Consider the following 71,244-nt stretch of genomic DNA (forward strand, 5'->3'; position numbering starts at 1 on the left):
CTGATGGACATTTGCAACTCCCTGCACCATAAATTTTGCCAGGAAACTGCTTTTTTGTAGCCTCAAGAAGTTTAACTGTCATCATGCCACTGTATACCAGTTATAATATCTATCACCTCCACCCCTTTACAGGGTTCCATTTTCAAAAGCAACCTTTGAAGACAGTGAAACAAGATCTAGACACAAGTGACGACTACTGTTCTTTCTTTATTATTTTTTTAAGAACCTTCAATAAAATCTTGACCAGTTAAAATCCAGTTTATTGTGCATTCATTTGAAAGGAGAAAAAACGTGCATTAAATTTAAAAAAGTGTAGAGACAGATGACTTACAACAGTTATTCTTTTATAGAAAACAAAATCACATCTTTAAAAAGAGGAATAAATAGTTTAAGAATGCCTGTTTTGAGTTTTCAGTTCGCAAAAGGTGGCTCTTTAAAAGAAGACTAAGCCAAAGCAGCCATATTTTGGAAAAAAAAATAGTAATGCTTCTCAGAAGTCTGAGTGGTTATGCTTTTAAGAGTTTAATGCCATTCACATATTAATTCTTTGAGTGTGTGTGTAGCAAAATTGCTGTAATTAATTTATACATAACCACATGCAGCATAATAATTATAGTAAACTGAGTTTACTCTTAAAATAGCTAATTACACGCAGCATTTGTACAAAGCCTGTTTTGTCCAGATCTCTCCGAGTTGTACGAAGAAATGCATTTGTTCCCTTTGAGCACTGCTATTTTCCATATGCAGCCATTATGCAAACAGAAAGAATCTGTCCAAGAATCAGTTCAAAATAATATCCTACCAAGAGTAGGGCACAGCTCCAAACTTCATTAAAAGTCAGCCTTGAGTATTGACTTTTGTCATTACTTCCAGGTGGTGAGAACAGGCTTTCCTGAATCTCTTGCTCGATTTCCTTTTATTCCAATGGACTGCCCCGACCGGCTTCTCAAATCACGGTCTGGCCCATCACTTTGTGCCATCTCTTCATCATACCTAAAATGAAATAACTTTTTCAGTGCATCTTAATGCTTCTGTTCACAAGACAGCAAAAGGCATAACAATAACTTTTCCTTTCTTTGTTACTGCTTAATTATTAACTTACATTAGGGGTGGGCAAAATACAGCCTGCGGGCCGCATGCAGCCTGCAAGGCCATTCTATCTGGCCCATAGGGCCCATAAAAATTTAGAAAATTAATATTTATCTGCCCTTGGTTCCTGTAAAAAGTGACAGGAAGCAAGGGCAGTAGGACCCAGTGGGCTCCCACAACAGCAGGGCACATCCGGCCCTGCCCCCCCAGCCGGAAGCCCCAGTAGGGGCTTCTGGCCCGGGACCACATGGCTGCCCCGACTGGAACCTCAGGTAAAGAGGAAAGCAAGGGTAGGGCAGGGGAGAACCCCAGGCAGGTAAGGAGCCAGGGAAAAAGTGGCCCAGGGAAAAGCTGAGCGTGGGAAAGAGGGGGAGCGGCCCCTCCCCTGCCCCGTGGCTGGCACCCCATGTTGCAGCCACTCGCAGCCCATGTGGGGCTACCTGTTTCATAGATTTCATAGACATTAGGGCTGGAAGGGACCTCGGGAGATCATCGAGTCCAGCCCCCTGCCCAAAGGGCAGGAAGTCAGCTGGGGTCATAGGATCCCAGCAAGATAAGCATCCAATTTACTCTTGAAGGTGTTCAATGTAGGTGCTTGAACCACCTCTGCTGGCAGACTGTTCCAGACCTTGGGGGCTCGGACAGTAAAGAAATTCTTCCTTATGTCCAGCCTGAAATGGTCTTGCAGGAGTTTGTGACCGTTCGACCTCGTCATCCCTTGGGGCGCTCTGGTGAACAAACGTTCCCCCAGATCCTGGTGGACACCCCTGATAAACTTATAGGTGGCCATCAGATCACCCCTGAGCCTACGCTTTTCCAGGCTAAAGAGTCCCATGGCTCTCAGCCTGTCATCGTAAGATCTGTTTTCCTGACCTCTGATCATGCACATGGCTCTCCTCTGGACTCTCTCAAGCTTCTCCACATCCTTTTTGAATCACGGAGCCCAAAACTGGACGCAGTACTCCAGCTGCGGCCTCACCAAGGTCGAGTACAAGGGGAGAATGACGTCCCGGGATTTGCTCGAGAAGCATCTATGGATGCAAGCCAGCGTTTTGGTCGCTTTACTAGCCGCAGCATCGCATTGCAGGCTCATGTTCATCTTGTGGTCAATGATGACCCCCAAGTCTCTTTCTTCTGTAGTGCTAACCAATGTAGCACTGCCGAGCCTATAAGGGTGCTGCAGGTTTTTACTCCCAAGGTGGAGAACCTTACATTTTTCGGTGTTAAACACCATGAGGTTCTCATCTGCCCATTTGCTGAGCTTGTCCAGGTCAGCCTGGATCACAGCCTGTTCCTGCTTCGGACAGCCCTGTGCAGGCTGCAAGCGCCGGCCACTTTCCCCACACCCCGTGCTCAGCTTTTCCCCGGGCTCCTTCCCAGAGCAGAGGAAAGTGGCCCCTCCCCCACCCTATGGCCAGCGCCCCATGCTACGGCTACTCCCCCCTCCCAACCCTGCACTCAGCTTTTCTCTGAGCTCCTTCTCAGCACAGGCAAAAGCAGCTCCTCCCCCACTCCGTGCCCGGCACCCCATGCTGCAGGCACTCGCAGTCCAAGGTTGGAGCCAGGCACGAGGCACGCGAGGAGCCATTTTGCCTCCCATCCCAGCACCACCATGTAACCCGGCCCCCACTGCAAACCTGGGCCCCGTGCCAGCTCCAAACCTGCCCGTCAGTGCTGTGTGTGGTAACAGCAGCTGCGCCCCCCTGCTTGCCACACCAGACAGTATTTGCCACTGCTGCCTCTGGGCTGCCCAGCGTGCAAGCTCTGGGCAGCCAGCAGCAGCCAACACTGCCTAGCACAGCAAGCGAGGGGGCCGCAGCTCCTGCTGCTGACAGGTGAACCCAGAGCCAGCTTGGAGCACAGGCTGGCAGCAGGGCTAGGTTACAAGCTGGTGCTGAACGCAGGGAAAAGCGGCCCCTTGCTCTCCCCATGGCCAACACCCTGCACTGTAGTTGCTTGCAGCCCATGGGGGCTGTCTGTGCCTACTCCAGGCAGCCCCACGTGGGCTGCAAGCGCCTGCAGCAGGGAGCACCAGCCATGGGGCAGGCGAGGGGCCGCTCTTCCCCGCGCTCAGCACCAGCTTCTTCCCTGCCAGTGAGCAAGAGGTAGGGGCTGTGTGCTGCCCTCTGCCTGTACCGTGGGGCTGGGGGGCACTGGGAGTGAGCAGATGCGGGAGCCAGCAGGAGCACAGGGCCTGCACTGGTGTCCTGGGGCCAATGTTTGCAGAGCCCAGAGTGGCAGGAGTGTGGGGTCCCGGCCGGCAGGGGCTCTATGGAGCAGGGCCAACTCCCCCTCTCTCTGCTGGTGCAGCCCAGCCCAGCTCCAAAGACCCCTACCAGCCTATGCCCCGCTTTGGGCCCCACCGGTGCTGGCCCTGGGACATTGGTCCCAACACATTGGGACACTGGTCCCAAGATGGTGACCAGGAGGCAGGGCCTGCCAAAACTGGGTAAGAGGCCCTCCACCCGAAATAATTGCCTGCCTCTGATTTACACAGTAGTTTAATATGTCAGTATTCAAACTGAGTTATGTGGCTAAAAGTCTGTATGACTAGAAAAGCAAGCACTTGCCATTATACTTCAACAAATATTTAAATTGGCAAACTTATGATAAAGGTTTGATCAGTGACATAGAAAATTAACTACAGACATTTGTGAAGCTAATTATCATTCATGTATTTCTTCCCACTGTTCCTATAGATTCACAGGTAAGATAAGACTACTTGTTTAGTAACATCACCATCCAGCACAAATATAGAAGCCACTGGAATTCCAGAATGACTGACTGAATTGTGACACCAGTAAATGATTCACATAAGATCCATGGGGTTCTTTAGCTTGGAAAAGCGCAGGCTCAGGCGTGATCTGATGGCCACCTATAAGTTTAATCAGGGGTGACCACCAGGATCTGGGGGAACGTTTGTTCACCAGAGTGCCCCAAGGGATGACGAGGTCGAATAGTTATAAACTACTGCAAGACCGTTTCAGGCTAGACATAAGGAAGAATGTCTTTACTGTCCGAGCCCCCAAGGTCTGGAACAGCCTGTCATCGGAGGTGGTTCAAGCGCCTACACTGAACACCTTCAAGAGCAAATTGAATGCTTATCTTGCTGGGATCCTATGACCCCAGCTGACTTCCTGCCCTTTGGGCAGGGGGCTGGACTCGATGATCTTCTGAGGCTGGAAGCAGCCCTAATGTCTATGAAAAAAATCTATGAAAAGAATTGGCAAATTAGGAAGTAGATGGTATTTAAACAGAATGTAGTTTATTGACAATCGATGTAATGCAGCAAGTGTCTCTTCAAATGCATAAATCCACGATGGCATCAGATATCTTTGCTTTCCATTAATTTCAGTTACTGGGTGTATCCAAAGGCATAATTTGGCTCAAAATTAAGAAATACCATAGCAAGCAACAAATAAAAGTGATATTAGTATAACACTTTCTGAAGAAATAATGCTCATCTCTGGCCCATTAATCAATATGAAATATAGCTACCAGGTAAAACAATTAGCTCCAAATGCTGCAAACATTTATGGACATGTAACATTTTGGGCCCCACACTTCTAGAAAGATCTGGAGAGATTGGAAAGAGTATAGCAGGGAGTGATAACAATTATTGTAGGCTTGAGAAGCATGACTTACAAGGACAGGCTGAAAGAACAGTCTGGGGTAGAGAAACTGCGGGGGGATCTGATAACAGTCTTCCAATACCTGAAGGTTGATTAGAGAAAAGGATGGAGATGCCCCTTGCACCCACAGAGAAAAGGCTAAGCCTAGGAGCGATTGCCTCAAACTGTCGCAGAGGGAATTTAGATTGGAGACTAGGAAGAACTTTCTGACTATGAGGGTGGTTAAGCATTAGGAGCAGGCTACTTAGTTGTGGCATCTCCATTCCTGGAAATTTGAAAGAGCAGGTTAAACAGACACTTGGGACTAGGGTAGCTGTAGTCAGGAATGATCCTGCCTTAAGCAGGGGTTTGGATAGATGACCTCATGAGGTCTCTTCCAGCCCTATTTTCCTATGATCCTATGACACTACATTTATTCATGTTTGTAAGTGTTTGAAAGACTGGGGTGTTAAAAAAATGGCATAAATTAATACAAGGCTGTCCAACTGGCAGACTGCAGGCTGCAAGTGGCCTGTAAAGGGTTAAGGTGCAGCCTCTGGGCTCTGGCCCAGGCTCACTTCCTCCATAGTTCTGTCTACTGTGACAGTAGGGGTCTCCATGTTCCCATTCCTTCCTCCCGCTTCTGGCTCCTGCCCCTGCTCCTGGAAGTAGTGCAGAAGGAAGCTGCTGTGTGGGCACTAGTAGGAGAGCTGGGCTGCCCGCATGGCAAGAAAAGCTGAGTTGCCACTTTGAGCATGCAGCTGGGAAAGAAGCTACACAGCTCCTGCTGCACAGTAAACAAGAGGTAGCTGTGCTGGCACAGCAAGGAAGACCCATCTGCAACCACTACAGCACACAGCCCCCTCCCCCATGCTGTCCAGAAGTTGGGCAGCTAACACTACTACAGTAGTATTAACTCTTAAATAGGTTCAAAATATTTAGGTAGTTCCAACTGCATTGGGGTATTTTCTTCAGCATCCTTCTAAATACATCCCAAATTAAAGGGAAATATTAGAGTTGAAGGTATATCATGAGTATAATTCACACATTACAGTCAACTATAAAAATCCTGGAATTTCATTGTTTTAACATCACTTCCATGAATTGCAAGAGCTGAGTGACAACATTTAAATGAATTAACAACGTATTTATTTTCTTGATACATATTCATGTATAACTGTTACTTATATATTATACTCAGTGCAACGTGGATTACTATGCATCTTAAAGAGTGACAATTGCTTCAACAATGGACAGCTCACAACTAAACTTTTTACATGAAAGCTCAATATCAGTGCCAGTATTATTCCAGCTCCAAACACCTGACGTGCACAGAGAGCCCTTTCTGTCCATCTTTCACACCACAAAGAAATTAATTTAATCTATTTGGGCCTGTTATTAAAGTTCTTCCTCATTCAAGGGAGAAAGCTATTCACATTAACATAGGACACTGGTAAAACTTACAAGACTTCATAATTTCCAAGAGCTTCTTTTGGTGGAGATTTATTCCATTTACAATCTGGAATTTCCCCATTAGGCACCGCAATGTTAAGTGTGTCATTAATAAGATTGTATTTGAGGATGCGATCATTGGCTGTGCTGGAGGTAAGAGAAGGGGATGCATTGACCTACAAAAGAAACAAATATTTCCTATTCAGTATTTACATTTATATATAGTTTCTTATACAGAACTTAACAACACTACCATGTTTTAGCCTGGAAATTAGTCCACATCTCAACAGAAAACCATAAAAAAAAAAGAAACTGAGTTGTCCATTTCACATTTTCTGTCACTATCAGTAAATTCCCCTCAGGATCTGACTGAAGGGTTTTTTGTTCAAACTAAATTCAGCAACACTTCTGGGTTTATAAGTTGAGATAACATCAACAACAACAAGTTAACATTTCTCATTTACCTCAGCTGGACAGTTGTTACATATGGGCCTCACAGACCTATTTATTTTGAGCAAACTGCTCTGATTTGTAACCCTTCTCTGAATGCCTCATTGTCACACTCTTCTTAGCCAGTAAAATGTGTAAGAAGCCTTTTGCTATTGGGACTCTTTATTTGCCCAATTAATAAATACAAACAAATTTGCTAGATAATTATAAATGTAAGCTGGCGTCCAAGCAAAGAACTACTAGCTTTTAAAATGTTAGCTTACCAGTAAGATTTGGGTAAAGTGAAGCAGGAGAGAGACTATGTTGACCCTAAAGTAGAAATTAGTGAACCAGTGAAAATTATATAACCCTGTTTCATCTTAAATTTGCCTTCCTGTTATGTGTATCCTTTCTTCTAGCTTTGCTACGTTTGAGCTGCACTGCAGACAACAGCTGAGCTTTAGCAGGTTTAGATTTACATGTGACTGAGTGCATACCAATTTTACAGCTACTGGCACATTAAAGATGTTGGCATTCATAAAACTGCAGGAGTCCAAGTATATTGTGAATGCACCTGGATTTTACCAGTTTGTTGAGCAGAAGGCCACAAGCTTACTCTTGAATTTGGACATGCTGCAAGTCTCAAAAGTTATTTTGTTGCCTTACTTTGCAATAGCCTTCCCAATCTACACTAATCTGAAAAAAGGGAAGTCTCAGACTTCAAAACAGCACATGAACCCTTCTCAGCTGTTGTTCTGTGAAAGGAAACAATGAGGATGTTTGTCTATACATCCTCCAACACTTTACCTCAATAAGCCATGGTTTAAGCTTGTCATCAATGATAATATCATATCCATAGCACTCAAAGCAGTGTTTATCGTTATTCATTACAGGCTGAAACAAATTGAAAAGAAGCATATGCTCATTAAAGAATAAAAACTTGCTAAGCAGCTTCAAAGATTATGGACTTATTTTGCCATGTGGTACATATAACTAGGACACTAGTTTTCCATGCCAGTTCTCATAAAATATTTTCTACTCTTAAAGATAACATTTTACTAATGTATTTAGGATTACCTTTATTTTTTCAAGGTAAATGTCATCTTCTCCAGCTCTGAGTATTATGACAGTAATTATATTAATGTACAATATTTGATTATTGAGCTTTGATCAAAATTGTCATCTGCATATCCTACAGTATTTCAGGAATTTAAAATAACATTTTAAATGCATCACATGAAAACAAAAGCGTTAAATACCTTTTTGCAATAGAAAGTCAGGTGTATTTAGTCTGGGGAAGAGAAGACTAAGGGGGATTTGATCAGTCTTCAAATATCTTAAGGGCGATTATAATGAAGATAGAAATAGGCCATTCTCTGTGGCCCTCAAGGGATAGCACAAGCAGCAATGGGTGCCTGTATGTGTGTGAGGATGCCACTCTGACACACTGTAGCTACACTTTACAAAGGCTGTAATTACAGCATGGAGCAGATGCAACTGAGTCTGCTAGTGTGTGCTAATTAGCATGCTCCAACAGCCTCGCATCTCACACATTCAGCATCCCTGCACATCAGAATGGCAGTGGGGACGCTTTAACTAAAGCTTGTTGAATGAGCTTTAGTTAAAGCACCCCCACTGCCATTTTTAAGTGCTGGACACTGAATACATGAGATGCTGCGGTGCTTTATTTAGAGTGGTTCTCGAAGGAAGGAAACTTTATTGGAGAAATATTCTTTTCATGCTCCAAAAGCACAAAGGAGACAAGTATCAACACATTCCCTCCCTGTATTTGTTTTCCTTCCCTTCCCAACAGTTTTTACTTAACAGCTCTGTTAATACTGAGACAGGCTACCTTTTCTTCTTGCTCTGATTCAGCACTTCAGGAAGCCTATCTTCTGCAAATGCATAAAGTTACTCAGTGAAGGTACTCACACATTTTAAAGCCCTGTCAAGTCATTAATGAGTTATTTTTATATGAGTTTTGGATAACACGATTTCTCAAGTTTAACAGAACTGCAAATAAATCACACAAGCTTACTAATCTGTAACATTAAAATCACAGAATCATGAGTCGGAAGGGACCTAGACAGATCATCTAGTCCGACCCCCTGTCATGGGCAGGAAGGAGCACTGGGGGTGGCAGGGGTCATAAGACCCCAGCCAGGTGCCTATCCAGTCTCCTCTTGAAGATTTCCAGGGAAGGGGAGAGCACCACCTCTCTGGGAAGCCTATTCCAGGCTCTGGTCACCCTTACAGTGAAGTAGTTCTTCCTAATATCTAACCTAAACCTATACTCCCTCAGCTTGTGGCCATTGTTCCTGGTGACTCCAAGGGGGGCCCTGGTGAACAGACTTTCCCCAAGTCCCTGCTGCTGGCTCCTGATAAAGCTGTAGGCAGCCACAAGATCCCCCCCTCAGTCTCCTCTTGCGGAGACTGAAGAGATTCAGGTCACTCAGCCTCTCCTCATAGGGCTGCCCACGAAGGCCCTCAACCATACGAGTGGCCCTCCTCTGGACCCTCTCCAGGTTCTCCACGTGCTTCTGGGTGCCGCACTTCAAGAACTGGACACAGTAGTCCAGCTGCGGCCTGACCAGCACCGCATAGAGGGGGAGCAAGACCTGTCTGGACCTGTTAGTGATGCCCCTGTTGATGTATGACAGGGTGCGGTTGGCTCTGCCTATTGCTTTGTCGCATTGGCAACTCATATTCATCCTGGAGTCAATCCCAACCTTCTGTGACATAATGTCTTTCAGACTGAGTTTCTCTTTGATAAACTTCTTTAACAAGTCATATGCTGAGGGTTTGGAACAGGTTCCCCCCAGACGTAGTACAGTCACCCACCCGAGCTATCTTCAAGAAGTGTCTTGATGCCCATCTTGCTGGGGTTGTCTGATCCCAGTAGTCTTTCCTGCCCAAGTGCAGGGGGACAGAACCTGATGATCTGTAAGGTCCCTTCCAGCCCCTAACAACTATGAAACTTGATATGACAAAAACAGTACCTTGGGTACAGGCAGAGCTCAGAAGTATCCACAATTTTAGTGTTTTAAAAAAGAATAAGAGGTTTGGGAGTCATGTCAGTTCACTCACTGAATATACTGCCCACCCAATTAAGCTTCTTCCCCCCCTAGTCAATAGGGGAGCCAAGAGACAGCAGTTTTAAGATGCAAAAAAGACAAGTATCCTCAACATTCACACCATTCAGATTAGCACAGGGGTGGGCAATTATTTTGGGCAGAGGGTCACTTACTGAGTTTTGGCAAGCCATCGAGGGCCGCATGACAGGCAGTCCAAGGCAGATTAATATTAATTTTCTAAATTTTTTAGGGGCCCCGTGGGCCAGATAGAATGGGTTGGAGGGCCACATCTTGCCCACCCCTGTATTAGCAGGAGGTAAATTTCTTCAAGGTTATTTTCATGGGTACTCAGAGGTTGCAGCCACAAAGCTATCACTGCCACTATTTCATTAACATTACTCACTGCAACGGCCTTCAATGACTGTACAATTATCCAATGGATTTCATTGAACAGCTTATTAGTGACCTCCTTTCCACGAGTGCTCTCTAGATACAGATGCAAGTTACTCACTGTCCATTTGCCTCCATGAATGTGATTATAGTCATCCTAGAGAATTAAGACATTAATTCAGTCTCAAGGAATTTGCTATTATTTAGAAGTTTTGTTCTCATGCACAGAAAACTTAAAATTTGTTTTTAAGCAGGAAGTTGCTGGGTTTTCCAGTTTGTTTAGCTACATGATGGTTTATAAAAGCCAAGTTCAACTTCTACTGTTATTACATAAACATGGAATACATTCTTATCACTTCTATATCTAGCTACATTTTTTAAATGCAGAAATGGGTATTAAAACTTGCTTTGTGGGAATTTCAAGTACAGAAGTACCAAAAGCAAACCAACAAAAACTGCATTTTGTCTATTTAATGACCAAGCACAGGACAGAGGAAGTAGCGGTGACGACTAGGCAATCTGATTTCCCAAAGAGAAAGGATAGAGCTCGGGTTTTATTTGAGGAAGACTGATATATTTAACAATAACTGTACTGCTGTTAATATACTACTAATTTAGCACTTAAATTTAAATATCTTTCATTTATGTTTAATGGTCTATTCATTACAAGTGTGGTTTATTAGACATTTTCTAAGCCAGAAAATAAATTAATATTAAAACCAGCATGCAGAGAGAGACACCAAATACCAATACGTCATGAAGATACTGAAATTATACATTTTTGCAGCATCTTATTGGAAATATAATTAATAATTTTGATATTGAAAAAAAATCCCACTTGGCTGCAGCACTACAGTACAATCTATACTGCAGCTGTGACCAGGAGGCTTACTTGAGGAGCCTTGAAATATATTGGGTTAGAATGGCAGAGAAAAAAAAAAAACAGGGTAGTTTTGAGCTAGCTAAAAGTACATGCACATTAATGAAGCTCCTCAGTATACCAGAACATAATTTTTAGAATACTAAAAGGTTCTTCTCTGAGAGCTATCAAAACTACTTGTTATGAAAGGTTGTTAAATTATAGCTACATGCCTGGAAGCAAAAATGAAGAGAACCTATCAAGGAATCAGATGAGTACAAGGCCCAAGAAGCTTCTGCGTGTATTTACAGGTTTGGTTTTGTTTTGGGGGGGGGGGGTTCTGAAAAGGTGTACAAAAGCCAGCATCTGAAACATGCTGTTCTCAATACTTCCTCCATGAAAAATGCCTTAGGATCCCAGAGTTCAGCTAGCAGATATAGACTAAAAGCTTCATCCTCTTCAAATCTCTGATGACTTGTCCTGACAGGCTGAATCGATGAGACTGGACAGATGACTACACAATCAAGAGTAGTTAACAAAGAGCTCAACCACAGCTGGAGCAATGTTGTATCACTCATCTCTGCCACCAGGCCCTCAGGAAATTGCTAAACAAAAACTGAAAACAGCACAGCTTGCTGTCATGTTCGTGTTTTACACACTCCCACAAATACACATTGGAAAGTGTAACCATATTCCTGAAGAACCAGCCTTCCCCTTTGTTCTTAATAGTCATTTCAATAGTTTGCTTGTTAATATTAGATTGCAAATGAACATTTAAAACACTCAGAACACTTACCCCATGTTTCTGAATGGCAACATTTGTAAGATGTACAAACATATTATCTAGCTCACTTGTACTTGGTGTATATTTTACAGTACAAAACCGGCAAAATCCAAGTTTATACCTAGAAAAAAAAGTATTAAAATACATATTAAATGCAACTGAAGTTGAGGAAAACAAATATTAAAAACTTCTCTAGCCAATGAGAACAAATTTATTTCTTTTTTAAGGGACAAGTCTATAGAATCTTACATGTAACATCGGAGTGGACGATACGTAGACACTAAAACATACAAACGGAGGTCAAATTTCTTCCCTCCAATCAGTAAAGGATTGTTGATATAGAGAGAAATCACATAGGCTTCTTTAGAAGAAGATTGAGAAACAAACCTACAAAAACAAAAACAAATCTTCTTCATTTCAGAATGTAATTATTATACAAAAATATTTTCCTTTCCTCAGAAGCATTCTGACAGAAAAATAGTTGTTTTAAATTAACTGAAATCCTATAGTACCATTAACATTTCTCTAGTTAATGTGTGCAGGACAAGTTTGCAACATGTATGCAAAGCAGTTAAAACAAATGAACAAGATAAGCTTTAAGCATTGTAGAGCAGCATGCATATTAGACTCAGATTCAGCAAGCTACTTGTATCCAAAAAGCCCATAAACAAAGGCACTGAGGCCTTAGAGACTACATTTCATCAAGAGGTTACAGTTATGGTTTAAAAACTATCAAACCAATTTAATGTCAATATTGAGTTTCCACTTCAACAACCCTTATTCATATGTATTCTAATACAATCAGGCTAGTGTTGGCTTGCTATTAATCTGGAGGGCAATCACCAACCCTTTCAAGCCAGGGTAGAAAAAGAAACTTAAGGAGAAACCATAAAATTGTTCTTCAGGTGTTTGGTTTTTTTCCTTCCCCCACTGTGAAAGCAACTGCCCGTAGTTACAGTCTTTATTAGAAGGGGATTGTCAAAAACTAAGCACTAAAGATTTCCCTTTTAGTAGAAGAGCCATATTAGATGGGTTACAAAACCAGCAAGAATAACAGACCCTTCCCCCGTGTCCTTTCTTTTGCTCTCTTCCTTCTTCCCAATGAATGCCCTAGTTTGTCTGTGCTTCCTATTCACAGGGCCCAGCTGTTTTCTCTGCACTAAACTGTGTAATGAGCCACAGCTGATAGCTCCTCTCTCCAGGCCTCATGGGGACAGAGTTCAGACAGGCCGGTCTTTTCTTCTCAGAACAGTGCCTGTTGTCACGATTCATCTGACTAGGGAGGTATGCACAGTGGTCACATGACCTTTCCAAAGCTGAAAATTAAATCACTTAATGAAAGATTCTCCTTTACCTCCCAGGTCTTCAATATCAAGCAGCAAAATAGTTATTCCAGCCTGTCCATGACATTTTCCTCCCTTGCCTATCTAGGCATACAAACCCCAGATCTACACTGAAAGCATATTTCCACAGTTTGCTAAATGATTGCTTGTTACACAGCACCAAATGGAATAATTTGCACTAAACAGAATCAGAAGGTCAACAGGTTTCAAGTGACATTAGAGAGAGAAAAATGACAGCTCTACCAAATTAACGCTAAATGGCTTGTTGCACAGAGAAAGATCTCTATTTTATAAAACATGCCTAACAGTAATTCTAATATTATAAAAGGCTAAGTAAGTCCGTCTGTCTGTCCATAATGCTTCATTCACACTCTGATGGACTTATGGAAACAGCCAATCAGAGTGCTCCAAGCATGGGGGAGAGCACCACCATGATTCTGAAGCCAAGCCAAGGACTAAACAGAAGGTGAGGGAGCCAAGGCCAGCTCCTCCACCCTGCAAGCGGCAGAACAGTAGCAGCATAGGACTTTAGGTGGTGGTACTCCATCCATGATGCCCCTCCTCCACCACCCCCACCTGTCATTCTTGACAGGCAATTGGCTAGTAGGTTATAACAAAAGGCTGTAAACCTGTTTTAAACTTACGAAGATGTTTTGCTGTCTCTAGACCATTTCTTAATTTGAGAGAGTTTATTAATAAGAAATATCCCCTTTCCTTGAGCTTTTCCACAAGGTTTCATAATCCAGGTGCTGGAAGGATTTTTTCTGAATTCTTCAACAAAGAGATTGTAATCAGCAGGAAGCATAAAGGTGACAGGCACAAAATCTAAAGTAGTTAAAAAAAATGACTTAGAATACTACATCTGACAAGGACAGCGATGCACCGGTGAATATATCTTTACCAGCTTTCCATTTTTTCCTATTACACACTTCTGAACTAAGATAAAATGGAACCTAACATTAACATACAAATAAGGCTGGTCACAATACTAATCCTTCAGGAACACCCTTTAGCCCAAAGGTGGACAATTACTTGGGCCTGAGGGCTACATAGTGAGTTCTCCTGAGCTGTTGTGAACTGGATCAGCATTCCCACATCACACGCAACAAGTCACCACAAATCCCTATGGGGCTTTGGGTGGGCAGGGAGCAGTGTTTGGGAGAGGGATGGGTGTGATCTGCTCCCTGCATTCCCTGCCTGGTGGGGGTTGGGGTGTGTATGGGGCATGTGCATGGCGGGGGGGGGCCTGCCTCAGAGATAACCGGTGGTATGGGGAGGGAGGATGAGGCGCGCACAGCAGAGCTGATCCAGTTCACAGCTGCCCCCACAGCACTTGCATGGGGCCAAGCCCCACCCAAGATATCCTGAGCCACAGTCCTGTCTGCACCTGCCAGCCCCAGTCAGCGCACAGCTTCTGGTGGGGCTGTTTCTGGTGCAGTTGCAGCCAGCTGGGTGCTGCTCTGCTCTCCTTGCCTCCAACAATGTTGCCTCCCACTCTTGTTCTTGCTGTGCAGCTCCAAGCAAGCGAGCAGGCAGCAGGAAGCTTCAGCTAGGCAGCTCCTGCTGAAGGCAAGAGCAGAGCAGCGCCAAGAGCAGCTCCACTGGAAGGTGTAAACGCTAGCCAGGGCTGGCAGGAGCACAGTGTGCACTATCCTAGTGGGAGTGGGTGGGACTGGCCCCATGCGAAGTAGGCCAGATCCAGTCAGCTGGCAAGGCAGATCTGGCCCATGGGCCATCCTTCGCCCACCTGTGCTTTATTCTGAAACTTTCTTTTCCACTATCACCCATTACCGTCTGCCCTTCAGATAATTCCTCACCAATCTTGCATGAATACCCATCTTCTCCAGTATGAAAATTTGCCCATATCAAATACTTTTCTGAAGTCCAGGTTCAATCTAAAAAACATTTCCTGTCTGAAAAACCAGTTACCTTATTCAAGTAAAGTATTAAGTTAGTTCAGTATAATCCACATTTGATAAACCATTTTATCCCATTTTCTCTTTACATCCATGTTAGTCATTCCTTTAAAATTTGTTTTGCAATCCCACATGGTACTGAGATCAACCTAATGGGTATGTGGCTGCCTGAATCATTTCCCCTCCTTTTCTTACATACAGTTACTGCCTTTATTATTCTCCATGAGTAGAAAGAGGTAGTTAACCATGTCAGTTTGAAGTCAGAGCTGGGTGACACCTCGCAGACGATGAGCTTCTGTAGGTGCAACCTACTTCATCAGATGCCACGTTGCCTGCAAAAACTTATGTCCTTCTGAAGCACTCAGTCTCTAAGGCAGGGGTGGGCAAAGTCTGGCCCATGGGCTGGATCAGGCCCGTAATGGACTCCCTTTGCCAGCAGCCCCTATGGCAACAGCTTCTTCTGGCTTCCTGGGCACCCACCACCAGAGGCAGGACCCATGCAGGCAGGAGATGCGGGTGTGTGGCTGGGATGGGGCCGCAGCTGAAAGTAAGATGGGTAAGTAGGGCTGGGAACACCCTGGGATCTTGGGGAGGAGGGTGAGCCATGGCACAGCTGTGGTCTGTTGCCTACACACCCCTACGACGAGCGCAGGTTCCACAGGCAGGGGCATGCAGGCAGAGGATCATGGCTCTGCCCCAGTTCTGGCCATGTGCTATCACCAATGCAAGGCCCCAGCCCTGATGCAGCTCCTCATCCAGCTGCATGCCCTACCTGCGCCACACCTGGGGTCTCCATGGAAGGGCTGCTGGGAAATGGAGTTTGGCTACTGGACTGCCATTTTGCCCACCCCTGTTCTAAGGTGTCACCCTGCACTGCCTTTTGCTATTCTCCAGTCACATGATACCACTTTCCATTTGAAAGATTTGGATCTCAATATCATAAGCCAGTCCTTTCTGATCCTCCCCAGGCTGTGCATGTTAAACTGAGATTTCCTTCCACCCTCAGACATGGGTCATTTCCAATCCACAGTACCATATCCTGCTTCCATTAGCAAGCTAGCCTCTATTTTGTCGTCAGAGATTCCACCCTGAGGGGATTTGATTGTCCCATCTGCTGACCCCACCCCATGGCACGGGAGGTCTGCTACCTGCCTGGGGCTCAGATTCAGAATGTCAGAGAGAGGATCCTGGCCTACATTAGACCCTCAGACCTAATCCATGTGGGAACAAATGACATGGCCAGGGGCAACCCAGACCGCATCATGAAGGACTACGAGGCCTTGGGGGCCAAGTTCAAAAAGACGGGGGCACAGGTGGTATTCCCCTGGTAAGTAGATGTGGACAGCGTCACAAGGCCTGCATCAGTGAGGCCAACTGGAAGCTCTGGAGTTGGTACCACCAGGCAGGCCTCGGGTTCCTAGACAACGACCCGCATTTTCACCCAGGGGGCATGCTTGGGTGGGATGTGCTTCACCTCTCCCCTAAAGGCAAGCATGTCTTCTCTTCCAGGTTAGCTGATCTCATACAGCATGCTTTAAACTAGCTTCGCCGGGGAATGGGACCACAGGAAGACACCTCCCAACCAAGACAGGTGGCAAGCACAAGAGATACCCAAGAAAGCAACAAGGGTCCAGATAATCCTAGGAATCTGAGCGGGGTGCATGCACTGACAGGAGGCCTTAAATGCCTTTACACTAATGCTCAAAGTATGGGAAATAAGCAGGAGGAACTTGCCCTCCAGATAGCTAGTACAAACCCAGACATAGTAGGGCTCACTGAAACCTGGTGGGGTTCAACCCAAGACTGGGTGGTAAAACATTAGGTGCTACAGACTATATAGGTGGGACTGAACGGCGGGGGGGGGGGTGGCGCTCTACATCAAAGACCAATACACATCCTCATCTAACAGGATGGGATCAGAGGAGGGGCAGGCTGAAGTGCTCTGGGTCAGAATACAAGGGGAAAGGGACTTAACAGTGGGTGTCTACTACCGACCACCCAACCAGGGGGAAGAGCTGGACCAGGAATTCTCGGGTCAACTCGTGGAGGCAGTTAAGTCAAGGGATGTGCTCGTCATGGGTGGTCTAAACTACCCGGACATTTGCTGGGAGGAACAGTCAGCCAGGTGTGAGCACTCGCATAGGTTCCTTGCTGGGATGCAAAACCTCCACCTAACCCAGGAGGTGCACAGTCCTACCAGGGAGAATGCCCTGCTGGACCTGGTCCTGGCCATGACCTGGTGAGGGGACTCCAGGTCCTCAACCACCTGGGCAATAGCAATCATCGCCTACTGGAACTCACCATCCAACGCAGGGTGTCAAGGGCCTGCAGCAAGGCAGTAGCCCTTGACTTCAGGAGGGCCAACTTCAACGAGTTCAGGATATTGGTAGGAGAGGCAATGGTTCCAGAGAGTAGGGGGGAACTAGGTGTCCGAGACAAGTGGTTGTTCCTTAAGGAGACGATTCTCCGAGCCCAAGGGGTGACAGTCCCAATGCGAGTCAAAGGGGGCAAGAGCGCTCAAAAGTCCTCTTGGCTCGCTAAAAGCATTCAGAAATGTCTGCAAGTCAAAAAGGAGGCGTACATCCAGTGGAAGGGGGGCGCTATTGTCAAAGAGGATTAAATCTCCATAGCAAGAGTATGTAGAGACAGAACTAGAGCTAGCAACAAGGATCAAGGACAACCAAAAGTCCTTTTTTAAAATACATAGGGAGCAAAAAGAAGGCACCAGACAACGTGGGGCCCCTGCAGGATATGCTTGGCAATCTGGTGGTTAACAAATTCTTTGCCTCCATTTTTCTGAGCAGGGACTCCGACTTCTCCCCCACCGGGGTACAGGACGGACTCAGGAGTAACTCCACCAGGCCTAGAGTCAGGGAAGACCAAGTTAAGGAACTTCTGGAAGGCCTAGACACATTCAAATCAGCAGGTCCAGACGCGCTCCACCCCAGGGTGCTGAGGGAATTGGCAGGGGTTAACACAGGGCCCCTGGCACGGCTTTATGAGCACTTTTGGTGCTCTGGCCATGTGCCAGAAGACTGGAAGAAGGCCAATGTGGTCCCCACGTCTTCAAAAAAGGGAAGAGGGAGGACACAGGCAACTATAGGCCCATTAGTCTTACTTTGGTCCTGGGGAAGCTATTTGAAAAAATTATCCTGGAGCACATCTGGGAGGAACCTGCAGGGGTGAGGCTGCTCAAGGGCAACCAGCATGGGTTCATTAAGGGCAGGTCCTGTCAAACCAACCTGATAGCCTTTTATGATCAGGTCACAAAATCACTGGATGCAGGTGTTGCGGTGGATGTAATCTTTCTGGACTTCAGGAAGGCCTTTGACACCGTCTCCCACCCCATTCTCATTAAAAATCTAGGTGACTGGGGCATTGATGCCTACACAGTCAGATGGGTCGCAAATTGGCTAGGGGGCTGGACCCAGAGAGTGGTGGTGGATGGGTCATAACCATCCTGGAGGGAGGTGGGCACTGGAGTCCCCCAGGGCTCGGTCCTCAGGCCTGTACTGTTCAATTTCTTTATCAGAAACTTGGACGAGGGGGTGAAAAGCACCCTGTTCAAATTCGCTGATGACACCAAGATTTGGGGCAAGGTAGGCATGCTTGAAGGAAGGGACATGATACAGCTGGACCTGGACAGGTTACAGGGGTGGGCAAATGTGAATAGGATGGGATTAAATACTGACAAGTGCAGGGTACTGCAATTGGGCAGGAAGAACCAGCAGCATACCTATAGGCTGGGGGACTCCCTTCTCGAAAGCACAGTGGCAGAAAGAGATTTTGGAGTCACGATTGATTCCAAAATGAACATGGGCCACCAATGTGAGGATGTGGTCAGCAAGGCTAACCACACCTTGTCAGGTATCCACAGATGCATCACAAGCAGGTCCAAGGAAGTGATTCTCCCCTCTTTGCGACACTGGGCAGGCCACAGTTGGGAGTACTGTGTCCAGTTCTGGGTGTAGCACTTCAAGAGGGATGAGGCCAGCATCGAAAGGGTCCAGAGGAGGGCCACTCGCATGACCAGTGGGCAGCAGGGCAAGCCCTACAAGGAGAGGGTAAGGGACTTGAATCTGTTCAGCCTTCACAAGAGAAGGCTGAGGGGATCTAGTGGCCATCTATAAACTTACCAGGGGGACCAGAGGGGATTGGGTGAGACCCTGTTCCCCCAAGTACCCCCTGGAGTAACAAGGAACAACGGCCAAAAGTTGATTGAGAGTAGGTTCAGGCTAGACATCAGGAGGCACTACTTCACAGTCAGGGCGGCCAGGATCTGGAACCAGCTTCCAAGGGAAGTGGTGCTGGCTCCTACCTTAGGGGTCTTTAAAAGGAGGCTTGATAACTATCTAGTTGGGGTCATTTGAGCTTAAACTTAATAGGAGTCATATGAGCCCTGTATTCATTCCTGCCCAGGGCAGGGGGTCAGACTAGATGATCTGCTCAGGTCCCCTCCGACCCTACTTCTATGAATCTTCACCTCTGTTGAAAACTGAGGCACACAGTTCAACTGGATTTTGGACCATATTTTGATGGTCTTTGGCCTCAATCCTATCCTCACAGCACAGTAGCCCCATTTATCCTTTCCTTATTCTCTATTTATATACATAGCTAAAGAACCTTTTCCCACTTATTTCAGTTTCCTTTGCAATTCTCACTTTCTCTCCATTTTGTAATGTGCTAGTCACAATGTTTCTTTGCTTATTAGTTCCTTTTCCAATTCTCTGAAATCTCTCCACTGCCTTGCCATCATAGTTATTCATTCTGTTAGACCTGGAGACCCTCTCTACAATTGCTCTGGCCCTTGTTTGGGATGCAAATTTCAGATCAAACTGTTCTAAGTCAGTGATCAATCTGCCAGAGCATGGAGCTCCCTACAGGTCCGGAAATTTGACAGCAGTGGAATGGTGGTGGCAGCATTAAGTGCTGTGGCGCTGGAAGTCATGACAGTTAATTCTGCTATTGCTGCCAAATTTCCAGACATTTGGGAAGCCCTGTGGGCTGGATGACACGGCCCTGTGGGCCAGCCACTCCATGGCTGGATCCAACACACACGGCTGGACCAGCACATGGAGCCAGGCTGATGCATAGGATTGCTTAGTGGCTGGATGAGGGACTGCAATCGCGGACTGACCCCACGCACTGACCCCTGAACAGACTCCAGCCTGCAGGCTGACATCTGGCCCATGAGGCCAGAGGGTTGACCACTGCTACTTTAAGTCAAATGTGGAAAGACTAAGTTTATTCTCCAGCGAGACCCTCAAGTTCATCAGTTCTACTGATTTCTCTACCCAATTCCCTTACTTTCTCAAAGTTTGCCCTTTGAAAACACAAAGCTTTATTTAGAGATCTATTTTTGGCTTATTCTTCCATTTAGATTGAATCAACTCAGGACAACTTCACCCAAGCTTATTTTTTGTAATCAGCTCTTCTGTAAGATTCTTATTTCTCACCAAATCCTAGTTTAAAACAACATTGGTCCACGTGGGTTTTCATGCCTGCAAACTGGATCGTCCTCTTCCCTTATGTGATTTTCAGCATGGTTTCATGCTCTCATCATTAGATTGGGAACACCTAAAGCTTTGATTCTAGCTCTGTTACTAACTCATTCCAAGTGTGGACTTGAAATAATGGCAGCCTCTTTGCTTCTATATTGGTAAAATATTTATCCAATTGCTTCTTGGGGTATCGTTTGTGAAGGGCTTTGAGAAAGTACCAGCAAAAGGAATGCAAATAATAGTGTATAGTGTGTTATCGAAGAGCCTGAACATTTATTTACACTCTGGCTCGCACAGAAGATAGCAGCAATATCACCACATGCTACCATGGAAGTCTCACGTGCCAATTTTATTTTGCACTCCTTGATCACATATTTCCTTTTTTGTATTACATTGTTTTTAGAGGTTCATGAAATATTTTAGTGGGTTTAATGGACTTACATAAACAGCAAAAGGTGTGTAAAGACAGTTTACGTTTTCTTTTCCATTTTACAAATATTAAAAATATTTAGTGCCCCACTACTTCCCTTCTCACCCCAGAATATTAGCCAGTTTGAACCCATTCCTGATCCTAAACAAATGCAGTGCTCCAACTCAGTCACCTCTATCTGGTGATTCACCAAAAATTAAGCTTCAGACAAGCACTATAAGCACTAGAGATGCACCCCAAACTCAAACTGTCAACTATAAAATACAAACGCAGATACTAAAATGAAATACCAGCAAAGAAATGACATGGGAAAGGAGAGGATTAAAAGGATAAAGTAAAGAGATGGGTGATGGAATCCTTGACCAAGACACTAGACTAGGCTTAATATCCATCAAGCAAGATAGTGTCTTAAACAATCGTTCTTGCTTTTCACATCAGAGAGTAGCACATTTTAGGATGTGTGAATTCAGTATTAGCTTTAGTCCTAAAAACTAATACTGAACTATTACAGTTCATGCCATATTTGTTAGGATCCTGGGCAAAGATGTCAAGGGTAGAATATAAAAGATTAAAGACTATTTTTATGGATGCTGTTTGTTCAAAGAGTGTTGAGCGTGTTGGCAGAAAATTTGGTGATGCCTGAGTTTCCAGTATTCATACCATACCAATCTTGTAGACAAAAAAACAAAACAAACAAACCAATAGATTCCATTCTTCAAAGCCTTCTGATATCTTTCACAAACTCTGATATTTTCTTACAGAACTTACCACAATAAAGATGTAACCTAAAAATGTGGCTAGCTTATGCAAGTGTCCCAAAGCAAATTCAACATCTGCTCTGCTTGTGTTCAACGTGCATTAATCTGTGGTTCAATCCTACTGTAGGACACAAAATAATGTTTTCATGCATAATCCATGTGTGATCAATAACAAGACTTGTGCCAACAGTCAAAAATACATACCCAAATAAATATATTTTCCATTTTCATCTTTCTCTGCAAGAGGGCTCCCTTCTTTTTCTAGTTCTTTCCTATATCTTTTGATATTCTTCACCATCAAGTCCTTCCTGGTCAGCTCATAGTGATTTGGGAAATGGTTGACAATTTGGTCATCGGAAAGACGATAACCAGTTTCCACACTAAAAACATTTCGGATGGTTTGTATGCTCATCCTGAAAGCCAAAAAAATGCTATATGATTTCCCCCAAAGAAACAGAATTTAGGAAGAAGGCAACCAAGTTTCCATCCTCTTTAGTTTTGACTAACATGTTTTATATTTTAAATTAAGTATCTGAAGGGAATCATTATCCCCTCCATATTTATATTTGTCTTTAGGAAGTATTTTTAGTTTAGGTTGTTACAACAAGTCCAACATACCTGAATCTCTGTTAGTGGGTACAGGTGAAGTGCAACTAAACAAGATTTAAGGCCTAATAGATTCCCCCACTGGTTCTGAAGCCTAATGAAGGCTACAGTAGAGAGAACTTGTTCCCTTATCAGCCTGATGCTGTCAGAAGTCAAGTCAGTCTTCAGCAGGACTTCCAAATGACCAATACATGATCAAATGTTGTAACCATCTCTCTCTGAATCTAACTTACTCTTCAGAACCTCAGCATTTCTATTATAAAAATAGAAGTCTGTAACTAACAGTTCTTAACGAAAACTTCCAAAATTTGAACTGAGCAGAACTGAAGCAGACATATTCAAGAGAATATCAAGCAAGTTGTTAACTCAGAGATTCAGAAATGAAAATTAGACATCGTCATTTCTAACTATTTGATTTCTCCTGTAAAAACAGGGGGAGGGTCTGATGCATCTCATTTTGGTGGCACAGATCAGTGGCATTTGTTGATCATTATTTACATTACAGTTGTGCAATTTTAATTTTAAGAGAATGACGTATTGTAAATACAAATCCCACAACTGTTTTTTTGGGCAGCACATGTAAAACTCAAATCATACTCAAAAAGCATTGCCAAGGTATCCATTACCAAGCCAAACCAAACCAATTTTAGTAACCCATTTAAATAAAAATATTAACACTGGATACACAATTCTGACAGCATAAAAAACAATAGGAAAGCAGTGCATGTGTAATAAAATTCCAGAATTTATTCAAATGGATATTGCTTCATTTACACATCACATAAGAAGTGATCCAGAACTGTTCCTTAAGCCAGATTTTGTAACTATTTCACAAGTGGATTTAAGACAGCATTTCACTCTCTCTCGGTAAATCAATGCCACATGCAAAGTTAAAGAATATTTTCCTTCCACCTTATTAACCAGTTTTGGTCCACCATTCATTCTCATCCTTGGAACGTGGCTTCTTTCTACTTCTATATAATCCCATACCACACAGTAAGAAGAGAAGTGCAAGGAAGAACATTCGAGACTAAATTATTTCATGTTACCAGATTATGTCTAGTCTTACCGCAACATCAATGGTCAAAGTCTCGGAACAGGAAAAAAGGCCAAAATTGGACTCAAACTGGTACTTTCGCCAAAGGAAGTAAAAAGTGCATCTAATTTTGTAAGTCAGTGGCATATAATGTAATTTGAATAGACTCATGTACTGCCTTCCCAAAAAACTATACAGTAAAGCTAGTGGAGAAAAATTACCTCAGTGCTGAGGTTGCTGGTTTCCCAAAAGACCCACAATCCAAAAAGCCCACCTCCAAGATCGATGTTATGCAACTAGAATCATACAGCTGTAGCTTTGTGCCCTAGGAAATCTTAATGATTTCAATGGGGCCTTCACAGACTCTGCACTACATAGACTTTTCTACCTGTCTAAACAAAGGATCAAGGCCCTGGAATCCTGCAAAGTGTAACACTGGCAATTTAAGTGGCATACTGTCTGACAAATTACATCAAATTAATTCTAGTTTTAAGTTGCACACCACCTTAATTCTTTTGATAATGTTAATATATTTTGACATTTGCTTGACTTACTGAAAAGTACTTTTGCAATGTGTGTCACAAGCTGAAAAATATAAAGTTGTTATTATGTACTTACCAATAAAAATTCCAATCTTCATTTTCTGCTGCCTGAATCCATCCTCTCTTTTCAAAGTTATTTATCAGCACAGACTTCTCTATGTCAGTTACCCATTTCACTTTTCCTGCCATTATCCTAAATGGAAATCAATTTGTGAGCATGACATGGTTTTAAGACATCTTCCCCTTTTTTTCCCCTTTCTTGACGCTTGCCAGATAAGTTCTGTGGAGAGAATTAAGAAATATCTGCCGAGTGCCTTGCCTTTAAAATTAGGAAGAGGGGAGACTAAGAACACAAATCAATATCTATAAACCAGATGGAATATGGGCAGCATTTGCTACAAAACTCTTTCCCCCACCTCCATTTATGTTCTACAAACTACATATATGAGAAATCTGAGGACAAAGAAGGCAGTTCAAGTCTCTGTCTGTTTCTAACATTGCTAACAAGCTGTTTACCATCTCTAGTGCTGGTAAAATATTTGTCCACTGAAGTCAGATTTGAAGTTTGCCCTTGGATAACTTTTACAAAATAAAGCCTAAGACACTGGAAATATTATCATTTATAACAATAAGTAAAGAGCAAATGTGTTCACAGCAGATCCCATGGCTCACCTCACTCATTGAGCCTGGGAACAACAGAAGACTTCAAAAGCTACTTGTTTGGAATGTTCTACTACACAGCAATGATTTTCTATATAAAAACACAAAATTCTACTGATCACTCATAGAAACATAGAAAAGTAGGGCCAGAAGGAACCTTGAGAGGTCATCTATTCCAACCCCCTGCCTGAGGCAGGATCATCCCTATCCAAACCACCCGGTACAAATCCACTGCCTAACCTCTTAGCCAAACTACAGTCAACCCTGATGCAACACAAGAAACAACATCCTAACTTGCCACAGGTAAAGCAAAGGACTACAGAAAACAACACTGTGCTGCTGCAAAGGTTGTTAAAAATACACTGAAGAGATACCAGGAAGCGGGCACATCCCCACTACAGAGAAAGGCAAAATCCCCTACAGACCATACTAATCTGACCATGGGGTAAAACGCCTTCCTGACCCTGAATAGGGCAATCAGTCTGACACTGAGCAGAGGAGAAAGACCCTCTAGCCAGAAAGCACTGATTTTAGACCCAGCAGGAACACTGGCACATCCCAATCACAATCCCCAACCTTGGCTGCAGCAAATACCCAATGCCTCTAAGGAAGGGCTGAAAAATAAAATAAATAAATAAATGAAACCTTGACAGGTCTTAGCAGCAGGAGGGGAAGAAAGCACTCCTGGCTCCATGCAGCAGCAAGCAAAGCCTAAAAGCATGGGAAATATCCAAAGCAGAATATAGGCACAGTTATGCCTAGATCATTCTTGACCAATGCCTGTCCAACCTCCTCTTGTGGACTCTCCATCACTGGAGGTGTTCAACTTCCCTAGGCAGTCTATTCCGCAGCCTCACTGTTCTGTCAGCAAAGACATTTTCCCTGATATCCAACCTAAACCTATTTGCTGTGACTTCAACAGCATAAGTTATTCCACCACCAGCCCATGTCCAATATCTGCAGCAAGAGAAAAAAGGTGTTTTCCCTTTTCTTTATGGCAGACCTTCTGGTATTTGAAAGCAACTACCATATACCCTCTTACGCACTGTTTCCACAAGCTGAACTATTTCCTTCAGCCTCTCCTTGTCTGACTTGCCCTTCATCATTTTTGTCACCCACCTCTGGGCACTCTTTAACTTTTCCACATCCTCCTTCTTGTTATTCTGCTGCTTCATGCATAGGGATCTAGTCAACTCAGAGGTGGCCAGCTGATTTCCTGGGCATATCAGTGGGTCAGTCACCATTTTTGCAGGTTTATTGAGGGGCCACACTCCCCCAGCATGCCTCTGATTGGTGGAAAGACCCCAGTCCTGTTCCTCCCCTCCCCCGCCTCCTCCCCCCCCACTACCGATTGGTGGAGAGAGCTCTGCCATGCAGCTCCACTCCTCTTACCACTGATTGTTGAAGGATGGGGCTGCACAACAGGCAGCTCTCTCGGCCAATCAGTGGCAAGGGGTGGGGAGCAGCAACTCTTTGTGCTGTGTTGGGTGACCAGGACAACTTCTGGCTCCTACTGGGGAGCCAGTATTTTATTTTTTAGTAAGCTCCCTCCTGCCCTAATTGGTTTTGCAGCATTTGTTTGATTTCACAAAAATCCTGATTTGAGCAGGTCCCTATTCATACAACTGCCATTTGGCCAGCTGCTTTTGCCAGAATTACTTAACAGGGAAGATTCTCAAGGCTACTGTTTTACAACAGCCCTCATACTGATAAAATGCTCACTTCCTACATCACAACTCTCATATATGAACACTCTTCTATATAGTCAGAGAAAAAAGTTAACAGAAACACGCTGTCATCCTTTAACAGAGTCTGTATACACCTATACAGATATGACTGCTACAGTCCTACAATTAAGCCTACATGGGGGGGACACTAGCACTGAGCCAGTCCCGGTGCAGTCACCAAGATTCTGAATAGAACCTGCAACCTTCCAAAATAAATCCAATTGAAGGACCAAGTCCTGATAGTCCTAATAGAACCAATCAGAAGGCTAATAAAAAACACTGTGCAATTCATTGATTAACACAGCCAAAGATAACAGTTAAACACAAGGGCCGGCAAAGGATTAAGAGTGCTTTCTGGATGTTCCAGCCAAATTAGTTTTGTAACTGTTTTATTTTTTTTTCTTCTGTATAACTGCCGCGCGGCACTCTCACATTTATGTAACCTTGAAGTCTTAACTAGTAAGCTAAATGAGCGCTTTGTATTTTTCTCTGTTGGCATTAAGCTACACGTGCGCATTTTGTAGATTTTATTTCTTATCTAGAAGTGTTATTTTTGCAGAAATGAAATTTATGTAAAAAGTCTGCCTAGCAATTACTATGTAAAAGAAACTATCCTATCCCTGTATGCTCAGCTTATATCATAGTTAGCGTCACAGAGGCAGTCCAACCAACATCTATAAAGAGGCAAAGAAACAGAAAACAACAGAGACGACGACCGGAAAATTCTATAGGCCCGATCACCCTATAGACCGGTTCTCAGCCTCTCTGTCTGGGCATACCCCAGCGAAGACAAAAGCCTCGAAAATCCGACAACTGACAACGATTCACCGTGTTACAGTTTTGTACTGTATATCTCACTCATGACCTGTTGACAAGTTTTGGGACTACGGAGCCAGCAGCCGCACCTAGCTTTGGACTAGCTCCACTGTTGGAACGCAAGGGCTGGCTCTGGAACCCCGTGAACCAACAGACCCCCTTTGTATTCAGCATACTGTAACTGAAGAAACATCGGAGACTCCACCCCTCGACTGCCTCTCATCGTAGCTTAGACAGCATATCTACGCTCGCTATACTTGTTATATACTGCAGCTTCATTCCAACCGGCCTCCCCTCTTATTCATAAGAGGGTGAGGCCAGGTGAGTGAATAAAATCTTTTTGTTTTATCCTATATCTACTCTGTAATAACTTCTATTACTAACATCCCATCTAAATGAGCCGTTGACCAGTTCTGGGACTACAGAGCTAGCAGCCGCACCTAGCTTTGGACTAGTTCCACTGTTGGAGAGCAAGGGCTGGCTCTGGAACCTCGTGAACCAATGGACACCCTATAAATTAAGAAACATTAACAACTTACTCTAAGTCGTCTACTTGTGCCAACTTGGCAAACCTCGAGGGCGGCTATAAAGCTACCTCCAATCCCACCCCACAAGCCACGCGCTCGCACAGCTCCGCAAAGCCCGCGGCTCCCCTAAGCAGTGCTGGAACCGCCAGCCCTGCATTCCGCCACAAGTTTTTTCGTCTATGAGGAAAAAAGTAAATGAAGAAAATGGAAAATTGCTGACTCATAGTGGGTTAACCCACCCATAAATGCTATTCTGAGCAAAAAGAAGGAATTATATCTGATCAACACATCACAAAGCTACTCAACAGCTCACAAAAACACTCTCATGGACCCAGAGGGACAGCCTTCCATCTTCAGCTCCCTCTGTGCAAAAATGAAGTTTATTTCCTACCTATGGGGACTTTTTACCATCTGTACTTTTCCCAGAGCCTGACAAAGGGACTTTGATCCCAAAAGCTTGCAGAAAAGGACAATTTTCTTGCCATTTTCCAATTGGTCTAATAAAAGGTATCATTTTGGAACCAAGAGTTCTAGTTTTTTGTATGTCATTCTGAGCAAACGCTACTATATACTCTGAGTGAAGAAGATAAGAGTTTTCTAGCATACACTCCTTCCTGGAACAACAAGGGACAAACTATGGCAGACACCAAGGTGGAGAGGGGAAAGAGCAAAAGCAGTAAGTACATGGACATTTTACACCACCTACTGCTGTGCCTGTGCTATATAAATTTTGATGTAAAAACACTCATGCCGAAAAAGGATAACTTAATAGAATGTTTATATTTGAATTTCCAGATGTTTGAAATTAAAATATATTAATTTCCCAACAGACCCTCAATTATGTATTTCTGCTTTACTGATATACAAAACCCTGGGTTGATAAAAGGCAAGTTGCAAAGAAGAGAAAGCGGGGGGTCCTCATGAGCAAGACACTGACTTCAAGCTCAAAACAAGTCTTCAGTTCCAGTCTGCTACAAATGTCTTATGTTACCAAAAGCAACTTGCAATGTTTCTGAGGTGTAACTCCTCACAGACAGCACTAGCTCTCTCTCCCATCCCCAAGTTAGCCTGTTGTTTATTTAGACTGGCAATTCTTTAGTGCAGCAATTTACCATATTTACTTGAATCTGATACAATTCTGAATTTAACAAACACCCACCAATAATTAGATTCTATACATGGGAAATGTATAAATGTGTTACAATTTTCCATGTCCAGAATCTAATTACTGGAGGGCTATCTTTAATTCATCCCCCCACCCCACTGCCACAGGAGGGCAGGCAATGGGGAGGCAAGTGGTATGGGCCAGTCAAGCAGCTTGGCCTCTCCCTGTCCCCCCGCCTTGATTTCCCCCTCCTTTCCAACCTCTGCTCCACTCTCTGCCCCATAAGCTCACTCTGCACTGACAGGTCATTACCACAGTTCTACCAATGGCTATTTCAGCCTGACACAGGGACCACAGCCCAGCTCCTGTAGCTGGGGGCTGCCTGTCACTGCTATGGGGCCATACTGGAGCCCTGATCAGGAGCCTGCCAATGCAAAACAAAGGTAAGGGAGGGAAGGAGAGAGACAGGTGGGGGAACAGAGGCTGCAAGGAGGGGGAAAGGGGGAGAAAGAGGCTGCAGAAGGGAGACAGCAAGGTGCAGAGGCAGGGGGCAGGCAGTAGCTGCAGCTATAGCCCAACCTAGATAGGTTCTCAGATGTGATTGAAAGATGAAGAGCTTTTCTCCCTTGTCTTAGAATTGAGTAAATATGGTACTATTGTCATGGATCTTCACCTCACTATCATAGGTTTTGTCCTCAAAGGGTCAACTTGCCCATTTTTAAGTTAAGCACATGTAGGGCTCTACAGCCTCAGGCTTTCATGTGTGCACAGCACATTTAGTACAGCGAGGACTGGAACCTTTACACCAAGGGTGGGCAATTATTTGGGCTGAAGGGACAGTGAGGGAGTCCAGGCAAGCTGTTGCGGGCCGGGAGGTGGAAACGGGGGGCAGTCGATCCTATCCGGCCCCGGCCCACCTGACCCACCGCCCAGACCCCATGGACAGAGCATGCTGGGCTAGGCAGAATGGGGCCGGGTGACAGCTGAGCCCGCCCGCCGCGCTCACCTACCTGCTGGGAGCCTCAGCTCCGCCTCACGCGCCCCGCCCCATACTCCGCCGCCAGTGCTTCCGGGTCGCTGGTGCCGCGACCCCGGCGGAGCGGGGGACTTCCGGTAAGAGCTGAGGGCCGGCAGCGAGAGAAGCCCCGCCCCTGTGTTCTAGTTAAGTCACTAGACAGCTGGCCTGCGCTCCAGTCTCTCAGACTCCTTTGGAGCACGTTCCTACTGCGGAGTGCGTAGAGCCCGGGGCATGGCCACAGAGACTACTGGGAGCGCATCTGCACCTTCATTAGTGCACTTTAGTTACTGCACAGTAGTGCTGTGCAATTATTTTGTTTACTGCGCAGTAGCGTATTAGCACAGTTGGTGACCGGCATGCTGCTACACAGTGTTATTAGGCTACTGCAGAGTAAGTGCCTCATGTAGACGTGCCCAGAGTCGTTTAGTTGCTGCAACAGCCTCATTCCCCTCACTGCAGCAGCCCAGATGAGCGCCTCAGGCCACCTGAGACCCCCACGAGGGAGCATGAAACACAAGAGGGCCTGCCTTAGTCTCAACATCAGAAACAACAGGTGCTCAGAAACAGGAAAACAAACCCAAGGAAGGGATGAGGCAGCACTAGGGAGCACAGCATAAGTAAGGGACAGCTGGCTATTTAATGATAGTTGTGTTTTAACAGGCATCAGGGCAAAGGGTATTTCTAAGCGGGGAAATTTCAAAGGAAAAATGGAAACTCCTTCTCTAAGAGAGCCTAAGGATGCCTGTTTGAAATTGTGACAAGCCTGCTACCTCCATTCCCCACCCCTCCCAGGCACCCTGATCTGCCCCTGAGCACTGGAGATGCCTGCGTTCATGCACGGTCCGACATACACACGTTCTGACATTTCTTAACTTTTCGAAACTTGATTCAAGCAGCCTCAGAAATTGACTGTTCTTTTAATAGACTGCCAGCGTTTAAGTGATATTTTTGCCGTGATGGTCCAGGCTTCTTCAGGAAAGAAGAATAGTTCTCACGATTGTAGATCACATGTGCAAAGGCTGCAGAATGTCATAGGAATAACTAACAGATACAATCTGTATTGATAACATCAATAACCTCCCCCCCCCCAAGAACGTTTAATTACAGAAAGCACTAAAGGCAAGAATTCTTATGGGTGGTATCTTTTATAGGACTAACCTGTAACTGTACCCAAAAGCTTGCCTATGTCTCTATCAACTGTACAGCTGGTCCTATAAAAGCTATCATCCACAATAATTTTTGCCTCTCTTTTAATATACTGTAATTTCTTGGGGGTGGGAGTTGACATAACCAGTTAAGCAGACATTCCATTATGTGGAACTGTAACATCACTCACCGAGCTCAGCAGCAGGGCTGAAACCTTCAGATCCATAGCACTGACCTTTGCCATATAAACTGTCAGAGTAACCGACAGCAATAATAGGTGGGCATCTTCTAGATCAGTGGTTCTCAAGCTTTTTTTGTACTAGGACCCATTTGTAAACATGGATGTCAGCCAGTCTGGACTCAGTAAATAGTTTAAGTAGAAAACATCCCCCCCCGGCCCTGCCAGTGCCCCTCACTCCCAACCTGCTGCTCCCAGGCGCCAGCCTGCCAGTGTGGAGCAAGGTGGTGGGCCCCTCAAAGCAACCCCATTCAAAGCTGGAAGCCTGCCAGCCTGCAGGGGAAACCCACTGTTTCCCATGTTTTTCTCCTCTAAAGGAGAATCCATTTTTAAAGTTGGTTCATGATCCTTTCATTTATTCTTGCGACACAACATTTGGGTTGCGACCCACAGGTCAAAAAACACTGTTCTAGACAGACTAGAGCAAGAGAAAGACAAGACAGATGCTGCAAGTAGGTTTCACAAATGACACCAGAGGAATGGCGAAACACAGGGATTTTGGGTTGTATGGGGATTCTTGTACCAACAGAACTTTCTGCTCTAACCCCACCTCTTCTACCTTCATCCCAACTTTATTCAACTCCCAGTCACAGTGTCCCCTCTCACCATCCCTCCATTGGGCCAGCTCCTTGCTCTTGTTCTCCCCATCACTCCTTGGGTGCCAGCAAGTGTGACACTGCAAGCACAAGAGTTTCCTGGGTTTTCTGCAGTCTTACATTGCAACCCACTCAGTACAGACAGTGCCTTTGAATAATTTTGTGGCCAAATTCTAACAAGTCTCAACTGATTGTGAGCAGAGGATTTTCAGAAACTCAGTCCTTGATCAAATGTGAATCTGTCTTTAATGGAGATTAGGTAAAAGGACATCCTTGTTTGTACCAAAACAGCTGTAAGAACATTTTTAACAATGTATCTTTTCCCCACCCCCAACCTAGCTCAGATAAAGTGCTGAGCTATTTTTGCTGAAATACAAGGGAAAAAAACATTAGATAGTGTAACAAGTGGGCTTTCCCAGGGCCAGTCAGACATTAGCCCATCCACCTCTCTCACCTGTCATCCCTTGTTGATACATAATTATGGTGTTAATTAGGCAGAATGTATTTCTTCACTCTGAGTTTTATGCCTCAGAGGGCCCACAATGTCCTTTGGAACCACCCTTTGGAAGGGTTGATCAATGATAGGGAGGGGCTGTAGGGCAGCCTTTCTCTTGTCCCTACTTTTGCCTGTCTGCTGGCACGTCTCACAAGATCTGCAGTAGTATGTCACATTCTGGGCAATTCTGGGCCAAAAAAAGTTCGCCTGCAGCCACTGGCATGTCTGTTCCCTGCCCATTTGAGGAGCACACGGTAAATCATGAGCCATAGAAAGCAATTATTGTCTGAACTTATGAGGTACTATCAGCTGGTGATGGGGTTCCCAGGTCTTGGCATGGTTCTTTGGTACCCACAACCAACAAAGAAGTCCCTTATCCCAGACACCTGTTCCCTCCTATCTGGGGTGAACTCTGTCTCTTGCTCCTGAGCCATCTCCCGGAGTTCCTCCAAGCTGGGGTCCTCTAGAACCTCCTGCCTGAACTCCTCTTACCCAACTAAGCAATCAGCAGAGAGTTCAGGTGCTCCTGTAAGGAGTGCACCTGCACCCTCAGGGATGTCCTTTAACTTCTCCCCAAGAGTCTCAGTTTCCTCTGCCACTGACTGACCACACTCTTCCCTGGGACTGTCACTAAATCCAACCTCGCTGTTGCTGGTTTCCTCAATGGCTGGGGGCTGGTTGCAGTCAGAGGGAGTCTGAGTCTCTCCTTCCTCCCCCTCTGCCTCAGTAGCCAATTGGGTGACCAGGCCCTGGGCAGTTTCCACTCCTCCCACCTTAGCCTTTCTGCTCTGTTGACAAGTCATCACATTAACACGATAGGGCTCTAGCTCTAGGAGGTGGCCCTCCTCCCTTTGCAGGTACTCTAGCTCCATAACACCACCTCCCACCAGGATGGGGACAGGAGCCCCTTGCAGCACACCCAGTTCTATGCATATCCCGCAGCCTCTTCACTTGGTGTGGGGATGGGTTACTGGTACCTCAAATGGTGGGGACCCCACCCCCTGAATGGTAAGTTTCCTCCCTGGGACTATATCTGCAGGTGAAACAAGGTTGGCATTGATTAATGACACACTGGACCCTGTGTCCAGTTCCTTGACAAGGGTTCTCCAGTTTACTGTTATCTTAGTCCAGTGGAAAGCCATCACCTCCTCTGGTTTTGTATTCCTGTAGCAACAGGCATGCCCCTCAGAGTGGCTTGGGTCCCCCCTTCACTGCTTACAGCTGTTGCATGTCTAACTGGCTTGGGTTTGTTGCTTAGCTTTGGGCAGTTGGGTCTGATGTGGCCCAGCTCCCCACAGTTATAGCACCCCGTCTTTTCCGAATTGGGTGGTTTGTTCAAATCTTGGGCCACCTTGCACTCAGCAGGAGGTGGCCCTCTTTCCCCTTTTGGGCCTGGCCCTCTGTTCTCCCCTTTTTGGAAGCCTTTCTGTTCCTTCCCAAAGTAGGGGGGCTTCTTGTCCAGCCCCTCACGATGTAGCAACAGCTGGTCTGCAATTTCAGCGGCCTCTTGGATGGTTTTGGGGGCCCTGTCTTTGACTAGGGTTTTAATCTGCTTCGAACTGTGGTGATAAGATTGATCCAGCACTATGAGGTTTAGCGCCTTCTCTCTAGCGCCTTGGCTCCGTCTGCCCACTTAAGGAGTGAGTCCCACACCTGGGTCACAAAATCAACCGTTGTCTTCCCCGGTTGTGGGATGGTATTCTGGAATTTTTTTCCCGGAAATAATCTGGTCCTAACCTGAACCTTGAACATGCAGCATTTTTAAAGGCATCATAGTTATCTGCTGATTCCGAGGGCAGTCTGTTCAGGACCACAGACATATCGCTTTCTACCAGAGCAGCCATGTGTTTCATGAACTCTTCCTTTGGCAACTTTCATCGGTGCACTTGGTTTTCGAAGATGCTTAGGCACATTTCTGGATAATTCTTGTCTTTGTAGCGAGAGAAGATTGCGGTGTTCAGTCTGGGGGATGCACCTAGTGTGGGCTGGGCATCCACTGTTTCAGCAGTTGTCTGTATTCAGAGTACTGCAAGCTCATGCTCACACTTGAGCCGTGCCTCTTTGGCCTCTGCCTCGCCCTGGCACTGGGCTTCTCTAGCCTCATCCTTTTCCTTCTTGTGCTAGCGTTGGGCCTCCAGTTCCATCCTTTTCAACTCTAGCTCATGCTTGAGCTTGTGCTCTCATTCTTCAGCTTCTAGCTGCAGCTGGAATTTCCAGAACTCCCACTCAGAGGGTGGCCCCTCAGTGCCCCCCGTGGGTTCTGTATGAACAGCTGGAGGTGATCTTGCAGCCTGGTCATTATTACACAGGATCTTAATCAGGTTCTCTCTCTTCTGCTTCTTCCTCACTTGAAGGCCTCTCTCTTTCATCAGCTCTCTCAAGTCAGCCACCGTCAGGTGGTCATACTCATCAGCCATCCTAGCTATCTACACTGTCTAGTTGACCCAATGCCAAATTAGAAATTGTTTGCTCAAGGGTTTTCAGTGACTCTGTTCCCTTCCCAAGATTATGCCTTCAGTACAGCAGGTTGTCAGATGCCACGGCTCCCACCACGTGTGGCGGTCCAGTAGGGGGTGCTCCTGCATTGAGCCACCCACCTCACTGTGCCTGACTACCTTCTAGGCTCCAAGTGCCTCCCTGGGGGCACCTCATGTCTGGCTGACCCCCTTCCTGGAGCACACCCGCTAGCCTGGGGTAAAAACTGCCCCTCACCCAGGGCTGGGCTTTATTCTGGCTCTGTGCACCCTGGGAAACACAGGCCTAGTAGCCCTCCAGGGTACTTGATTCACTTCAAGCACTTGGGGGTGCTTCTCTCAGTCAGAAGCACAAGCAGTGGTCTCCCTTAGTCAGCTGAACCAATGCTAGGTACAAAGGAGAACTTTATTGGTTACAAGGGTAATAGGGCACAGGGTAGAGCAATATCAGAGAAATCCCATAGAGCGAACTGGTGTGGCTGGGTAGCCTTTGATCATGCAACTGAGTTACTGCCAGCTATATATCTAGTTAGATCTCAGGTAGCTTACTCACAAGTATCATCCAGAGGCAGGTGGAGATTTCCTCTGGAGGCAGGCACTTCCTCAATCATGATTTTTGACAGGGAGCAAGTTTCAGATGGTTCAGCTTTTCTCTCTGAGTCTTCCTCATGGCTGCTGCCTCTTGCTCCTAGGCAGTCCTTAACTTATATAGCCCTTATGACCTCATTTTCCTGGTCTAATGGAAGTCAGCACCTGCTGGCTGTTAGCTAACCAATTTGAAATGCATCACTAGTTGCTGGGCGGACTGACAATTTCTAGCTCCCAGGGAGTCCAAGCCCCTCACCCAGGCATGTGATGCCAGTCATGTAGGCAGAGGGAGCAGGTTTCCCCGCGCTCCCTCAGGAATGTATCCAGCTCAGGTTACCTAGACAGGGTAAGGTGTATACCCTCTGCAGAGCCCATCTTAACCAAATTGTCACAGAGCAGAGTTTTTGGGGAGAAACAGAGGTGGCCTTCTGCCACATGTTGCGAGGACCTATACAGAAATGTCAGTGGATTGTTGGGGGTGCATGATATAGCTAATCAGTTAGTGGTGTTGGTGTCGACAAAGAGAAGACAGATGCATGGAAAGAAATAGTTACCTCAAGATTAGAGACCATGTGTTTAAAGGCTGCAGAATGTCATAAGAATAATAAAAGGTATGACCTGTGTTGATAACTTCAACAGAAAACACCAAGAATGTTTAATTACAGAATGCAGCTGTTTGACAGCAAAGTGGAACTAAGGTAAAAAGAAAAAAAAAGATCGATAGTAATATATTTAGACAGCTAATCATGCTTAAAAATAGAAAAACCTGACTACCATTGAAATAAGGTAAACATTTGCAGTTTCCTGGTACAAAAAAAGGAATGAAACAATGACATTACTAGATAGATAAGAGATCCTATATCCCTAAAAATAATCAGAATATAATATGAATGCATCGTGTGCATGTGATAAGGTCAGTTCCAGAGGTCTAGTTAAGCAGAAATAGTTGAATTTCAGTAACATGAATTGCTGGAAGAAAATACAGTAAAAGCTGAGTTATCTGGCACTTTATTAACTGGCATGCTCTATTAACTGGCATGCTGATTGACGCAGCAAAAACAAAACTGAAAGTCCTACCACAGCACTTCCAGTTTTGCCAAGTCCCACTTTGCCAACTTTGGACCATGGCCTGGGATAAAGCAGCCTGCACGGGCCCCCCTCCCTGTCTCCCCGCACACTGACACCAGGGAGTGAAAACCCTGATGCACCAGACGTGGCAGGAGGGGCAGTGGCCTGAACAGGCAATGATAACCAGCATATTTGATCAACCAGCACTCCCCATTCCCCATGGTTGCCAGTTAACACAGCTTTTATTGTAGCTTGTTTGAATCCACAAGACATATGCCTTGGAACACCCAGTTATCTTGCTTAGTTCACATTCTCTGGAATTTATATTACCCAGTAATAGCATTAGTAAGTAATGAAGACTGCCCAGAAACTCCTTTAAGGAAAAAAATTATCTATAGACAAAGGTCAGAAAAATGTTAAACAGGACCTGGTGTGTCAACATCAGTGTGTTTTGCTAGTGGCATCAAACAAATTTTGGGAGCATGAGGGAATTAAATAAGAAAAAAGAATTTTATTTTCATGGAAAAAAACAGTATTTATTTTATATTGTAAGATTTTTAAAACCTGAGACTATTGTGTAATTAAGAACATACCTTTTTTGTTACAAGTACTGTATGTCAACAAATATTCTTTTGTTACATTGTCAGAAAACTAAGTAGCAGTATCAGCATATTTTCCTAGCATCTTAGAGTGCAATCTTGCAATCACTTATGCATATTTTAAGTGGACTGTCCCATTGTCTTAAATAGGACTATTTACGTACTTAAAGATAAGCATAAATGAGAATAGGCCCTTATACAACACAAAAAATATTTGCCTGCAGCAGAACCTTAAAGAAGTTATAATATTGTGATTAGATCTGCTTTTATAACACTTACAAGCAATTTTCACTTTTATAGCACTTGTAATCCATCTTATTGTACTTTATCAGCATAACATAGTTAAGCATCATGACACATCGAAGTGAAACTGAAGGTAAATCCTATACTAACAGTAGAGATGTATAAAGTTGGAAACAAAGATGTTAGAGACCCTGAAAAGCAACAGAAAGACTTTCATCTGATGGGGGTCTTTGTGGGGGCCACTCTTATGTGGTGTGAAAACAAGTCTATAATATTAATACACTATTTAATGTTAACACACTAATATAAACACACTATTTTCTCTTTTCTTTTACATTTACAAATTAACTGCCTGGCTCTGTGAACACCGCAGTTGTGTTTAGGTTTCTGTATCTCTTCCACTGTTTTGCTTTTTCATGGTGTTTACTTTGCCACAGAGATAACATCATACTATAAATAAATGGCAAAGTCCTTTTACAAGCATCCAGTCCAGTCTCTCTATATGGCAGGACAATAAAGTATGGAGCCATACTTCTGTTTCACTTTTTTAATATCATACTTGTATGAACTCTGCTGCTATTACTAACTGCAGTGAGAAATGGTGAGCAGAGTGGTTAAGTGGGGCATAGCAAATAGGTCCTATTTTTCTTATACCTTTCTTCAAATAAATGAAACACATTTGTATATTGCACATTTTTAGCATGTGCAATATACAAAAAAAGAAGAAATGCCGTGTGTCTTTGGATCCTTGAATTTATGAGGTTGTCATTTTCCTACTAAACCTGGAAGGGCAAGACATTGACCACAAGAGCCCAGAAAAGCTACAAGTACTAGGCTGTACTTTCTGGCAATGTAATTGCATCCATCTCCATATTCCCACTCTGACAATATATGGAAATGTTTATTTGGAGTCCTAAAGCCAGTCCTGATATGATGAACAACCCTGAGTTGTTGTTCTCTACCCTGACAACAAATTACTGGCCAGCATAAGTGTTAGATAACTTTCTTCATTATCTTTATTACCACAGCAAATTTCAAAGATTTTAATCTGTATGACAATCTTAGTCAAAGATTAAAGCACATATTCTCATGTTACTCTTATATCCCCTTCTTACTTAGGGAAATCAGGACTCATGGTAGAGGTGATATCTTCTATTAGACCAACTAGATTTTTGCAAAAAAAAAAGTTTTTGCAAAAATCTAGTCAGTTTAATAAAAGATATAATCTCTGTCATGAATCCTGGATTTCCTTTTGCCTCACACAAGGCCATTTTGCTCAGCAGGCCATGGCCAGCCCCGGCTCTGGGTAGCTGTTGCCAGCAACGGAGCTCCCAGCAGGGCTTGCAGCTACCCAGAGCCAGGGCCAGCTGCAGCCCAGAGCTGCCCAAAAGTACATGGCCTCATGCCGCAATGCACCAAGGTGGGCCGCAGCAGCACACTGTGTGTGGCAGAAGCCATGTGGATACCAGGCGGCTGGAGCCAAGTTGTGCTGCCCTCCGCTGTTCAGGGGGGCTGTGCCATGAGACCAAGAGTGCAGCTGCTGTTGCCGGTAAGCTGCGGATGGGGTGGGGAGGGAAGTACAGAGTGTGTGGGGAGGGAGTTGGAGCCAGGTGGGGGGCAAGCAAGGAGGCCGCAGCTAGGCAGGAGGTGCGCAAGGGGCACACAGAGGGAGCTGGAGCCAGGCAGGAGGGCTGGAGGTGAGCAGGGAGGTAAGCAGGGGGAATCACGATGATGATGATGAAGGAGTCACTGGTAGGCTTCCAAGTTGCTTTACAATTGTAAATATATCAATAAAACATTGCCCAGCTGATCTCTCTCTCTCTCTCGGTCTTTTGTTTCAACTGTGGAGGAACATGGATTTTGGGGTATTTTAAAGAGTGAATTTGGGATTTTTTTTCCAGACATTTTGCAGGTTTTAAATAGGTAACACAATAATTCCTGCTAGTGAGGCAAGTTGCAGGACCCAGGCAGGGCCGGCATCTGGAACCCACCTGAAGGTGGCTGACCTCCTGGCCACATTCTTTGACAGTTCAAAGCAGGCCACCACACCCAGAACATCTTTCAGGTGATAGCTGTCCAGATGGCTGGGCAGAGGCACATATAGCACTAGTGCCGCACAAAGGCAACTGTGCAGCCACAGCTTGCTGGCAGCTGGCCCAGAGGGGCAGGTGCCCCTACTAGCTGTGCAGTCTCCATCCGGGTCTGGCAGGCATGCAGCCCTGGGGCCACATGCTGTTGCAAGTGGCAGCCGGTCACAGCCAGGCAGCAGCCCCCACTGGCAGACTGCTGCAGTGGGTACAGGGAACTCTCAGGGCTGCTTCAGCAGTCCAGCTGGCACAAGGGCTAGTGGCCCCAGATACCAATTGGCTAGTCCCCAGAAGCTCCTGTCTATTTGTAACATTCAAATACTGTAGTCCCTATGGCCCACCTGGCTAACTAGTAGCCCCTACTGTTTGGGGGTTAATGGGTGAATGGTACAACAAATTACGCAGAACAAAGGCAAAAAACAGGACAGGAGTGATGTGAGGATCAAAGGGTCAAAACATAAAAATAAGTGCACCTGAGGCAGACACCAAGCAGAGTCCCCTGGGCTGCACCCACCAGTCTGCCCACTGGAGCTCTGCCTGGAAATGTACACAGACAAGTGAGAGGAAAGCAGTCCCGCAGTCTCCAGGCACCTTCCTGGCCAGAGCCTCCTTCCTGGCCAAGTACAGGGCCCACTTGGCCAGGGACAGGAGGAGGTTGACGAGGAGGTCCTGGGATTTGGTGGGGCCATGGATGGGGTGACCAAAAACAAAAAGGTGGGGGGTGAAATTCAACCAGAACCTCAGGAGGAGGTTCTGGAGGTGGAGGTGGAGGGGCTGCAGCCTGGTGCACTCGAGGGTCATGTGTGCCAGGGTCTCCCTCTACCCACAGAAGGGTGTCGGGGAAAAAGGTCAGCTACTGCATAGCACCCATACACCGAAGGATGTGCTCATACACCGAAGAGCACTGGCCACATCCCATCTCTGGGCTCGTTCCTAGCTGCGATCAATTCAGCACAGAATGAGGGAGTGTTAGGATGCAAGTTTACTGCTCTGCAGAGGGGTTACTCAATGTCACAAAGACAGAGAGCTCCCCCGACCTGCGTTTGCAGCTTGGTATTTATACATTAACCGTTACATTGCTGGGCGCGCATTCAGGCTTTTCCGCTTGCGTGATAAAGTTGCAAGATGCACAGAACAAGTTTGGGCTGCTTGAGACCGGTTTTGCGGCTAACATTTTGCTTACTGTCAGCAAAGGGGAAAAGGTCATCTGCTTTTCAAGGGTCATCTGTTTTTTTTTTAATGATTTTTTTTTCTCTTACAAGGGGCAGGAGACAGGTGTCTGTGAAGCTCACCACAGAAGCTCCTGAGAGCAAGTAGCCCTGAGCTACTTGCCAGGGCAGCTTTTTATATCACTGAGGCCAGCACAGGTGCTAGCTCCATCTCCCCCTGGCTGCATATCTGGAAGAAGGCAGGCAGGGTTATTTTCCCCCAAGTGGCACAATTTGCTTCACACCAAAGTGCATGTCTGGGCACATGTGCTGAGGCAAAAAGCCCCAGCTCAAATTTGCACCACTTCTATTTGAGCTGCTGCAAGCGCATATGTTTGCATGTGTGGACGTGCCCTTTGAGTCTCACTTCTCCATATGCTAAGCTGTTCAAAAGAACTGATGAAAGTAATTGTGTTTGCCTGTATTTATGACTACATTTATCCCGTCCTTTAGGGAGTCAGAAGCCAAAATGTGCCTCAAATTATTTCTCTGAACTAGTGGCTCTCAACCTTTTTAGAGTTGAAGCACCCCTGCATAACTTCTGTGAGTTGAGTAACACCCAGTTTAAAAAATTAATTTGTCTATTACAGCGCTTAGTTCCTTGAAAAGGGGCTGGGCAGTGCGGGTGGGGAATTATCCAGGCAGGGATAAGCCTGAGCCTTTACTTATCTGATTAGTTTATCTGCTTATTTCCTCACACCTTCTTGAACCCTTCAAAGGATATGGCTGTACCCCAGCGTGTCCTGGAACCCTGGTTGAGAATCAACGCTCTAAACAAAACCTGCCAAAAGATCCATAGAACAAAAGCCATCCATCACTACATGTAATTTTCAATGTACATTACAATGGCATCCCTAAAGCTTACAGAGCCAGTTTGTAAAAGAATTGGGCAGTAGGACTCCCAATAATGTTAGAAGGAGAACTGTGGCAAACTTCCTCAAGAACCACTGAACTTAAATAGAAGTAGAGTAGAAATAGAAACCCTCTACATAGAAGTAGAGACTTCTGAAATTGGGAGTATACATTTGGTTATAAACACAGGCTCATCTATACATTCAATTAATGCACTTTAGGTAATGTACATTCAATCTAGTACCTCCACTGCGAGCTACTAGAAAAATACACATTAACATATTTTAATGCAAATTAGCTAAAGAGCATAACCTTTTTGTGACGCTTTAATGTGCATTAAAACAGGCGGATGCACATTAAAGCACACGTGTAGATGTGCACAGTGTCACAGAAGGACGATACACCTCAGGGCTATGTTGACAGCTTAGTTTTAGCAAGAGGTTAGACAATGGCTTTCTACAGGATGGTTTGGATAGGCATGCCTCAGGCAGGGGGGCTGGACTAGACGTTTCTCAACTTCTGGGAAATATATGAAAGCATTATATGAAAATTTATGAAAGGATTATGAACAAACTTTAAAAATGGATTATCCTTTAAAGGAAAAAAACATGGGACACTGTGGCTTTTCCCTTGCAGGCTGGCAGAGTTCCAGCCTGCAAGAGGTTGTTTGGCGCCCCCCTATGCCCCTCCCCACCCCACACACTGGGGGGGCTGGAGCCTGGAAGTGGGTTGGGAGTGAGGGGCACTGGCAGGGCCAGGGGGCTGCTTTCTATTTAAACTATTGACTGGGTCAGGACTGGCCATCAATGTTTACAACAGGTTCTGGTACAAAAAAGGTTGAGAACCACTTGACTAGACCCCTGCAGGTCCATCCCAGCCCTGCTCCTCAATGAGTCTCTGAAATCAGCAAGAATCTGCCACATAGTAAAAATCAAGCCTGGCTTGAAAAGTTTTGTGGGGGGTGGGGCTTGAGGCTCATCCCTTTGGCAAAGCAAAGGAGGCTGCAGCAGGGCTAGACCCCACAAGAGGCGGGCTCCCCCACAGCCTCAGGGAGAAAGCGTGACTGGGGCCCTGGGCAGGGGTCCGCAAGGATGACCACTTTTCTTGGCAGGTTGTGTTTGGACGGAGCCTGGACAAGGCAGCTGCTGGGCCCTCAGGCTGTTCCTTGTAGCTGTCCGTGTTGGTCTACACACACATACGAGCAAGGTTCTCTGGGTAGATGTGATCTCTTTTATTAGACCAATAGTTGGAAAAAAATTCTTTGCAAGCTTTAGCTTCTTTTATCTGGGATTCACGAGAGCCGTTTTCCACATAGCGATCCCTGGTAAGGCTCTGACACCCAAGAGCTCCCCAGTCACAAAAATGCCAAAGTGCACAAAGATAAAGATATGGACCCCGTTTTGTTTTGTCATAGGAAAGGAGCTTCTTTTCTACCTTGGAGCACACATAACACCAGAAGACTCTCCCTATGCCTGATGAAAGGTGTTGGTGCCGGAAAGCCTGCAAAGAACATTCTTCCCCAACTATTGAGGTGGTCTGATAAAAGCGATCACATCAACCCAAAGAGCCTTGCCTGCCTGTGTCCTCAGCTCAGCCGCTTCTCTGCTGGGCTCTGAGGTGGCTTGGGGGAGGGGCGGTGGCAGCCCCCACAGACTAACCAGTCGCCTCAGTCTCCGCTCCCGTGCCGGCAGCCCCGGGCGTTTCCCGCTCAGCCTGCCACCTCCGCCTCCGTCGCTCCGCGGGGCGGAAGCAGGTAGCTTCTAGCCGGCGGGGCGGACCCTGGGGGCAGATCGGAGCGACGCTGCGGTGAGTAGCGGGCGCTGCCGGGCGGGGGGCGGCGATGAGTGCAGTGTCCGGGCGCTGCAGGGCTGCAGTGGCGGCCCAGCGGGAGCGGAGGTGAAGCGCGGCCCGGCGCAGCGGGAACCCCCGGCAAGTGCTGGCGGGAGCTGCCTCGATCCCTGCACCCACCTGGGCTCCTGCTACTGTCTTGGCCGCGGAAGCAGCCCCTGAGGCAGGCGCTGGCCGGGGAACCCGCGCGTGGGCTCGGGGCAGGGCCGGGCAGGACACCAGCCGCCAGGGGTAGGTGCAGCGGCCGCAGTCACTCAGCCCAGCAGCATCCGGGGCCCCTGCGGCCGCGGTGAGGGACAAGTGGGAGCGGCAGTCAGGCCTGGGCTGCGGGAGAATTCGCTCCTATTCCTGCCTAGCACCAAAGCCCGTCCCCGCCGCGCCTGGCAGACGGGGTGCTGCTAGGGATCGCCCGCCTCCATCCTCGGGAACTGAGTGGGAGTACCAGGGCGCTGGCGGCAGCTCCCTCCTGCGGCTCTCGCTTTTCTCGCACAGCCGTTCTTTCCAAAGGAAAAAAACAACCCCAAACCAAAGAGAACCTGCTTGCCCTTCCCCACTGATAGCTCTCTGCAGAGGCACTTTGGGGAATCCGGCATCAAAGTTGATAGGTATTAGAAAGAAAAAAGAGATAGAGAGAGAAAGAAAGAAAGACACCCCCCACCCTTCTAATACCCATGTTTTAATGAAAAAAAATTTCAAGAAAAAATTATTAGAAATATTAGAAAAAATACATTCTACACCCACACACATATGAACACACACACTTTTTTCCCCCCCTACTACCTATCAACTTTGATGCCAGACTGCCTTTGGTTTGGGGGGCTTTTTTCCTTTGGAGAGACTTTGTGGGACGACTGAGAGCAGCAGGAGTGGAGCTGCTATCAGCCCTCCGGGATCCTTGTGTGACCGCACCTTTTTAACCATATGATTAGAAAGAGCATCAGGCTGTTCACTGCTGGTGCTGATATTAAAAGCCACCTAAATGTGGTCAACAGAAAGCAACCATTTAAGACAGCAGCCCACTGCACCCACTTAGCATGTCTCCCCCAGAGCTATCCTTTAATGCTTTTTACACTTTGACTGCAAAGCCATCATAAGGGCTGATTCTGGCTTCAATCCTGCTATAAGCCTATGTGACTTGTGGGACAAAGACGCTAACAAGGGCTGCTCTCTTTCAAGTCTGTTATAAAAATTCCATGGTTTGGTGGCACATAAACAGACCCAGTAACAGGAAGGGCAGGAAACACAGATCTACAGCCACAAGGGTTGACTCTAATGACTAAGGGCTGCAGTAACAAGCTCTGTGGATTTACCCAGTGGGTATGAACACACAAGTACAATAACATGCAGCTCAACAACATTGTTTCTATTTTTTATACCGGGAAACAAACTACAGAAATCCCTCTGATAGACCAGGAATGTCACATTCATTTTGACAAACATACCAAAGCAATTAAAGTAACGCACCAAAGTTTTAAAGTTGCACAAAAATACTTCCTGAACTCAGTTGTCAGACAAGGTACTTGCCCTTCACATTAAATTTCCAATGCATTTGGTCCATTGAATTAAAACGTCATATTACTGCTGCCTCAGTTGTACTATATGCAACAATTGAGGAGTAATAATTTGATATGGTTATATGATCAGTGTTTACTCAGTTGGGTGTAGAGATAAGAAATATGTTAGCCTCTAATATGATCTATCTTAGAGAACTGGGTTGCAAAACAAATTTTATTTTTTCCCCTCTGTCCATGTTTACTGCTACTTAAGTTGACTTCAGTCTAATACACTAACTGCTTAAGTCAGGCAGAGGGAAGGATAGAGATGAACCTTAGGACTTATTCAGTTATGCCAGGGGTATCAAAGATACAGTTCACAGGCCAGATTCAGCCCACAGTCATGCTGTCCAGCCCCTGGTACTGACCCTACATGGGGCCAGTTCAGGATGCAAGCTACACATGGTGCCTGTTCTGGCCAGTTTGGGATGCAAGCTGGGTGCAGCATGGGTCTTAGAAAGGGAATTGCATGCAGCACTGTCCTGGATCATTCAGAAAGGGCACTGAATCTGGCTGCCGGATGTGGCGTCTGTGCTGGCTGGTCAAGGACCCACGTTGCATGTGTTCACACAGTCCCGGATCGCCAGAACAAGTGCCACGGGTGCTGGATCCAGTGTTCAGGAGGGACTGTGGGCCCAATCCATTCTGTTCATCTGGCCTGTGGACCAGTCTCATTCCACTTATTTGGCCTGCAGGGCCAGATTAGTTTGACATCTTTGAGTTGGGTTATAAGTTGACTTTTGTACTTTTAGTCTTTAATGCATAAGTGGGGGGGGGGGGCGGACATTACCAACATTACAAAGAATTAAAGTCCTGATTCAAAAGAAAACATTTCTGTTCAGGATGGAAGTTTAGCATGTGCTTACCTGAGGTGCCTTCAGAGGAGTAAAATGACAAGTTTACTGAAGTATATAAATGGAGAAAGCAACCAATACAATGCATCTGATGATTAATAATAGTATCTGGTAAGAAACTGAATGTTATATTAAAAGTAAGGGAATATCGTAATGAATTTCCCAATTTATCTTCCTTTTTGGACACTCAGTCTACATAGTTACTTCAGCTAGGCAATTTCGATTAGTTATTGTCAATTTTTTATTTAAGAACAATATCTCCAGATATTATCCATCTGTAATGTAAAGGTACACTTTAAAATGTTTTGAATTACAGAAGCGCATAGCCCTCAAAAAATCTGCTGGAAGTTGCAAGATTTTTGTTGCAATTATATTTTTTCCTGGTAAATTTTTTTAAAGAAATCATTTAACATGAAAAGGCACATTCAAACTTTAGTTAAACAAGTACAGAAATGAAAAAATAGGAATGTTTTTATACCATCTGACAGCATAATGTTTGTAATAGCAATACTACAGAATTGTATAGTATGCAAGGCCCAAGTAAAATTAAGAACATTGCCCAAGTCTTATGGTCTAAAAGCTGCTGTGCCCAGACTAAATGAACAGCATAAGTATTTAATTTAAATGCATCTGATATTTATTAACAATTTTGTCAACTTTTAAAGTCTGACAGCAGTAAGTGGGATCCCAGTGAGTCTTATAGGAGAAACTACGAAGGGGCTCGATCCCATGAGATGGCAGCATGCTGGCTTCAATCTAGCAGATTTATCACTAACTTTAAGTAACTCGACCCATTTAAATCACTGAGATTTCTTAAGTTACTTGAAGTTTATGCATGTGTTCAAGAGCTTTGTTAGATTGTGACCACTGTGCTTACCATCCTGTCAAATCTAATATCAGTAAAGCTTGAATTCTGTGACCCAGTCAGTAAGACTGAACTTCTGTGCTAGTGCCCGCAAAGGAACTAATTGAAGCCAGTTACTTACATGAACAACAGTATCAGATCCTTTAGTAATTTGGAATAATAAAAAAAGATGTTATATTTTAGCACCATGGCTCTATTACCTTAATGAAAATGGAAAATAATATCCATTGCTGTCTTGTTGCCAGCCAAATGTTTTCTCATTCATGTCATCTTTTTCATTCATGTCGTGTCATGTATTTTTATTAGCCCCAAACTAAAAACAAAACAAAACAACTCAAACCCACACTACAACAGTAAAAATAATACTCTATTTTAGAAGGAAATGGTAAACTGCAAGGAGAATATTATGGAAATACAGATTTCTATATTATAGAAATATAGATGTTTTCAGAACTACCTTCCACATTTTGGTCAAGCTATTTAAGTAGGCATTTTCACAGAATCTTAGTTTAAAAGAACATCCACCTTTTGTGGGGGATTGGCAAAAGCAATAGGAAAAATGACCATTTGAAATGTAAAAAAAAAAAAAAAAACATGCTAAAGCAAATTTCCCATTTCATGTATATCTCAAATATTTCAGAACAGCAAGAGCAAAATAAATGTGACAAAATCTGAATTTCTGCAATGTATGGAGTTGTTACAAAGCAGATGAAAATTTGAGTCTCTCAGCAGGATACTGATCCTTTTTCATGCAGCTTGTTGATGAAGTTTGTAGATGGTTCATTTCTAGTGTTCTACAGGGTGCTTAGTTCATCACTAGAAGTAGTTAAGAGTTATTTCTTTTTTGTAAAAAGATTAGGAAAAAAACTGTTTTGAAAAAGTTTAGAAATAACTGAAATACAGAAATGGCAGAGCTTTAGACCAGTGGTTTTCAATCTGTAGTCTGTGGAATGCAGGCTGTGTCTGAGGGGTCCGCAAAAAATGACTATGATCAATCAAAAGTATGTGAATACCCACACGTACAATTCAAAGAGTTCTGCATCTCCATTCTAAATTTCCAAAGGGGTCCACATCCTCATTCAAAATATTTTAGGTGTCTGCAAACAAAAAAAGATTGAAAACCACCAAAGTAGAAAAATGACCTGCAAGATTTTGGTTAAGATTTCTTGACTACTTTTAGCAGGCTATGACTGTAACATCTAACATTTGGGCAGGGATTATTTTTTAGCCGTGTGCTTGTATGAGACTCAACCCAATGAGGTGTTGGTCCATTACTAGGGTCCTTACACAGTACAATAATAAAGCACAAAACAATACAACAGTTGAATCCTGGCTTAAAGCTTTGCCACTGCCTCCCAATGGACCAGCTTTTCACTTTTTGCTTTTTGCACAGAATTCAGTGGACACAATTGATGTATTCAATCCCTATTTCTTAAAAAGGCCTCTTCTAGTTAAAGTCTGCACTGTGGAATCTTTCTTCCAGTATGCTGGATGTTCCAGTGTTGTGAGGTCAGCGACCCCAATTCTGGGTGGTTCACAAGTCCATTTTCTGTGCTGCCTCAGCTCTTTTAATATGATTTTGGTGGTCCTCATGATTCCACTTAGTAGTGCTTCAAAACCACGTGGTGCTGTAATCCCATTTGCATTAAACTGTGCAATACAATGATTCATAATCAAGTTATAAGGCAAAGGATTTAACATTAAATTTAGATGTAAAAATCCTCCAATGGCTAATTTAGTAGCAAAATGTCACTTAAATAAAATGGAGAAAAATACACCGTATGTATTAGATCCAGAAAAGCAGCACACCTTAAAAAATTTGTGAGGCTGTGCTAAGAACTGTTTAAATGTAAACAGTATCCAAGGTCACTGAAGTTGTTAGAGAAAATGGTAGGAGACAAAGGATGAACAGACCATTGCTTTCAAGTTGTTAGGGGTTTGAGTGTTAAACTGGAAGTCCAAACAGAAATAAATGAATGCTTGCTTACTTACCTCTTGAATTTTAAGCACCAATACTATCTGGAAACCAAAATATTCAATAGTGTAATAACTTAACATTTAAGAGAACTTTCTTACACAGAACATTTAAAGAGAAAAGGATTTCACTCGTGCCATTACTTATTCATCTACTATCCTATAGGGCAGTCCTTGTGGAATGAACTAGGATTTATATTTGCAAAGTTGAGGCTGATGTCATGTTTTGAAGTAGTAGGACATGTATTGGAGACCTGTATGCAAACAACCAAGCCTCTATTTGCTTTCTAGTTAAATTTCAGTTTGCATAGGCAGCTGGTAGAATCTAAAAGAGTTTGAGATACGGTATAAAGGCATAAGTGTCCCGTCCTACAATCTTTATTTATATTAGTAGGGGCCTGAGAAAGACCAGGACTGTTCAGAACTTCAGGTCTGAGGCCCCAGACTGGAATTGGATCTGTTAGCAGTCACTTATTATTTTCTGCACCTGTATGCCTTCTCGTTCAGTTCTCTAAAATAAATACATGTTGATATTGTACAGCTGATACTGTAATTCTGAATAGTTTTACTTTGCTTTACATGAAAGAGCTAGTTTAAATACGTTTAAGCTACTTGGCTTGACAGATCATTCTGACTACCTTCTTCAACAATATTACCAACATAAAATTTGGTCAAATGCAGCAACTGAGAAAACTGATTTCAAATCTTATGTCTGATACCCGAGTCCCTTTGTCAGTATATTATTTTATAGTCACATTTTCTTTTTAAAACTTTTTTATGTTACCTTTTGTAGAAAAAAAACTGCAAAGATAAAATTGATCAAAAACAGATCTACAAAGGAAAGAATATTATCCATCTTACCTTGTAACTTCTTAGGTGTTACCTGTGATGATGGTATACAGAGCTTTTCTCTCTCAACCCTCCCCACCCCCCAACAAAGCTGAAAACTCAGGTCCTGGTAATGTTCAGGAGAATTAACATGCTGTCTCTGCTAAATGTGCTTTATTATCTAACCATTCAGAGTCATTACTGTATAAATTATGTATTTAGGATTTTTTAGTTTTGGATTTAGGCTCCAGTTCAACCTTAAGTATGCACTTAATAAACGCATGATTAGGCTCACTGAAGATAAATTCTCCCATTAAAATGAAGCGCATGCTTTGCTGAATATCAAGGCCTTGCTCAAAATAATGACCCTTTTGCATGCATGCTAGTTTTAGAATTATTGACTTTTTAGGGATTCTATCCTCCCTCCCTCCTGGCAGTGTCACAAGAGTCAAAGAATATTTAAATGCTCTATAAATGATAAGCTACTTGCATTCAGTTAAAGCCTGCTGACTCTTACAACCCAAATTCATGGAGAGAAGAGACAAGTTAAGATGCAGGTTTTACAGACAGTATAGATATTCCTTTGCCTTGCTGAGTAAGAGTGTAGCAGGGACAGGAAATAGGTCCATGTTAATGCCACTTTTGTGACATTAATATACATTTATTTCCACAGTTAACCCCTCTTCCCCCAAAAAACAAATATAGAGCCAGTATTTGACCATACATTTGCAGAGACATGATCACATGCTAAGCCAGGGGTATCAGTCTTACCATGGGCCAGATTCATGGGGTCAGCAGCAGCTATGGTAAGGGCAGTGGTGAGGGGTATGATGCAAGTAGGGTTCTGAGTTCAGTGGCAAAGTGCCCAGTGGGCACAGGGCAAGTGAGGGCTGTATCTGCCCAGCTCCTGCCTTTCCCCCATCACCATATCCATGGAGCCCTGGAGATCCCAAATTATGCAGCTGATTCTGCCTCCTGGTTTCTAGTAGCCCACCATTAGCCATCTCTCTTTGACACCTGTGAATTAAGCTTTGACTTGGAAATTAAATGAGACATTTGTCTTGTGTGTCTTCAATATTTGGGAACAGCAAGGAATTTAACACCGTAGTCAGACTGGTACAGACTGGGTGGGTGGGGGGGGGGGGAAGGCTGTCTTCATCTATAGTAGGGGGCATGGCCCTCTGCCTTAGCTCTTCCCAGTGTATTTTAACAACCCTCACAGCAACAGGACATTGGCCAGCATTGTGTCCCTGCTTTACCTGTCGCAGGTTAGGATGTTATACCTTGTGGTTGTGTCAAGGTTGATGGTATAATTTTATTACTAAGTTAAACAATGGATTTGTATAAGATGGCTTGGATGGGGATGATTCTGCCTCTGGCAGGGAGGCTGGACTACAGGCAGTCCTTGGCTTATGTTTTGAGTTACAACGTTTCGCACTTACAACATTTACAAATTGACACCCTGTTTCAACTTTCTGACATCAGTTTCAACTTTACAACACTTGATCTGACATGATGCAGCGCCAGTGAACAAGTTCACTGTGTTGCCCATCTCCCTGAAGAACATCTGTCCAAACTTCCTCAGACAATTTAAGAAAGCAAACAAGACTCCAGAAAAAACCTGCAGCCAAGACACCTGAGAAGATTCCAGACAAGAACCCTTCAAAAAGTCCAACCAAGAGCCCTTCACAAAAAGTCCAATGAAGTCACCTCAAAGAAATCTTTCCAAATCAATGTGATTACTATTTACAATATAAATACATTAATGTAGCTATATTACTCATCTAGAATTGATTGAGTACAAAATTCTGGGTTATTTTTGGTGAAAACAGGGCATCAGGCCTTGGTTCAGAAACTAATCCCCCATTTATAACATCGTTTCGTATGGGAAAATAGTTTGAGTTACAACATTTCAACTTAAGACACTGTTTTCAGGAACCAATTGTGTCACAAGTGCAAGGACTGCCTGTACACAACTTCTAAAGGTCTCTTGCAGCCCTATTTGTCTATGATTCTAGGATTGATTGTAAAGCTGGTTTTGACACTACTCTCCCAACTCAATAGCATATAGCTATACCCTCTTTGCTAAATTGTTTTTGCTCTAACATTCATACAAGTGGATTGGGGCAAACAGCATACCAGGCTGCAGCTGATTCTGAGCAGCACGACCTAATAGCTGTGACAGTTTCTTTTTTAGCCTGTGGGAGGAAGGTATTATCATCATAACAGGTGTGAGGTAGCATATGATGTGCTTTAGGCTTTTGTCATGGTATTGTATGGTTTGTTTACATGTCTGATTGCTGTGATGCATGGTTTTATTATAGGTCATTTTCAGAACCCAGATATAGATATAGACGTTTCCACTCCCTTGCTCAATGAATCTGAAACTAATGCCTTCTCTATTCTAGACATGGAAAAAAAACCCTTAAAATAATTTTTAGAGAAGTTTCCTCAGTGCACTATTTCAGAGTCCACGGATGGCTACTATAAAAAACAATGGCATACAGTTTAAACCTATCAGTGTTTTGCATATTTATATTTCACCGCAAGCAATACTCTTTCACATCTCAGCATCTTTAATAGAAAATCTTTGAGTGTTTTAAAAACAATAAAATGTCACTATTAGTTTAATCAAAAAATAGCTAGTACCACTGTCAAGAGCAAAAAAAAAAAGTTACTTTACTTGACAGTATTTTTACACAGAATTTCTTGATTTCACTCTTTTCCCAAGACAGGCAGTTTGAACTAAAGTTGCAAAAGAACCGTAAGTGCCCAACTGCCACTTCAGATGCCTAAAGTCCAACACACTGCTACTAGATAGTCCTCATCAACTTGCTCAGCTGCTGCCTAACCCTGCAGGAGCCTATATTTCTTCCAGTGGACACATAACAAACCACCATAATCCTGATCTGACAATCCCTAGTTCATGAATAAGCCCTAGTCAGATTTTCAAACAGGCACTGCCCAGCCTAACTCCACTTGTAAGGCCTAATTTGATAGGTATTTCAGAGCATGGTGATTAGATCAGGTTTTGTACAAAAGACAGCTGGGGTATGTGCATGTGCCTGTCTGCCTGTTCTCCATTTTATTGAGTGATGGCAGTACTCACCTGTAAAGTGGCAGTTGGGTTTAGACCCAACTTTAATGAATTTTTATGTACATGAAGTGGAACAGCATAACTAAGAGAGAGGGAGATGCTCATAATACCCAGTAGGAACTTTCTTCCTGGGATGTGGGTGCCTGGGTTCACATCCCTGCTCTAAGGCAGAGGTGGGGGCGGAAAAGAAGTGGGATTTGGAAAACATCTCCTACTTTGTTTTCAAATCACTTGCCTTGAGTAACTTTCTACAACGGGGATCAGTGGATGCGTCTATATGTGCATTAATGCACTTTTCCTAATGCACATTTAGTACCTCACACATTGGAGGTACTAAATTTAAAATGTGCATTAGGCTGCCTGAATGCACGCTACCAAAAATGCATGTTTTTAAAGTGACACTTAATACGCAGTAGATTATTTTACTGTGCATTAATATTAGTGCATGGTTTTTTATGTGATGCTTTAATGCACAGTAAAATAGGCTACTGTGCATTAAAGTGCATGTGTAGACATGCTCAGTCTCTCTCCTGCCTCCATCCCCAGCTGATCCAATTTAGGCATATAACTCCAGGAGAGACTTTGTGAATGAGAATCCTAAATGGACACAAACAACTTCTTCCACTGTGGGATTAGGTGCTTAACTGTCTTTAAGGCATGGCAGGGATTTCTTAGGGTGATATCTTTCATTGGACTGACTGTAGTTAGGATAGACAAGCTTTCAAATGCATCACAGCTGCAACATCACTGGCATAACTTTAAGGGGTGGTGCATAGGTCACATCTCAATCCTCAGCAATTCTTAGCAGGCAGATATGCTAATTTGTAAATTTGCTGGCTTCTATGAATCCCATCCTGAGGTACCTGACTCTCCCTATGCATTATTTAATGAGCCTCTCTAGTCACAAATATAACCTAATTCATGGCTGTCAAGACTAGATGCTTATAAGTTAAGTGTTTCAGCACTTTGTATTACAGCACTCAAGTCTTTCAAGTAGTGATTCTCAATCTTTTCTGGCTGTGGGTTGGAATGATCACCCTGGATCCCAGGTGGGCAGGCAGGTGTTCATCTGTGTAGCAAGGGAGTACCTGCAAGTGACCCCTCTTGCTAAAGCTCTGTATCCATGGGCAGATCCAGCCTGTGAGCTATAGGTTGCCCTACTTTAGCACATGAAAACAATTGCTAATATACTAATACTTACTAAGCATTAAGATGATTGATTTTCTACATTTCCTGCAGGTGTTTATGAGGAGGAGGTTATTTAGTTTTGTAGAGCCAAATACAGCATTATCTGTCACTTTGTTCCACAACAGGTTCTGTATCTTCTTCCATGCATCCTGTGAAAGAGCCTGCATTCCTTCCACACCCACAACTACATCATTGATCACAAACATAATATTAAGGAATTACTTATGCATGAATTCATGCGCAAGTATTAGACTGTTGTAAATATAAATGCAATTTCATACAAGTAGTGACAGTCCCATTTCCCATTGCTTTGTACTAACAGTAGGTGAAAGTTAAAAGCAAGTTTTCCCATAAGCAGTATTGTAATATATATTTTCACTTAGTTTCACTCTATTACTGAGAATTCTCTCTTTGTTACACTTACTTGGTGCACAGAACCCAGGAACCCAACCTTATTCCTGTGTAATCACTGGGGAGTATTCACTGTCTTTCAAGACCAATCTCTCTACTAACAAAAGGGATTAGCTCTCAAACTAATATAAAATGATGTAAACTGATTTAAAAGCCAGGAACCAAAAGGTAAGCCAAAAATATGCAAGACAGACAGAGACGCCTGCTCAAGAGAGACCTCACGAGTTCAGCAGACGTGGGGCCTGGGGAACAAAGAGCAGTACCTCTAGCATACTACAACTGAACGGCAGAAACACAAGGGATACTCTTTCTTACACAGCATCATTGCACAGCTTTGACATCACTTTTCTTGGTAATTAAGATCTAGCAAAACACATAAAGAATACCATAAAAACATTGTATCCTGTACTATCTGTGCACTGACTGTTGGTTAATAGACAAACTTTTTAGCGCTTTGGGTATTCTAGGGCAGGGCTGTCCAACTTCTGGAGAGTTGTGGGGGGAGGCACGCCTGGTATTGCTACCCCAGCTGCACACAGAGCATGGACAGCACAGACCCCTCCCTGCCTTCCACCATGCTGCTCTGCCCCTGGGGCAGTGCAGGAAGCAGAAGTCAGAAAAGAGGGGAGCCCAGAGTCCCCAGAGGCCATAGCTGCATGGTGGCCATACAAGAGCCCATGGGCTGCATGGTAACACCTTGCAGGGCACATATGGCCCACGGGCTGCTGGCTGAACAGCCCTGATGTAGGGAAAGCAGCTGAAAATACTAAGGAATTAATTGGCATTTGCATTGGAACCTGTGAAGTTGTCATTTACTTCAATGAGAGCAGACCCAGAGCTTGGAAAAAACTTCAGCATGCAAGTAACTTTGAGCACTTGAGAAGTCAAAGAAATCGTTCACATTGACATTTATTTATATCTTTGCAGGATTGAACCCAAGTTCTGACTTCACAATATGCTCCTTGTGGCTCACAGAATTGGAGCCCAGACTTCAACTGAGAAAAGCAATTAAGTACATTTCTATATTGAAGCATAAGTAGTCCCATTAAAGGAAGTCCTAGGGACCTTCCTGAATTGGGACCATAGTCAGTTGGAGCAGTTTGTACATTTAGCCAAGTCCCAGCAGTAGAGCTGTAAACACTGCAAAAGGTATCTCGAGATAAGTGAAATGCTCAGAAGTTCTATTTACATCATAATACTAGTTTCCCATTTCTGGAATATTTTGGCTCTGTGAGTTGACAGCAATGAGCATCATGGTTAAAAGCATCATTTTGAAATATAAGCTACTGAATTTACAGTGGAAATTTTCTGAAGAAGATTTAAAAGTCCTTTTTCTTCTGGCATAGGTATGTGGGAGTAATCATGTTCTGACTGCAAAAGTAAGGAGGGCTGGGTATTTAAAACAATTTCTAGCTAAAATGAAAATGTTGTAAATAACTATAGTAAGTGTGGAGAGATCATTAAGGATTTTCTTCTGCAGAGCAAGATGTCTCAAGCAAGAAGAATCCCCAGGCAGTTTGTTTTCTCCAGCTACCAGAATGGAACACGAGTCCTGTATGAGGAAAGTTACAATAGCCTCTTAACAATTCCAGACACCACAGAGCAAATGGAGTTTAATATCAGGTATCACACTGGACTCATTCTCCTCCTGCTTTGCCCTCCAGCACTCACGTACCCCACCCCCTTCCCCTTGCTTAACAAAGGCTATTTACTTAGCCAAGTAATTGCGGTGAAAACTCACAAGCACAGAATAACTATAATTGTAGACTACCTGTAGCATCTAACATTGATCACACACAGGGTTATTCTACATTAAAAGACTGTGACTTTCTATGCTGCATGAGGTTGGAGACATGACTATTCATCAGGAGCCCAGCTGTTAAAACAAGCAGCTGAAGAAGCCATTTTTACAGAATACTCTAGACACCACCCATAACAGGCTGTTAGACTATCTCCCTGTGCTTTATTAGAACCAGCAACATACAAAACAACTCCTCTTCCAAACAGCAAATTATTTGCTACTAATGCAGTTCTCCAGTCTCCATCTAGTCCACTTGATTTCCTGTCATTACATGATTCTTCCTTGTTGGACTGAGATTCTAAGAAGCTAAAAAGTATTTTTTCCTGAAGCTTTTTTCTTAGGATACTTCTCATAATTTTTCCAATGAAAGAACTTTCATAGCTGGTTTAAAATATTTACAGATGTTTAAGCAGACCAATTACCTGCATATAAAATCTTTAGCCGAGTCTCCTCTGACTCCACGCTGCCTGAGTCACATACTGTCCTTTATATAACCTATTCAGGTGCAATGTTTTCCCACGTGTTTTTGCAGCATAACAGTATCATTCAACCTCCAACAGAGAACCATACTGCAGCCTACAAGGTTACCCGGTCCAGGAGTTTATAACAAACCCATCAGTCATCTTTATTTACCAGACTTGTCATAGGACATAATGCTTTGCACTTAGATTACACCTTTCATAAAAAGGCTCTGAAGATGCTTTACTTATTGACAAGATACACATTCAAGACTGAGTAGGTGTACATGGATAGAATGATTTATTTGGTTAAAATAAAATATGTAAAAGCACTTAAGGCACTTAAAAAAAAAAGCTGGCATAAGTGAGATCCTTATTTTACTATTTTTACTGAATAACCAAAAACACATGACTGTACGGCACCATTGTTACTGCACTGTCATTTAGTACTTCCTTTTAATGGACTGTACTGTGCTGTGCTGGCTGTGCAGTTATTTTTAGCTGCTACATCACCGTAGCAATGTGTTATGAGGAAGCATGGTGCTACAGTGGTGTAGCTGCGGCATCATGGTTTTTACCAATCAGTGACATAGTATCATGTGTAGATGCTCTCAGAATGTAGGTTTTGGTGAGGAGGGATTTGAAATTTTGTATTAGGAATAATCTAAAAAATTGTTTTTTAAAAACTAAACAGGCACAGTGCCTCAAAGTTCAAGGTTTATGGACCAGTTCTCCTCTGGGTCCTCTACCCTGGCCAAAGAATATTTCACATCAGCAGGTAACTTATGCAAGTCACATCAACAACTCTGGTGGATGTAGAAATCAGTATTTTCTTGATCTGAAACATTATGACACGTCAAGTTTAATTTTTTTGCCAATATTTCAATATTTTGACTTTGCCCTTATTCAGGAAATGTTGTAATATATCACTGTCTTCCACAAACAGAAATTCTAATTTTCATTTGCCTTCAATATTCAGGCACCTAAATGAACATCCTAATTTTCAAAAGTGCAAAATACCTAGCAGGTTAGAGTGAAGACATAACTGGGTGCCTAAATACAGCTTTAAGAGCTAATTGTTTGTTTTTTTTAAAACAACCTGATGTTAAATTTTTAAGCATCTAAGGTTAAACAAATAGTGGAATTAACACCACAACTTTATAAACAGGATTTTTAGGTAGGGCTAAACGTTGCTGAACTGCTTTAGGAACAGTAATTTTTTATGGTAATTTGTTGTCTTTTGACAAATCTGCTTGCATTGTACTGATTTCTTACAGTTCTGCTACCCAAATTGGCCATCAGCTGGCGGTCATTGGAGATGAATTCAACCAAGCTTACAGCAGGAAGCTGGAAGACACACTGTTTAATCTTGCAAAGGGGTAAAACACACTATTGAATATTTTCAGTGTTCAGATATATTTGATAATCATCGGGGTTGGGTTTTTTTACTTCATTAATTAGATTTGTCTTGCATAGTAGGATTAAAAAAACCCCACAAAATCAGTGGGTGCATCTACATGTACAGTTCAGGCACAATAAACTTACTGCTTCCAGGTGGCATGCCTTCATGTGCACATGGGGCTGCAGCAGTTGAGCCAGGCTGAAGCTGGCAGGGGGCCCCCCCGAGGGTCAGCCTGCCAGCCTGGGGCAGTATCTGCATACATGTTGCTGCATTCTCACTCCACAGCAGGATAGTACTTGTATTTATAAATGCTGTCCTGTTCTGGAGTAAATTAGCTTACTCCAACCTAACAGGGGCACATATGTACACACCATGACATTTACTGCACAGCTAATTAGTCAAATGCACAGTAAGAGGCTTATGTAGATGCATCCAAGTTGTCCTAGATTGTTCAGCATTTTTTGCTTTATTTTTAAACTTATTATAAACTGCTTAATTCAAGTTTATTTCCAGAACTAGGCTAGGCAAGAAGAAGTCTATAAACTTCCCCATTTTGCAAGGCATTATGCCTGTGATACCTAATTCCCTCTTCTCACTCCTTAGTGGGGAAATTAATTACTACAGCTCTTGAAAGAGTTTAGCTGGGTTTTCAATTTACATTTGCAGATAATTTTATGTATATCTGGTCAGTTTGATGGAAGATTAGCTTTAAATATTATATTCTGTTTTAACAGTTTCTTAGTCTTTTAAAACTTCTGGTTGATATTAAGAAAGGATTCCTTTGAGGGTCCTTTGCTTCTGCAGTCCCCTGATATTTGTACATTAATTCTCAATTTATGTATTAACTCTCCTTTCCTATTCTTCGTCTCCCCCCCAACCTTTCTCTTTTGATTAAACAGGACAGCTATCAGTATTTTTAAAGGTATTAAAAATTTTTTTGGAACTCTTTTGAACTATCGCTTTACCAAGAGGATCATTGGCTGTGGAAGCTGGGTAAGAATTCCCTCCTCTCCTCCTCCCCACCCCTACAACTTTGGGAAAAATTTGTAGTAGTAAAAGCAGCAATTGAAGTTCGTAGTTTCTTGCTTCCCTTATATACTTAGCTGTATGTAATTCCATGAGTTAAGCATGTAATCTGACTCCAAGTTTGGACTTAATTCCTTTAGTCTGTGTTTTCTACTCAGCAGTTTACATGGAAAATTCCCTTTCATCTGGTAAAAAAAATATTTGCAATGTATCTTGAGGACATCAGCTAAATCCTACTGGATTCATCCAGACAGAACCTGCCTGGAGTTGAATAGGAGTGTTTTTACATGCGGATAAAAGTGTCTGTCCAGAATTGTTTTACATGAAACAAGGGAAATGGCAGTATAAAATGAAGCATGAGTCTATTCTAGATGAAATAAGTGAGGCTGCTATTTTCTCTTGTACTTCATAGTCAAAAGAAATATCAAGGACTTTACAAAAATTAAGTACGTTTGCCATTGAAATCCAGCTATCACTAGTAATTCAGCAATGCACTTAGTTAAAACTAGAACCCAGGACTCAAGATTTTCAGCTTCTTTGCTTTAAGGTTTGGGCAGTACCTTCACCTTAAAAAGTTTATTTGTGTATGGTCTGCTGGTTTGCCTTTTTTTTTTTTTTTTTTTATTAAACTAACTACTTTTTTCTCTCTGTGAACAGATTTCTACACTTCCTTTTAAATGCCTGTGCCAGAAGTTGATGCTAGGAGCTGTGGTTGTTGTTTTGTTTTGGTGGACCATAAACCATGCATTACAGAACTAATACAAAGAATTGTCATAGGTGGTCATTGCTGGACTCTGACCAACATACTTAACACCCAGGTGGTGGTATTTGGTTAAGTTGGGTTTTTTAAAATTTCTGTTAATGAAGTCTCTTGTATATTTAAAGCCTAAGCTAGTGCTGGGTCACTGCTGTTTCATACTTTTTTTAAAAAAACAAAAATGTTTAATGGGGTTGTTGCTGGATAACTGCCTAAACTGCCAGCTTTGGAATACACAAGTCCAGGTGATAAGAATGTGTTGTTTGTTTGTTTTTTAATGCAACAGAAGATGACTACTTCATAAAAACAAGTTTAAAACAAGGTGATTTTGGAAGGACAGAAGGCATGCTGGTCATCCTTTAACTTCTGCATTGTAAAACTTATAGCAACTATTAAAATCTTAATATTTTTCAAAATTAAAAACTGTTGCTAAAATATTTCTCTGGTCTCCTCTTTTGTAAAACCTAGTGTCCAAAGTTCCCTACATTTTAACTAGTACAAGGTCTTTCTTGTATTGCTTAATAACAGGAATGTGAAATGAGGTCTTAATTAAAATTAGCAAGTAGAATGATGATTCATGGGAAATGAAACCCTTTGGACAGGGCTATCTAACCCCTACACAGCCCCCAGCCTCTTTTCAAGCTGCCACTGCCCCCACCACCCTTGTCAGCTTAGGTGACTGGAGCCATCAGGCTCCCCCTCCCTCCTCCAGGGATGGAAGTGTGCTGCATATGGCAGGGGGAATTCGGGTGTGCCCAGAAGTTGGGCAGCCTAGCTTTAAGAGCTATAGCACCTTAATGACAGTAATGAAGGTGGCCTGAACTCCACCTCTACCCTGTCAAGTCTAGCCTACTTCATTTCCAGTAGGCCTAAAAGTATTTACTAACAGGGCAGCAGAAGTGGGCTATTTATTTTTTTTACAACAAACCACTTAGACCCACAGTTTCAGGAGGCAATAAACAAATCTGTGAATTTGGAGAACAACTTTAATGAAAATAATATTGGAAATAGTTTTGGTCATGTTTGTTTTTTTTTTTAATTAGATTTGTAAGAAAACGTGGGCACCGTTCTCTTGCATTTTCTAACTCAGTGGCTAGGACACTCAAATTTCTCCTCTCCCCAGAAAGTGCCCTACCAGACAACTTGGTATTTTGGGCTTAGCCTCTTCCAGTTTTTCCTGGAAAAGCTGTTCCATTTTGTAGAAATAATGATATATTAATTAGCCCCTATAGCTAAGTGATCTGAACATTCTCTTAGGAAACAGCTGGAGTTTAGTCCCTGCTCCAATGAATGTTTAATCACTTACATGAAGTGGAACAGTTCTAAAAGAGGAGACAAGATTCAGGGGTTTGCTGGTTCAAATACTCTACTGTGAGATGGGCGCATCAAGGGCAAGCTCTTGATCCAATGAGGCCAAAAGGGTGTTTTAACGCAGGTCTCCCACATCCAAATACGTGATATAATCCATGGGAAGAGAACAGGGACAGCAGCACCAGCTTTGAAACTATTTTTTAAAAAGGTTTTGTATCATATAAAACATCTATATTTGTTTTTTCAATTTGGTCTACAGACCAAATTAATAATAAAATTCAACTCTGTCTCAGGTCTCTTTCTAATGCCATGAACCGTCTGAGACAAAGTTCTTATTTCTCAAACACTTGCCCTATAAATGAAAGAAAGGCATCTAGGAACCATTTACTATATTCATATCTACAGTAAGTAGAGTATGCTAAAAATCAAGTGAAGATACTGCCTTACCAGTTGGTGGAGGCTGAAAAATCCATATTGCAAAATTCTGAAGACAGTATCTTTATGCTGTTAGCTCACATTTATAAGCACTTAAATGATCTCAGCTTAGGATCTGACACTGCCCTGTTGGATAAATTTCAATCAAAAAAGAAAATCCATTACTTCCTATTAAGTTAGCAAAGCTGACTTAACTAGCCCTTACACAGAAAGGGATGTTCAGAGAGGAAAACATCATGTCTGAAAACCACATTTAGAATGACTACCATTTAGAAAGACTAAAAACATAGTAGAAGGAAGCATGTAGAAACAAAATCTTATTAGAAGAGCTATTAACACAATATGAATAGAATTTCTTTTAACAATAGAAATTCACAAAAACAAGATATATGAATTAAAGTCACAAGCATCTGTGATCTAAATGAGATCCAAAAAACAAAACAACAATCCACCCAAATCAGAAAATGGAAATTAAAAAAAAAAAAAAATTTTAAAAATAAATTTGCCCTTATGAATGAATACACCCAATGCCAATGTAAACCTTAATCGAGACACATCCTTGCTCACCCAACACAACGTAGCACAATCTAGATTCCTTTCGCTACAGTGTAACCTGGAGATAAAACACAAATGTACACTTGAACCATCCAGGGATGGTCATTTGGGCCTAGGGGCCACGTAGGGAGTTATGATGAACTGCAGTGGGGCAAATCAGAACCTCCCACCTCCCCAACAACTCCCTAAAACTCCTTATGGAGCTTTGGGCAGGCAGGGAGTAGTGTTCAAGAGTAGGATGGGCACAATTTGCTCCTGCACACCCAGCCCTGTGGTAGGGGAGGGAGTGTACACATAGAGGGGTGGGCTGTCTGAGCACTTTTTCCCAGGAGCTAGCCAGGGGTGAGAGGGGAAGGGGGAGGCAAGGGGCACAGAGCACATGCAGCAGAGCTCACCCAGTCCATGGCTGCCCCCACGGTGTTCTGCATGGGGTGCAACCCCACCTGAGGCGGTCTATGCTATGCTGCTACATGCCTGCCAGCCTGGCCCTTGCCAGCATGCAGTTTCTGGCAGGGCTGTCCCCAGTGTGGCTGCAGGCAGCTGGATGTTGCTGTGCTGCCCTCGCCTCCTGCAGGAGCCACCTGGCTGAAGCTTCCCACCCCACCATGTTTATCTGCTGGGAGCCCTGGAGCAGGGATAGGAGTGGAGAGAGCCTTGGAGCAGGGGCTGGAGGTGAGGGGAACAGAGCAGCACCCAGCTGGCTGCAGCTGGATTGGAAACAGCCCTGCTGGAAGCTGCTCAGTGGCCAGGGCCCAGGCTGGCAGAACTGTTCTACTCCTCTCACATCCAGTGGCAGTTCCTTCTAATACCCCTGCTGAGCCACTCTGGTCTAGGGGGAACTTCAGCTGGGTGGCTCCTCCCCCACAGCTGGGGACAGCTCCAGGCTGCCTTCCACCTGCTCCCTCCCCAGTCCACAGGTGGTTGCTCATCACGCTAGGCAGGCAGAGCGGATGAAAGGCAGCTGGTGGAGCCAGAGCCCCGCACACTGGGACAGGAGTCACCCAGTTGAAGCTCCTCCTTACTTGGAGTGGCATGGCAGGAGTTGTCGCTGCTGGAGGCAAGGGGAGCAGAACAGTCCCTCTGGCCATAGACCCTGGCCAGCATGGGCGGTGCAGCCACAGGCTGGACCCAGTCAGTTTGAGAACCAGATCTGGCCCACAGGCCATATTTTGCCCACCCCTGAGTTACAGGGAAGAGTGATAGCCTTAGAAGCCAAGTCACAAGCAAGTGGCTCATAGAACCAGCATTCAGTTCTCTACTGTGCTGCATATTTCCTTGTGTAACCCAACTTCCTGGAGGGTACTTTTTCACATCCTGCTTCCCCTCAATCGCATGCAAAGAAATGTACACTGGTGTCAATGCCATTTGGTCTCTTGGTGTTTTTGAATTTGGAAGAATTTAGCTCTAAGTACCTACATACATCTGGAAGTGTGGATTAGGCATCCAAGATCTAAAAATCTTAATGACTCCATTATTGCTGCCTTCTTGCTTGCCACATGCTAATACTAACACACAGAAAAGATACTTGTGCTCATGCTTAGAATTCCACAAGTGCAATGCGAAATCAGTGACTGCTAGTGCACATCTTACAGCTTGCCAAAAGGGTGTTTTGCAAAATACATTTTTTTAAATAATTTGTTACAGCAGCATAGGAGGTAGAAATGAGTACATTGATGCTTATGTTGCATTTGTGAAAAACACACTGCTCAAAGAATTGAGACACTTGTCTTGAGGTAACTGCAACATATGCTTAAACCAAACACTTTAGAGAAGCAAAATATTAGCTAAAACCCTGCACATTTGCTCTAATTCTTACCCCTCCTTGAATAAACAGGAACGATAAGAGTGCAGTGCCTTCAAAATGAGGAGTGTTTCACTACTGTGCCTTGGAACAGGTTGCAAAGTTACCCATATTCTCTATTTGCCATTTAATTCTATATTTACCAATGAAGACTTCCATCATGCTCTCGCCCAAAGCAGAGTTATGTTCATGCTTAAGCCTCCAGTAAGTTAAAAACAATACACTGCATACATGCTCCTTATGTTAAACGGTAACAAAATATGACTTAACAAATGCAAAAATATATATAACTACTGAATATGAAAAAAGTTCTAAATAACAGGATGCAAAAAAGGATTCTTGTACTTCTAAACTGAGACTGCAGCACTATTTTTCTCTCTCATGTATGCACACTACCATACCTCCCTTCTAGGACTCTGAGCCGCTGGTTGGAAAGAACCAGTTAAGACTCCTCTTTTCCTAAACTGTAAAACTGTAACATTACATTCAAAATCTCAGAAACTTACCTAGCATCTCATTCAAGTCCAACCTTTGCAAGTCCCTGGATAATTACACATCCTATTTTTAATACGCTGTCCTTAATGAAACCACAAGTATCTGAACAGTAAGTTAGACATTAAAATGACACGTCTACAATAGCCAAAGATAAAAACAGATGGAGCCTTGCTTTGTGCTTTATTATAGCGAATGTTTATGCAAGCCAAAAGTGGAATTTGAACCAAGAGGTTCTGGCAGATTCAGTAGTTTCAAACCATATAAAAACTGTTAATAGCAACTTATTCCAATAATTAATCATTGTGGGTCAACCACTTCTTATTCATACTACCTTTCATAAGTGATAACTGTAAGCATATACCATTGGAATTTAGTCTTCATTTAGCCTCTTTGATAGACTTGTATCAGCATTTTATTTTTTTAATAAATATGTTCTAAGCATTTGAAATATATCCATATTTGCATATACTGTAAATAGAAGTGTATCAAGGAATCAAAAGGAAGGACTGCACACAAAATCTTCAGCTCCATCTCTTGAATATGCAGATTATATGACCCTTAGTTACATGATAATATGCTACTTCCCCAATAAAATGCCTTATACAATTTCCTACAACCTTAGCATTCATCTTGTACCTGTTGCATGAATAAGGCAAGAATTCATTCTCTGTATTGTATATGGCCATTGTATAAAGCCATTGTATATGGCTTTCACAGTCTAACTGAAGGCAGGGTAGATTTGCATCTTATAGACTAACCAACATAAAGCAAGCTGGTAACACTTCCATTAAAATACACACAATAGTTTAGGAGTATGTACAGATATTCAGGGAGGCTGGTGGGGGGCTTAGGTTGAGTTATAAATGACCACCCAAGGAGGGTTTGGCAGGATCAGGAGAGGCTCATGGGGTCTGCGGGGGGCTTGGGGGAATGAAGGCGTTCTCTTCATCCCCAGGGGCCAAGGGCTGTTTTTAGCACCCCCATGTCCCCCCTATTCCCAGACAAATCACCGTACCTGTAGCATTAAAATTATTCAGGAATATAGTTTTATAAATAATTTATATTTATAATGCAACCTTAAACGTTTATTTGTAATAATATGTTCTACTTTACGCAACCCCAGTAGTAAGCTTTGAGTACAAAAGCAACATTAAGAAAAAGTCTGTGGATACCTATTCCACTGATTAGTCATCTTTTTAAGACAGGAGAAAGCAGTGACAAAGTCATTACAATTGAGTGGCTTATCTAAAAGAATTCCTGATCATGGTAAACAGAGGTCCACATGAAAGAAACACAGTCAAAGGCTTTCATTCTGCAAGATCTTCCATGTAAAAACCCTTCTGTGTATGCACAAAGGTCAACTGACTTCAACAACTTCACATGGGCAAAAGGGGCTGCTAGTAGGAGTGGAGGAAAATCTAAGAGCAAACAGCATCTTTGATAGCATCCTCACACTGACAACAGGCTGAACAGTTGAACCTTTGCAGCAGTTCTTCTCTGTAAAGTATGAGGTGCATTAAAGAAGCAATATCATGGAAAATCATTTTGTATCAAAAAAACTCAGAGCTGTACTTTTCTGGGGATAAAACAGAGATGCCTCTAATCTCAAGGAGCTCTCTTTCAGGGGCAAACAAATCATTTAAAATTAAGCAGAAAAAACAACAATTATATGGATTTTTCAAAATATAGTCATGCCTCCTCTACTTCCTCATCTTCTGATACTTCAATATGTTTATAGGCTCTCCAAGCCTTTAAATTGCAGTTTCTGAGCATTGTTCCTAGTTGTTTCCCAGGCCCCACTTCATATGTAAAAGGAAACTCCGTTCTCTTTGTTCTTTCATATATTTCATGCATAGTCTGTTCCCATTTCACAGGTGAAACAAGCTGCTTTACTAACAGATGTTTAATGCATTTTGAATGTATGTATTTTTTGCCATCAACGTTTGAATAGACATTTATGAGTGGTTTCCGAATCTCAACTGATTTGAGAACTTTTGCCAAGGGCTCTATGGCTGATTCCATAAGTCTTGTGTGAAAAGCTCCACTGACTGGCAGCATTTTTGTACGTGCAAAATAATATTTTCGGGAGTTCTCTTCTAAAAACTTCAAGGCCTGTAAGAAAAACAGCTGTGTTCATTTGGCTCTCACCATTTAGAGAGAAAAGAAAGTTTATGCTTAGATCTGACAGATGCACTAAACCCCCACTCATCCTTCACATGAGGTTTGATTTAAGATACTTAGAAGAGAGCACTTTCCTCACAGTATTTCATGATTATCCATGAACCACAGAAACCTAAATACAATATTCCATCTGGCCCAATTGGGGAAAATGTTGTTTTTTCCCTTCCATGGAACAATTGAGTAGTTACTCATTATTAAATGTACATGTAGACATTGACTTTAAAGAAATACCTGTAAATGACCTGCAATAACTCTGCTATCTGGAAACAGGTAATTTGCAACTTCACAAACAGGATCTTCTACACCCAATGATCTACAGTGTTCACGAGCTTCTATGCAGGCAACCTTAAAATCTGACTTGGGTTGCCCAATAATTGATAACATCCCACTTGGGACTGCTTCCGATGCCTGTTGCATTGCTTCAGCACGCACTTTCACTGCATACAAGGCTAGAGAGAGAACATAAATTCTTACTTTAGCTTAAGTCTCAAAGAAGTATGTTCAGACACAGGGAAATATGTTTATTACTCAAGTTATTAGCACCTTTTGCACAAAAACCTTAAATAAGGAAAACTGTAGAAAACCTTTCAAATATACTTGAAAGGATATTAAAGAAATCCTTAAGGATATTAAGGAAGGAAGGATATTAAGGACACACAAATTATTATACCATAATATATATCCTCGTCTTCCTTTTACAGCAATCCAATGTTGAATGCATGATGCTATTTAAGTTAAAATACTTTAGATCTCTTATATTTGATTCAGTGGTCATATATTCTCCTAAAATCTGGTAGTTTGGAATCCTTAAAATGCCAAAAACAAATGTGAGGAAAAAATAACAAACAGATCAAACATTATAAGCACAAAAACTTAATTTTCGCAAGTAATTATTTTCAAGAGTTCCTTACAAAACAGTCGACCTGCAATTTATTCAAATTTAACTATCTGTTTAAATACTAGGCAATCCTTTCTGCATTAAGCAAATTGTACAGAAAACAGATTTAGCAAAATATATTTCAAAGGCAAGGACAAAAAGCAGCAGGGAAAAATGCTGTCACCAAAGGAATGGCTTCCAAACTATGCCATGTGCACTCACACATGGAAATAAAGGAAACCGCTCTAAATCCCATTCCCATGAGGTGAGAAAAATACTCCTCACACCTTCTTCAAAGTCTAAGGCTCCAGCAAACACCAGGGCAGCAAACTCGCCCACGCTGAACCCAGCCGCAGCAACACAATTCTCTATCACCTGTGGAAACAAAGCAAACACAAAGTAGCCTGTTAAAGCAACACTTGAGGTGCGCGCACAGGTGGGTGGAGGTGGGATCCACAGCCTGAATTTCTGGAAGACCCTTTATCTTGGAGAGTGCCACTGAAACGCTTCAGGCCTGATTTCCAAGGTGGGTGACACAAGATCATAGAAGGTCACATCTAGTCCAACCCCCTGCTCAAAGCAGGGCCATCCCCAACTAGATCTGTCTAGTTGGATCTTAAAACCCCCCAAAGACACAGAGTCCACAACCTCTCTAGGTAACCTGTTCCACTGTTTTACTATCCTTCTAGTGAGAAAATCCTTCCTAATATCTAACCTAAACTTCCCTTGCTGCAACTTGAAGCCATTGCTCCTCAGTCTGTCATCTGTCACCACTGAAATCAGTCCAGTTCCATCCTCTTTCCAAACCCCCTTCAGGTAGTTGAAAGCTGCTATTAAATCCTCCCACAGCCTTTTGGTCTCCAGACTAAATCAACCCCCTTCCCTCAGCTCCAGACCAGGGGGCAGGAGATGCCCCCCACCCCCACGCACATCAGGCCACTGGTGGCTGAGCTTCTCCACGGCAGCCAGGGAGGACACGAAGACAGCAGGCTGGCAGTGCACTGTGCGATCCAGCTCCGTCTGCGGCCCCTGCAGGCAGAGCGATAGCAGGTCGTAGCCTAGCACCTCGCGGGCCCTGGCAAACAGGCCCCGCGCACTGAGGGAACGCAGCAGGCCCCGGCCCATCCCCACCCGCTGGCTGCCTTGGCCCGGGAACAGCAGCACGGAGGTGGCGCCCGGGCGCCGCCGCCGCGCCGCCGCCGCCTCCGCGCCCGTGTCCTGGCCCGCCACCGAGCTCTGCAGCAAGTCGCTCAGGCTGCCCGGTGGCGGCCGCCCCTCGCCGGGCCGCAGCACACTGCAGCTAGCCCGTCGCCATGCCGCCGTCCAGCTGCACATGGCGGTACCAAGGCCTACGCGGACTCGCGCTGCTCCAGCAACTGCCGGGCCTAGGAGCCCGCACGAGGAATCCGCGCTGCACTTCAGAGAAAAGACCCCACCCTTCCGCTGCGGACACAGGAAGCGAGAGAAAGGTTCCGCCCTCGCCATAGCCTGCGAACGGTCTGCGGCATGGGTAGGGCTCTGTGATGTCAGATCCTGCGTCATCGGTTGCCGTACAAGAGAGTAAAAGGGCTCAAAAGCCAGGATTCGGAGGTGTTGGATAATTATCGTGCAAGGGTTGAAATGATAGTATAAATGCAACAATTATCATACAAGGGTTTAAATTATTGTATAAATACAATAACTATCGTATAAAGGTTGAAATGATCGTATAAATGCAATAATTATTGTACATGTGGCAACACCGCAGCCCTTGCTGAATCTAGTGAAGAACTTTGATGACGTAGAAGCTGATGTCACAGGGGATGAATGCCTTGTTGTGTGGTGCAGGACTCTCCTCATGAGAGTAAAAGGGTTCAAAAGCCAGGATTCAGGGGTGTTGGTTGTAGTCATGTTGATCTAAGGACATAGCAGATTTACCCAAAGAACCTCATCTGCCTATCTTTTATTAGACGGGGGGTAAGCAATGTTTTTTGGCCAGAGTGCTGAAAAAATCACAATGTCTACCTTGGAAGGTGCTGGAGTGCTGGCATGCCAGAAAAACAAAATGAGGGCAGGGGGTACATGGCAGGATGCACAGCATATTAGTATAATCAATAATCATAAATGTTGCCTTTTCTTGTTAAATACCAGATTTTAAAAAAATTGTAAACCTGGTGACAATAAATAAAACTTCAGTGTGCTACCACTCCAGGTCACACACCCTGCACTCCCAGCTCTGCTGCCTTCCCCTCTGGAACACAGCACATGTAACCCGGAGCAGCAGTACACACAAGGGCTACACAGGGAAGCTGCCTGCCACTGCACGGTCCACACTGCCCTGGTCACACTTCCCCTGTGTTCATGGAGGCAGTGTGAGCAGCAGCACAGCGTTGTGCCCCTCGCAGCTGCCCCCACCTGCAGGGGAAGTGTGGCCAGAGCAACAGGCAGCTTTCATGCACCTCCCCAGTGCCTGCCATGCCAGGTTCCACACACTGCTCTGCAGAGGCAGTGGGGGAGGGCAGCATGGTGGGGAGCATCGCCAGCACCTGCTGCCTGCCCTGGGCTGGGGCAGGTCCGGGGAGGCAGCAGATGTTTGCAGTCTCCCGGCTGCAGCTGGCCCAGGGTCTGGGTAGCTGCTGCCAGCCATGGATCCTGAGCCGCTTGCAGCAGGGCCTGCATCCTCCTAGCTGCCTGTTGGGAGCAACCCAGGCCCCATGGCTATCGTAGCTATCCAGAACCTGGCAGGTTGCAGCCAGGAGGCTACAAACAGCTTCTGCCTCCCTGCCCTGGTCCTGGCTGTCTCCCGCCCTGGGCTTCAGGAAGGTAGCAGGTGCTGGCACTGCGCCAGTGGGCCAGGGCAGGGAGGCAACAGCTGTTTGTAGCCTCCCGATTGCAGCGGGCTCTGAGGTAGCTGCTGCCAGCCATGATGCCTGGGTTGCTTACAGCAGGGCTTGCAGCCTCCCAGCCACCTGACTGGCACCAGCTGCCTAGAGCCCAGGCTGGCAGTCGAGTGCCAAGCAAAATGGCCTCACGTGGCATGCTTGGTATGCGTGCCGGGGTTGCTGACCCCTGTATTAGATCAACTCTCGTAGTTGGGAAAATTCTTCTTTGCAATTTTTTAGCTGACAAAGAGTGTTTGTACCCAAAAGCTTGTAAAGAAAATGTTTTCCAACCATTTTAGTTGGTCTAATACAAATTAGTGGATTTACCCAAAGAACCTTGTCTGCCCAAAACCTATGATAATTTTTGAGGCAGCTAATTGATGCTAAACCTAAGTCACTCTCAGAGAGCCTTAACTAACTTTTGGGTTTGGTTTGGTTTTGTACTGTTTTGTTTTTGAAAATTTTTTGTGTTCCAAGCCAGACTATCCAGATCAATTCTGAATCCTTTTGATTGACAAAAACTCAATTATTCAAACACCATATGTGGCACTGCAACTGGCAAGTATACTCCGCCCCAGACTTTTCAGCCTGGGGCTTCAGATACTTCCAAATCCATGAGCAGGCATCCTACATGCAGGCCCAAGCACAGAGGCTTGGGGTTCAGATGCCCCTGAGTCTTGCTTGCCCTCAGACAACAGCCGCAGGAGCAATCTAGGGAGGAGTCCCCCCATTTCCATAAAGTTGGCGTGTAGCTGACTAGTAGGAAGCTAATTACAAGACTCATAGGGCATCCTGTCTGCAGTGTATTTGAGCAGGGGTGCACCCTCCACTACACAATGCCATTTAAAGCCATCTTGGCTCAGGTACCAGGCAAGAGCAACGACTACTGACGACACTTGATCTTAGCCCACAAGAGGCTGAGAAACTGAGTTTTTGGTTTGCTGTGAGTACTATCTTATGACCACTTGCCTCAAAATAAATAAATGCTTCCACTTTGATGACCCAGTTTTCACTCACTCACTAGCAAGTTAAAGTGGGCAACGTAAGTAAATAAGTCATGTTTACATAGTTATTGGAATGATTATTTGCAGTGTACAGTAGTTTTTCAGCAAATACAATAATTTTGAGCTTCCAATAAGATAATTTTATATTTAAGAACTGGCAACACTGAAGAGCTGCTTCAAAGGCAGCTTCTAGTGCAGTGCCTGGAAGAAACCCATACAGAAGAAGTGTGGGACTAAGGCTGTAGGGCAGTGCTTCCCAAACTTTTCCTCAGCATGACCCCATTTCTGGCTCCATTTCCTCAGCTTGGCCCCTCACTCCCAACCCACAGCCCCACACCGCAACCCCATCTGCTGATGTTGTGATCCTATTTGGGGTCACAACCCACAGTTTGGG

At 43.9% G+C, this 71,244-nt stretch overlaps 3 protein-coding genes across 9 annotated transcripts; 1 reads left to right on the forward strand and 2 right to left on the reverse strand.

Annotated features, from left to right (window-relative positions):
- Window positions 1-239: 239 nt before the first annotated feature.
- TTLL1 (TTL family tubulin polyglutamylase complex subunit L1) lies at window positions 240-29,773 on the reverse strand. 6 transcript variants are annotated; one of them, XM_090043728.1, is made up of 10 exons: window positions 29,666-29,773; window positions 23,897-24,013; window positions 21,841-22,049; window positions 13,676-13,802; window positions 11,938-12,075; window positions 11,701-11,809; window positions 10,059-10,202; window positions 7,389-7,475; window positions 6,165-6,328; window positions 240-993 (listed from the first exon to the last, which is right to left on the reverse strand). In XM_090043728.1, the coding sequence occupies exons 2-10, from the start codon at window positions 24,007-24,009 to the stop codon at window positions 864-866; spliced, it is 1,221 nt and encodes a 406-aa protein (XP_089899854.1). In that variant the 5' UTR covers window positions 24,010-24,013; window positions 29,666-29,773; the 3' UTR covers window positions 240-863. The 6 variants fall into 6 exon arrangements, with proteins under 6 accessions (XP_089899854.1, XP_089899852.1, XP_089899856.1 ...); XM_090043726.1 differs by having other exon boundaries at window positions 13,676-13,856; XM_090043730.1 differs by lacking the exon at window positions 10,059-10,202 and having other exon boundaries at window positions 13,676-13,856.
- A 13,137-nt stretch (window positions 29,774-42,910) lies between these two features.
- LOC149866471 (uncharacterized) lies at window positions 42,911-63,955 on the forward strand. Its single transcript, XM_090043735.1, has 5 exons — window positions 42,911-43,074; window positions 55,367-55,509; window positions 57,423-57,524; window positions 58,447-58,540; window positions 59,231-63,955. The coding sequence occupies exons 2-5, from the start codon at window positions 55,373-55,375 to the stop codon at window positions 59,330-59,332; spliced, it is 435 nt and encodes a 144-aa protein (XP_089899861.1). The 5' UTR covers window positions 42,911-43,074; window positions 55,367-55,372; the 3' UTR covers window positions 59,333-63,955.
- Window positions 63,956-64,090: 135 nt separating this feature from the next.
- MCAT (malonyl-CoA-acyl carrier protein transacylase) lies at window positions 64,091-68,415 on the reverse strand. 2 transcript variants are annotated; one of them, XM_090043734.1, is made up of 5 exons: window positions 68,117-68,415; window positions 67,916-68,014; window positions 67,273-67,360; window positions 66,340-66,557; window positions 64,091-66,039 (listed from the first exon to the last, which is right to left on the reverse strand). In XM_090043734.1, the coding sequence occupies exons 1-5, from the start codon at window positions 68,318-68,320 to the stop codon at window positions 65,617-65,619; spliced, it is 1,032 nt and encodes a 343-aa protein (XP_089899860.1). In that variant the 5' UTR covers window positions 68,321-68,415; the 3' UTR covers window positions 64,091-65,616. The 2 variants fall into 2 exon arrangements, with proteins under 2 accessions (XP_089899860.1, XP_089899859.1); XM_090043733.1 differs by having other exon boundaries at window positions 67,916-68,415.
- Window positions 68,416-71,244: the final 2,829 nt, after the last annotated feature.

This window comes from Crocodylus siamensis, chromosome 4 (assembly GCF_052110815.1).
Source record: "Crocodylus siamensis isolate JL-2025a chromosome 4, ASM5211081v1, whole genome shotgun sequence".
NCBI lineage: Eukaryota > Metazoa > Chordata > Crocodylia > Crocodylidae > Crocodylus > Crocodylus siamensis.

Coding starts and splice junctions, on each gene's coding strand:
- TTLL1 (XM_090043726.1), bottom strand. CDS start 24,009: ATGGCAGGAAAAGTGAAATGGGTAACTGACATAGAGAAGTCTGTGCTG. Junction 13,857..21,840: donor TGGAAAATATATTTATTTGG/GTATGTATTTTT, acceptor TAACTACTTTAG/ATTTTGTGCCTGTCACCTTT. Junction 12,076..13,675: donor AGAGACAGCAAAACATCTTC/GTAAGTTTAAAA, acceptor TTGTTTTTGTAG/GTTTGTTTCTCAATCTTCTT.
- LOC149866471 (XM_090043735.1), top strand. CDS start 55,373: ATGTCTCAAGCAAGAAGAATCCCCAGGCAGTTTGTTTTCTCCAGCTAC. Junction 57,525..58,446: donor CTGTTTAATCTTGCAAAGGG/GTAAAACACACT, acceptor TTGATTAAACAG/GACAGCTATCAGTATTTTTA. Junction 58,541..59,230: donor TCATTGGCTGTGGAAGCTGG/GTAAGAATTCCC, acceptor CTCTGTGAACAG/ATTTCTACACTTCCTTTTAA.
- MCAT (XM_090043733.1), bottom strand. CDS start 68,320: ATGTGCAGCTGGACGGCGGCATGGCGACGGGCTAGCTGCAGTGTGCTG. Junction 67,361..67,915: donor TCAGCCACCAGTGGCCTGAT/GTGCGTGGGGGT, acceptor TTGTTTCCACAG/GTGATAGAGAATTGTGTTGC. Junction 66,040..66,339: donor TTATTGCAGGTCATTTACAG/GTATTTCTTTAA, acceptor TTTTTCTTACAG/GCCTTGAAGTTTTTAGAAGA.